Source organism: Haliotis rubra, unplaced genomic scaffold (assembly GCF_003918875.1).
Source record: "Haliotis rubra isolate DU_JTF1 unplaced genomic scaffold, ASM391887v1 Scf102, whole genome shotgun sequence".
NCBI lineage: Eukaryota > Metazoa > Mollusca > Gastropoda > Lepetellida > Haliotidae > Haliotis > Haliotis rubra.
Window position 1 is genome coordinate 73,774 of NW_025764915.1, and position 65,160 is coordinate 138,933.

At 42.5% G+C, this 65,160-nt stretch overlaps 2 protein-coding genes across 2 annotated transcripts; both read left to right on the forward strand.

The window, feature by feature from the left end:
* The first annotated feature begins 9,956 nt into the window (after positions 1 to 9,956).
* Positions 9,957 to 28,763, forward strand: LOC124269959 (chitinase-3-like protein 1). Its single transcript, XM_046704961.1, has 8 exons — positions 9,957 to 10,206; positions 20,057 to 20,127; positions 22,309 to 22,745; positions 24,468 to 24,592; positions 25,869 to 25,992; positions 26,328 to 26,516; positions 27,632 to 27,751; positions 28,380 to 28,763. The coding sequence occupies exons 1-8, from the start codon at positions 10,127 to 10,129 to the stop codon at positions 28,662 to 28,664; spliced, it is 1,431 nt and encodes a 476-aa protein (XP_046560917.1). The 5' UTR covers positions 9,957 to 10,126; the 3' UTR covers positions 28,665 to 28,763.
* Positions 28,764 to 36,319: 7,556 nt separating this feature from the next.
* Positions 36,320 to 50,421, forward strand: LOC124270612 (oviduct-specific glycoprotein-like). The gene is made up of 9 exons (XM_046705635.1): positions 36,320 to 36,453; positions 37,292 to 37,366; positions 40,602 to 41,010; positions 41,862 to 41,980; positions 42,590 to 42,710; positions 44,158 to 44,346; positions 45,150 to 45,269; positions 46,255 to 47,133; positions 50,137 to 50,421. The coding sequence occupies exons 1-9, from the start codon at positions 36,320 to 36,322 to the stop codon at positions 50,419 to 50,421; spliced, it is 2,331 nt and encodes a 776-aa protein (XP_046561591.1).
* The last annotated feature ends 14,739 nt before the right edge of the window (positions 50,422 to 65,160 follow it).

The window sequence follows — 65,160 nt, forward strand, 5'->3', positions numbered from 1 at the left end:
CGTTTGGACATCATTCGTGGAATGGACTTAGATGAAGATACATGGTACTGCTTTCATATGAGAGATTGACATGACTCGCCTGCATGTGAGAATCATCATTTTGTCTCAGTTCAAAACGTTTTCATTGACACTGTTAATTACAACTGACTTTATTTATTCATGTATTTATTTTATCATGTTATTATTTTATAGTTTTGTGCAAAGGAATGAACTTTCAATCTTTGAAGTATTCGGCATTTTTAGTGCCAGGTTCCAACTTTACAACTGGTATATACAGTTTTCTAATCAGTAGTATCAGCAGTATGATATTAATTATTGACCTTTGTAAATTTCGGAATGTTAACACGATTTGGCAGTATGCTAGTACAGAGAGAATGAGATACAAATTATAACATAAGCATTGACTTTATTGTTAAACATATACGTGGCTGCGTATTCAGTTTATCATTCAGTTGTAAACAACATTAACGATAATTAACGGTTGGGCTCAAACAACCTATTTAGGTAATATTTAGCAGTTGTGTGAATTACCTTAATGTATATGGTTAACACCATAGTTGTAGGTTGGTAGATTGATGAGCTTCCCTTTGTAAGACACCAATGACACATCTTTTATGTCACCTTGGTTGTCTTGTTGCGTAGTGTCGGGACTTGCAGTTACGTTAGCCCGTCTGGCTTGTTGTTGTCAGCCCATATTCACGTGTGTCCTCACGGCATTGATCTCTGGCCAGTAATCCTAAAGCCAAGTTTGCAGAGTCACAAAGGGACACCGTGTTTGTTGACAGGACTGACTGTCCTCAGTATTTGCTTCACATTCGGAAAATCGCAACTGATGTTTCCGTGTAACCGTGGTTAGATCCCGTTAAGTTAGACGCTCATAACTGGACATTGCAATAGCCATATTTTATGGAATCTGTCCAGGTAAAAGGATCGCTAAAGAGATTGCATGTTCCAAAGAGCACATTGCAGCTGCCAGAAATTCCTGAGCAATCCAAGCGTATTTCCCAGTAGCGTTCCTTTGTGTAATGTCACAAGATAAGCAGTGTTCACTTAACGTGTTGGCGAGAATGCTTTTGCAGAGGAACCTTCTGGCATTGCTTCTCAGGAATATAACTCGTCTTCAACAAGAGATAAGTACAGGTCCAGTAAAACACACTCTATTCCATGACGTATACAACTTTAATGTGAGAAAATATACTCCTGGAAACGAATAAGGGAACAGTTTTGTACTTACGTTATTTATTGATTGGTTGGTTGGCTAATTTGCTAGTTAGTAACTGATCTTATTGGTTGATGTACACATAGCTTGGCTCCCACACCAAACATCAGCCTTCAGTCAATATAACCAATGCATGGAATCATTAAGGCATCTCTTTCAGCTTTATTAAATGCCAAGTTAATAATGAGCATTATCGCTTCCATTAGGTTACTAATCAACAATGTATTCTGTTATTCTTTACCATTTGCGTTTAATTAGATTTGATATGTCTGGTTGAAGTTATCAAATGTTTAAAATGACCTTACGGGTATACGACGACACGCTACACATACATGATGCTTTGCGGGTTTATGACTGAACGATTGTTTAAACAGGTTTTTACAATATGTAAACAGTTGGCTTTCGACATGGCAATTATCCCTTGTTCCAGACTTCAAGGAAGTTGGAACATCTTTCGAGTCTAAAGTGCAATGTATTTTCTCAGGCCAGTTTGATGACTCGCAAATGAACAATGCCGATAGCAGCCAAAGTATACATATTTTTCATTTGAGTCTCAAACTGTCTACTGATTCCAGACAGTATGCCAATCAACATAACGATACAATTACACAGTTACGACCAATATTGGAGGCTGGAGTCTCGACTTTTTACCGCTCACATTGCTGGTATTCCTCCATGCCTCCATGGCAAACCCAGTGTGTGTTTATTTGATTTGAAAATCAAGGCTAGAATTGGACGCTTGTCTCGTGTCAACATCGTCGTATCGATCCCACCATCAAGCGTCCACTTTGGCTAAAACACCCAAACAAAGACTACCTTGTCTCTCTCTTTCGACTCACAAGTTCCCGAAAACCACACCTTCAAGTTGTCCCGTATTTCTTATTCGGAGACAACGCTTTCAATGATTATCGAGCGTGAAGTGTTTGCTAGCATCACACGGTAGGTGCGCTAGATTTTTTAAACTCTTTGAACGATGGTGTTTCAACATAGTGGTCATTTTGGCCGTGTGTGCATACTAATGCAGGTGTTCTCTCAAACACTTTACCTCACTCTTTAATGGATTGTCCACAGACAATGTGTGTAGCTTCAGGATATTTTGCATACAGTTACTAACTTATCTATATTGATAGATATATAACATATATTGTGCTTTGTAACATATTTTGAAGATATAATAATTATACATTTACAGTAACTGTTTAAATAGTTCATTCAGGTATTTCTGTGTATGATGCGTATGGGCGAATGTGTAGTTCATAGATCAACAGATGATAATCAACTATCTTCTGCAAGTGAGAAAAACACAAATAATCATTTAAATATCAATAATAATAATATCAATCATTTACACCATGTCCCATACTTCCTATTTAGCCAGTTATCTGTTTTGGATATAATGACGTATATACGAGGTGTGCTAAGTCCCTTCAATAAGCTGTCTGAGGGGAAATTTTAACAGTTGACTTGTATCCTATATCTGTGAAATCCTATGTTTCCGAAACAATTATGATGCTTAACGTAATTTTTATCAATATGTTTTGAATGATTTACTAGTTTATCAGTTGAATTAACGATTATATCTTTCAACCCCACACAACTTTGTTCCATTAAGTAGGTGTTTCCACCAAGATGTACCTTAAATACTTCTAATGCATTTACTGTTTTTCTAGAGATCCAAACTCCCCAACCGCTGATTCTTCTAAGTAAGTGCTGATCCAATCACAACTCTGTGAAGCGTATGTTCAAATGAACCTGATCCAAACTCCAATATGGCATCTTAGGCATATTAAGATGCTTGTAAATCGATCACCAGATTTGAAAACACCCTACACAAGAAAAAGACTGCTTTGAAGGATTAACCATGTCTAACTAGTTAGATAACATTTCTGCGCATAAGCAATTCTTAAAACAAGAGTTCTGTTTCCAGTTCTTTTTTGTTGTAATTTTTCATATGCCATTTCCGCCAGATTCGTCATGCCTGCTTCTCAAACAACGCATCAAATAATTCAAACGAATACTATAGACGACTTACAGTCTTTGAATTTTTTTCTTCAAATCCAATATCTCGCCACCTGTTATAGGGCTTTGAAGTTACTGGCAACCACATGCTTTTGTAGCTTTAGCAAAACCCGCAGCGAAACAAAGAAGCACTGTGCCGTAGTATGTCATTGTCTCTCAGGGGTGAACTCTCACTGGGTGACATCCCGCTTTCAGTACTTATAACACTGTGATGTTAAATAGGATCCATAGCGAAAGAACAAATACCTTACATTGAAACCTCAAATTCAGGAATAGATCAGCAAAACTTACCCTCAGTACTGAGAACTAGTGTGTTAGTTATTTCTGTGAATTTGTAGAATATAAGAGGATATTTTTGGGATTTATAATAAAAATTATTAATCTTATGTACATATTTGTAGCATACGGCAACAACAAGAAATCCACACCAATACAAATTAGGAGCTTATTGTATTCTGGATCTTTAATCTCTTATATGATATTACTATTTTATGCATGTAACATGGTTTGTTTTTAAGGCCCATTTGTTTGTGTTCGATGCTGAAATAATGAACCAAAATGTTATGGGTCATAAATATTTCTTGATATTTCTAAGATCCTCAGTTCATGGTCTGTCGATATATTTATGAAAATATTCATGTTCTGGAGTTCAGCATAATTAAATGTTATTAATCATAAGACAACTCTAGTTTTGATATTAACAGTAACAACGCAAATCGAGAATGTTATGTTTTTGTCGCGGATTCCATATGTAGTTCTCTTTTGGTCTCTATTATTGATGCGGCATTAATCCCTCTTCACTCACTCATTCATGAAATAATATATGTTCAGATGATTTACGAGGAGTGTCTGTCACCTTGGCGACATAACGTGTGTTATCAATCTTCATTTCCCCCAAAAACAGATGAACAACTTAGTACACATAACAAACCGTGAAGAAATACACCGACGACTCGGAGACGATTCAAGGGAGATTAAATAAAAGTTGGCATTGTGGTAGTTGTTTCCATTCCTTCCAAATCGGGGCAAATAAGAGAATCCCTCCACAAAGAAAGGTGTCAAACTTCACACAAGTCGAAACTCGCGAACAACCCACCTAACATTTTTATCTTTCATAAGCTGTGATTTTATTTGTTGTTCCCATGCGAGTAGGACAAATAATTGTATCTTTTTAATGAAAGATGTTTCAGGCAAAGACGATCAAATTGAAAATGTATAATATCAGATAAGAATGTCTTATAGCCGAAGGTTTTAGATTAAGTTGTATCTGTGTAAAGGATGGTGCATGTTGGTAATTCACAGTATGTGATTTGTCAGCCGAAATATTGAAACACACTCGGCTAAGAATGAAACACTCCTTAGATCACACCTTTTTGTCATCCACATGATGTAACAATGTCTTCACTCGTATGTTTACCTTTACTGGGTACAGGTAGGGTCGTAGACAAGACGCAAACACTGGGTGTACTTTACATTATATCATAGTTTATGTATCAAATATCAAATGCACCAGTGGCATTCCGTCTTTAAACTATTGCTATTTGTTTGTAATCCTATGTAGAAGTAATTGTAATCATCAAACGAGGTATGATTATTTTCATTAGGGCGGAATGGGGAAGTGATGTCAGTTGACGTAGTTACAGAAAAGTCAGCTTATTACCTAGAAACACTTTGCCGTAAGGTTCTTATTTGTCCTTATACAACTGATTCCGTTGAAGAGTAAGGAAATCCACAATAGTGTTACCCTCAGCCAGAGTTTGTGCAATATATATTGGTCATTTTACCCAAGGCATAAGTATCCAAGCTTTATCTCGTCAGTCTGAAAATACACGATACAGTGTTCCATATCGTCGGGCCAAGTCGATTCGTTTCACGCAAGTCTCCGAGCCTGACAACTAGATGTATTTCACCCACCTCTTCCTACGCGCATTGGTTGCTGGGGATAGGAAAATGTTCAGGAATCCTGTGTGGCGTGTAATGCATGATACATGTGTCCAATGAAGTCTCAGTAACTGGAACGTACCTGGATACTTAGTTTTAGACGTTGAAGCTGGTTCCAGTAGAAGTCTGTTGGCGCTATGGTATTAATCAAAGGGCGAACGAGTTAGCACTATAGATACTGATAATCACGATTCCGTGCATGTGTTCATTCCTTTTAGGTGAACAAAGGTAACGTATATGGAAGCCACAAAACCCTTTCCACATTCATAAGAAATCTCTGCCAAAAGCAGAGACGATTGTACATTTGTGACTATATCATGAGCAGATATTTGTTTCAGCGGTATTATAGCTGTATGATGTTGTTTGTAAACAAATCTGGTCTGAACCAGACAACCCAGTGATTGTCACAATGCGATACGATGACAGAGCATGTGTTCATGAATCACAATGAAATAGTGATGATACAAGATGTTCGCGAAAATGTTTAAGACATACATGCTTTTCATCCTACTGTGCGAATAGACTACTGGTGATCCAGCTTCAATTTACTCTAGTTTCTTGTAGAGCGTTCTCCGTTCTATTCTCCATATATACTGTTTAATAGAAGTGAAGGACAAACCGATTCTTTCATATTTGTGCAGTAATTTGTCATGACATGGCAGATTAACTATAGTAGTATAAAACAACCGGTTGGTCCCTAACTACACCTTTGTGTAGTATAGGTACAGTGTGTGAAGCTAATCTCTGGTATCCACGTAGGGATATTGCTGAGATTTTTCTAAAAGTGTCGTAAAACCCAGCTCACACACTATTAAAGTCACAGTTACCAGCAGTTGAACTAGGTACTATTTCATTCGCCCCAGAGACGACTTTACTAATGAAGGAGTATTGGATTTTCGTTAGGAAATTTCAAAGCTTATATTACGAAAGGCAAAGTCATTGCTAATTGTATTCATGAAAATGTGGAACCTGCGTCAGCCACGTTACGAGCGAGTGGGCTACTGGACCGCTCCTACTCGACTTCTTAGACTATTTACGGACGTTCCCCAATATTGCTGGAATATTGTCACAACTTAATTAATCATGGCCATACATCTATTTTTGTTGTACCAAGTAAACTCAACAATTTCCACTATGAGCCTAAGTGGTTTACACTTCTTGTGGTTACTCAAAACCTGTTTAAACTGTCCGTAACAATGACAGACACATACCTTTCTTGTAAGGGTTACCTGTCAAGTGTGTAATAATATATTTCGGTATTTAACCACGATAAGGGCTGAGAAATACGGTTAACCCGCCCCGAACAAGGACTTAGACTTGCAGTATGTGTTTTAAGATAAATGAAGACAGAGCCTGACACACCTAATTCGCACGAAGAGGGCTCTGTACTTTCAATCTGCAGCCCCGAATGACCGTAAAGTTCACCTCGTGTTGGTTGCGCTGTACATGTAGGTGTCTGTCAAATTGGCAATGAGATCAAGAGAGCTTTCCACACACTTATTCAGAATGTACCTCTACCGGTCTGACTGCTGGACCAGACATCAGGGTCAATAGATTGGGTGGGCCCTTTAGACACAAGGAGTTGACATTGAGGTGAAGAGGCATTGTTCTATAGGAAATTCTACAGCAACTATGAGCCCAGTTACGAGAAAACATAATGCTACCCGGTCAGGACTGGTGACGACTACTTGTAAGATGTTACCAAACCCATATCCCAACATGTTAATTAATGAGGATCGGTTACATATATCTGTAAATTGTTAGCTAATGAGGACCGGTTACCACACATGTAAAGTATTACCTTTTGAGGACCGGTGACTCCTACTTGTAAGAAAGAAAATGTTACCTAATGAGGACCGGATCGGTTACCCATGCAAAATATGGACTGGTTACCTATACCTGTAAAATGGTACCTGATGAGGATCGGTTACCCATACCTGTAGGATGTTACCCAATGAGGACCGGTTACCTATATCTGTACAGTGTTACCTATGAGGACCGGTTACCACAACTTGTAGCGTGCTACTCCATGAAGACCAGTTATCCGTATCTGTAAGATTACCCAATGAGGACCAGTTATCAATACCTGCAAGATGTTACCCATTGAGGACCGGTGACCCTTGCGTGTAAGAATTTAGCCAATGAGGACCGGCTACCCCCACCTGTAAAGGTTAATTAATGAGGACTGGTTGCCACACATGTAAAGTATTACCTATTGAAGACCGGTGACTCCTACTTGTAAGAAAGAAAATGTTACCTAAAGAGGACCGGATCGGTTACCCATGCAAAATATGGACTGGTTACCTATACCTGTAAAATGGTACCTGATGAGGATCGGTTACCCATACCTGTAGGATGTTACCCAATGAGGACCGGTTACCTATACCTGTAAAATGGTACCTGATGAGGATTGGTTACCCAAAATATGGACTGGTTACCTATACCTGTAAAATGGTACCTGATGAGGATTGGTTACCCATACCTGTAAGATGCTATCCAGTGAGGAACGGATACTCTTTATGTGTAAGATGCTACCAATGAAGACATATGGGCACGATGGCGGAGCGCAAAGGGTACGTAACAGTTTTAAGATGAAGTCAAGTTGATGCGTCGCAGTTGATGCTGTTGGTGCAACACAGCTGATGCTGAGATACAGCAGTGTTGTCGTGTTGCAGTTGTTGCCGTGATCGGCTGTTTTACCGGGTTACAGCTGTTGTAATCGGCTGTGTTGCTGTGATACAGCCGTTTCCGTCGTACTACTGTGTTGTCGCGATACAGCTGTACTTTTACAGTCAAAGGCATAAGCTGCATTCGATGACTTGAGGTGCTCATCTTAAAATATCCACGTATAATGGTCGCCCCTAGTGTTGAAAGTGAACCGTCCTCAGATTTCATGGACCTAACATTAAACCTATACCAAGCAAATACAGAGACGGGTTTACACAGACTGAATCGAGAGGGATGGAGAACTGGATAATTAGGGAAGAGGCACACGCGTAAGACGTAGACACGTCAACAGGAGTCGTTGTCGTTGTTTCCAATTTGGACATGGGTTTACATATATTGATTTGAAAAGAGTTTGGGGATGGTGGACATTCAAGGGTGAGTGAGTATGAAATGAGCTTGGAGGCTGAATGACAGTAGTGGTTGATGGATACGTATCAGTGAGTGAGTTAGGTTTTACACTGCATTCAGCAATGTTCCAGCTATATGGCGGCGGTCTGAAAATAATCGAGTCTGGACCAGACAATCCAGTGATCAACCGCATGAACATCGATCTACGCAATTGGGTGGATACGTATCAAATAAGCCTGTAGTAAATGCGGCAGTTATGGAGTTTGATTTGTGAGTGGTTTGTTAGAAGGTAGGCGGAATAAGGGTTGGGTGTTTTGAAGATAAGCTCTACCGCCTCATTGTGATGTATCTATTTGCTATATAATTCCTATCCAATTACTAGATCTTATACAACATCATTTCAGTGCGTAAGACAGGACATTAGGAGAGATTAATAATTGCATAAATGCCTCTGAAGAGTTCCCATTTATGCTTATTATATATATCTCATTACGCATGTTTATTCTCTTTAGAGTCGGTGACAAGTGATAATGATCTTTGACACGGTGACTTTCAAGACGCCGCCTAAGTTTTAGCTGCAGGTTATAAAGTTCAACCGGTACACCACACATGAACGTTCTCCGTAGATGGCCGATGTTATCTGCGATGAGAGAGCGGTTGAGCAGATTCAACATCTGAGTGAGTGAGTGAGTGAGTGGCTACAGCCAGTCTCAATTTTCTCAGAAAGCGTTGTATAAATACATTAATTCACCATTCCCAGGTGTAGTGGTTCAGGGGACCCCGAAGACTAATTTAAAGCTCCCATCTGTATAAAGTGAAACCTTGTTAATCCGGACGGTCCCGTTTATAGCATAATTGACCGGAATCCTGACATCAGTTGTTCGGACTGCGTGTATATAAATATGTGTGTGTATGTGTGTGTGTGTGTGCGCGCGCGCGTGCGTGTAATTTAGTGCGTGTCTGTTGTCCAATGTCACCCTCAACAATAGTCCACTTGATGCGATCTACCTGTGCAATCAAGTCTGTACATCGAGATTATCCAGTGTTTGATATTATGAACAACGATCCAGCATATGTTACTAGGGACGAACCGTGCTGTACTCATAAATTTACATTAATCATCTACCCCTGAAAATCCGGGTTAGAATTGGTCTTCAGCAACCCATGCTTGTCGTAAGAGGCGACTAACAGGATCGGTTGGTTGATGCATGTCATCCAGACTTGGTTGATACATGTCATCGTATCCCAATTGCGTAGATCAATGTTCATGTTGTTGATCACAGGCTTGTCCGGTCCAGGCTCGTTTATTTACAGATTGCCGCCATACAGCTGGAATGTTGCTTCATGCGGCGTTAAACAACCAACCAACCAACCTTAATCATACTTGTGATTTCCTGAACCCGTCACTGTCTTATCTGAAGTGATTACAGAACAGGACATAGGATTGTGTCAGGAGTGCTGGTCGAAACAAGAACATAATATTAAATGATTCACTTGTCCTGCCAACATGTCATATGGACTTGTAGAACGTTTCTTTAACGATCTCACGTCAACAACAATTTTTACACACCACTCGGGGCAATTATAACCAATATAACGTTCTTCTGTCGAGATAAATGTACGTTTATAACACCAATAACCACCCAGTGCATTAAACCACAGCTATGACTCAATTCTTTAACAACGCCCGGCTTTAGCCCGAGGACACGTTATCACTAAACACAAGCACTGAGACCGGGGCGGACGTTGAACACCGTTACACTCGGAGCCCACTTGTTGATGAATACTGGCGTATGTGGGATCCGGCTGTCTCTGAATCCATACGACTGAGGGAAGGAAGGTGATATTGTGTCTGGTCGCTATGTACGGGGCATGACGGGCCTGGGTCTACCTTCTAAACATAACGCTAGTGGATACCGTTTGGATTACTCGAGATTGAGAGTTACTTGCAGGTAAATTTTGACTTGTTTTGGCGCATTATTGTTGTTTCAGTAATAGAGTTGCTTTTGATGAAACAAATTTGAAACACAGAATGATCCTTTCGGTATTGAACTGATGATTTCTTTTTGTCATTGTTTGAGTACAGTATTTTATATATGTCTAGCGTGAATATAGTCCCACTAATACATTGAATTTGTATTGCACAGGTTATTTTAAGTGTTATGCGGTTTGTTTGATTATACCCTATTCGTAAATATTTCTTACAGTTGGAGAGTTACGTTGGGTCATGGATTATAGACAGACGCATACTACTATCGTAGATATTTATTTTTATCTGTGCGTAATTGTAATGTAATAATTGTAATATCAATGGGGTATGTGAGATTAATCAGGGAATAGCAAAACAAATATTACTGGTACTATCTATATCCTAATGCTGAATCAAATTATGTGCCCAGCACACATATAGGCAGACTACGGCTTAGCTTTTGAAAATATATAATTTTTACAGAAACAAGCAGGTGTTTTCAAATTGGAAAGGACACCAGTGATACCCTTGGGTAAAAAACAGGTGTCACTCGTTTACTTCTTTGGCGAAGGAGCGGTGGGCCAATGCCCTGGTTCGATTCCCCACATGGGTACAATGTGTGAAGCCCATTTCTGGTGCCCCTGCCGTGATATTGCAGGAATATTGCTAAAAGCTGCGTAAAACTAAACTCACTCTCTCACTTTTTGTCAAAACCCATACACACAGGTAACAAACCAAGGAACTTAATCGGAATAAACCGGTATTCGAACTCCCAATCACACTTTTCTTGCTTGACCAAGGGACGCAAATCTGCAGAGCGAATTGCTGTGTCCTAGGCCCACTCGTAGTGTAAATACAGAATTAGCCTACAAGAGTGACCGCTTTAAAAATATTTGATACGTATTAGGATAATTCTTTGATCCTACACCATAGTCCCCGGGAGTATGCGGGAGGTTTGATAAGATTTTCTTCTCTTTTTCTCTTTTAAATTACAAAAATATGGATAGAAAGTTTTGGATGACAATCAATCTAGTCCCAGAAAATGAACCGATCGGAAGGATTTATGCATATTATTGGATGTGGTTATGTCCGAATCCCATCTATAAGAAAGTTACAGTGCCCGTCTCATAAGCTACCACTTTCGTAAGTCGGACTTCAGCGACTGTTAGCACAAAGATGGCTTGGTAGCATAAGGCCAAACCCACACTTAAAGAACGCACACTCTTTAATATTGACATACGAAGATGTATCGCTGTGACTGCACTGTAAAAAGGTACAAAGAGATAGAGGATCTAAAAATGAAACGAACATACAAGATACAAGGACCATTCTTAAGAAATGAAGACCCTTTATTTATATCTGAGTTCTAGCTCGTGTAAACAATCGAACCACAGTGCACAACTGAATTTGATAGACAGAGACATAAATCCACGAGCACATACATGTCTTTAAATATGTGAACACGCTGTCTGGGCGGGATTAAAACATGTAAAGTAGGTTCTTCTTAAACCAATTGTGCGTTTCTGCACGTCGTTCAATTAACAGAAAGACAGACGTCTACTGATGTCAAGATGTCTGTCTGACGGTGAATGTTTATAGAATTCTGTTTGGTTCAACAATGCGACGATACGAATCTGCATGTTTAAGGTTTATACTGGAATGTATATTAAATGAATCAAACTAAGGTCCTATTATGTACATGACGCACTGTAAAAGAAGATTATCTGGCTTTCCGCCAGGACTTACCACATCAATAGCTGTTCCTTTTTCTGAAATTGTGATAATTTGAGAAATGTTTCGAGCTTCGAATTTTGAAAAAAATTTCCTCGTAGACTTTGTAGATGATGCTGTATATAGTACTGGGTCTGGATTTGCGAAGCTGTCTTAGCGCTAAGATAGACCAAGGGGCAATATTCTGTCCAACGTACAGCTCTAAATTGACAAAGTACATTACGGTCACACAGTAAAGCGATGAACTACGTCAAGGTATTGCTTTAATAATAGGGGCGGAGGGTAGCCTAGTGGGTAAAGAGTTGACGCGCTTCGTCAAAGGACTCCGAGTGCGCTTCTGCAAATGGTTACGACGACCAAGAACTGAAACAGTTAAAAATGCGCACACCCCCAAACACACACACACACACACGCACACACAAGCACGCACACACACACACAAAATTCCCAAGAAAATACTCTCTCGGTGTGGTATAATTTGTGAAACTAGAAGTTTTAGGTGTGCAAACTATTATACATTTAGCCCCAAATGTGGGCGCCTTCTTTGTTCATGTCATTCTCATGATCACGTGCTTAATTAATTTGTCATCAAACGATCACCTGTCGAGCAGGTACGGTGTGTACCTGCTCCTTTATTGTAAAACTTGGACGTGAAAAACAGTTTCTTCCTCATTGTAGCTGATATTTGTCAAGCTTAAACATATTGCAGTTGTCAGAGTCTGCGTCTTCTCCTCGTGATCAACAAAGTTATAGCTCTTTGTTGGTTGCTTAGTCAGTGTGAGTTGCGGGTCTGTGTCATTCTGCCCCTGAAATATGAAACTTCATTCAACATGGGCGAAACACATGAAGGCTTGAATTAAGCGATTACTTTGGATTAATTTGAATCATGATCTGATGCATTTGTAACATGTGTTGTTTGACGCCGCACTCGGCAATATTCCAGCCATATTCAAATCTTCACCAGGGAATTTCGTGACTGAATTCATGAGCTTTAATCTAGCAGTAAGGATACGGTGGCATGCATCAACCAAGTCAGCGAGCCAGACCACCCGATCCCATTAGTCATCTCTTACAACAAACATATATTTCTGTAGACAAATTCTAACCTGGATCTTAACGGGTCTTCGAAGTTCGTCCTTACCTTTGACCTTGAAAGTCGAAAACACCTTATATTTTAGCAAACTTACTGTAAATCGTAAATATGGCTTAATAGTATCATAACGATGGTTTTAGTAGCTGAAAGAATATAGTCTATGATGAAGATCTTCACAATGATAGTGGTTAACTTCTTTGAGAAGCATTTTAGAAGTTGTTTTGATGAAGGAAAACCGAGTTCTGTGGAAGTCAACTTCTTTATTGCAATGAGTTCGATACTCTTTGTATCACTTGCTTGATAACGGTGTTAGTACCTACACCGAAACGTCGCACTCATTGCAATAAAGAAGTTGACTTCCACAGAACTTGGTTTTCCTTCATTGTTATGGTTGTTGAGATGGTGATGTCGACTATGTTCATTATGATAACAACGGCAGTAACAATTCGTGTGACAGAATGATCATGAATGTAAGCCAATGACCCATTACTCAAGCTGGTTACGAGGTCAGTAGTTCTCAGACATCGTGTGTTGAACTTCACATAACCAAGAAATCAGACCCTTTGGCTCCCTTTACCAGCAAGCTGACCTCTGAAACATTACAGAAAGTCAGACAAGCCGCGTACACACGGAACATCATTTGTATGATCGTTCGTCTGTATACCTGCATCCTGCTGTCAACCTGTCACATTGCTATCCCAGACGTTCTTCCTGTCTGTCCAGGAATTTTTGTGACTCACATTCTGATTGCTATTCTGGATATGCTTTTCCTATATATGTTTTTGTCTAAAACGCTACCAAGGCATTTCAAACGACATGTTTATATATGCCAGTGGATATTATTATCTCAGTTATTGTATTTTTCAAAAGGGATCTATGGTCATGTTTCCTACAAGCAGCATGTCTGCATTTGGCACTAAATTAAGATATAAACGAATTCTATAATTTCCTTAGTTTTGGAAATTACGTATTTAATATTTTAAGAATGGTATTATATGATTAAACCTTTATTATGTCTTGCGCAACCGTGTCCTAAATTTATTAATTAATTAAAATGATATCGAGAGAGACTTGTGAATATAATACGTGCATACACGGAGGCGGTGGGGTAGCCTAGTGGTTAAAGCGTTCGCTCGTCACGCCAAAGACCCGGGTTCGATTCCCCACATGGGTACAATGTGTGAAGTCCATTTCTGGTGTCCCCCGCCGTGATTATTGCTTGAATATTGCTAAAAGCGGCGTAAAACCCAATTCACTAACTCACTCACACTCACGTACTCTGAGTACACGGTTGTACTACTACTACTACTACTACTACAGTCACTACTACTACTACTTCTACTACTACTACTACAGCCACTGCTACTACCCTGATTGCGACCTCATATACATATATAACGGAAAAGTAAAGATATGCATGTGAACGAGTGCAGCACATGCCCCGAGGTCAACTGAAAGGCGATTGTGATCTGATGTTTTATAGCTGCCTAGGAGTTTGAACTTCGGTGTCATTGTTTTAGGCGCAAGTGGTACTATAAATGTCTTAAACTGCCAGATCAGCGCCTTGGGGGCATTAATTAACATGCCACGGGCATGCGAGTTGGGATTCGTTAGGCAGATTACAGGCGAAACATGGCACCATACATGTGAATTACTGCTTTCGGGTTGTTTTTTTTTTTCACAGTATAACCACGCCTATCTAGCATTTAAAAATATATATTTAACGACCTATTTTGAGTTTATTATCAATGTCTCCTCTAAAACCTGGTTTACAAATACGAACCAATGGTCCATTTAAAACAGCTCACATGATTCTTATCTACATTATAAGTGTTCTTATTTATGTGTGTTTTACGCATGTGGTATATGGAACCACCTATGTGTATACAACTTGTATTGAATCCGTATCTGACCTTATCACATTCATAGTTTTGTCTTGTCAAATCTTCTATTGCTCTATGGACATTCGTGTAAACCAATCTTTTGTGTGTGTGAGTTAGTAAGTGGGTGAGTGAGTGAGTTTAGTTCTACACCGCTATTACCAATACTCCTGCAAAACCACGCCAAACGGCACCAGAAATGGGCTTCACACACTGTGCCTCTGTAGAGAATCGAACCCGGATATTCGTCATGACTAGCGATCGCTTGGACCACTGGACTACTCCATTGCCGCCCCACCCCACCATCTCACCCAGATACCCTGTCATTTGAGACCTATTTAATCTAATGATGCGAATATTTCAGAATAGAGCAGGTGAACTACAGAGCCTTGCCTCTCTTTGTAACACTATATATTGTATTGGTGAAATTTTCTGTTTTAAAAACCGCCACGGATTAGAGCGAACTTGACCTCACGCACACGTCTTGGTTGTCACGATAGCAGAGAGTTGATTAAAGAATTAGGACAATTTATTACCCCGCTTTTGAGGACTGATCCGAACATTTACGCTTGTTACATAGGCTCACCACGGATTGGGCAAGAAGGAAACCGTCACTATTTGCCAAAACTGCAGTCAAATTGAATATTACATATCAACTGTTTTGAAGAAACCGTTTGAAGTTGAATAATGAATTGGAATTTGATAGATACCACTTCAACATGTTTTGTGACGTTGCTGGATATATTCAAGAAGTACTGAAGTGAAATCTCAGATGGTCAAATGTTGTTAATTTCATGGTAAGTGATTTGCAGTTGACAATCGCATGTGTCAGATGCGATGTGATATAGAGCTTCATTCGGGTATTTATGCTGCAATCTCGAAGACTGAATGTGTTGTACCCATGGCCCTGGAGGCGTTAGGATTTGTATTTGTATTTAGGATTTAAAATTGTAATTGGCCCGTTAGGGTTAAGGCGTTAGGATTTGTATTCCGCCAAATTTACAACTTTAAAACTTGCCGCTTAATGGCGGATACAACTTTTGAGAAGTGGGTTAAGGTGTGTGTGTGTGTGTGTGTGGTTCATTTTCATCCGCCTATGGCTTTGTACTACTACAGTACTACTACTACTACTGCTACGTTTCCTCTGTCACTGCGACACGACCACATTGCTACACAACATTGGCACAACAACCGATACTATTTAAACAACACAGCCACTTGCATACACGTACATATGTTGTACAATCCTAGCAAGTTTGGTTCAAGTCATTGACAAACATCTGTATCAGTTACACAAAACAATGTTGAGACGAGCATACAGACAATTTCACAGTCACACTAAATCAGTTTCACACTGGTCATGAGTTACAACGTATAGGCAAAGTGGACGGAGTGAGTTGATGTGTGTTTGGACCGCCTCCGTGGTGTAGTGGTTAGAGCGTCCGCCCGGAGAGCGGAAGGTCGCGGGTTCGATCCCCGACCGCGTCATACCAAAAGACGTTAAAATATAATACTTGTTGGTCCCTGCCTGGCGCTCGGCATTAATGGGTACAACAAGGACTGGTCGGCTCGGAGTCCGTATAATGTGTCTGAGTGGGGTATTCATGCTTCACTGCGGCATGGTATCTCAGTGGGCTAGCACTATAAAACCAGCTTCAGTCTGGGCTAGTACAAGCAGCCGCACATACACATACACACGCATGCACGTCGTCATATGAGCGAAATATTCTCAAGCACGACGTTAAACCCAATTCCACCACCACCACTTGATGTGTGTTTGGGTGAGTGGGTGTGTTTATAGAGTGGGAAGGGCCCGTAAGAAGCGTCCGTTTTCAGGCGTGTTTAGCCATACATAGGTTTACTGCGTATATAATATATGTCATTGCTCAGAATCTGTGCAAACAGCAATCCTTTCCATAGATAATACAGGTGGGTATTTAGCTCATATTGCGATATATTGCGATGCGAAAGCATGTATTATTATGTCATTGCAGGACGTTAATCTGATTTATAAAGCAAAAACAACAAAATCCTTATCCATAGATGAACACGTACTTCGATGGAGTTATTTAACGCGTTTTTATATCTACTCATCCCTGAAGACTGCCCCGCGAGCAACGACACGGCCGAAGATTTTCGAGTGTTGTCGCCAACACTCAGACATATATCAAGTATATCATTATATAAACTTGCCCTATAGAGCGACTATTTTTTCATCTTTTCGTCAGATCACATAATAAGTGATCAAGTATATCATTCATAGCGTCAATTTAACTGTAAAGAGTGACAGTTTAGCCGCTGTGTTCGTTTAGCCGCTGTGTTCGAATTAGAGAAAATGCATTTTGACAGTTAATGCATTGGCACACTTTGGGCTCAGTTAGGGCTAACTGATCTGTAAAGTTAAAATTTAGTCACTGTATTCAAATCAGATCACATCATGTTGTATCATAGCGGTTTTATCAATGTGTTCGAGATGGATAACAGTGAAATGTGATTGAACCAACGAGGTTGATTAAGGTTACAAAATAAAGTGACAGTTTAACCAATGCATACTAAACGTATCGTATTAGTTTAACCAACGTGTTCGAGTTGGAGCATGCAAACCATGTGTTATACCTGAAACAGGCAGGGATCCTGGCGAATAGTCCTCTATCAGATGTAACCGCTCCCCATCCAAACAACATGTCGCCGTATCCCAATTGCGTAGATCGATGCTCATGATGTTGATCACTGTATTGTCTTGTCCAGACTCGATTATTTACAGACCGCCGCCATATATTGCTGAATGCGGCGATAAACATCAAACCAACCAACCAAACAATTATATTACCCCTTACAACAGTAAAGTTTTGAACACGAGCGCTTCACATTTGATAATGACAAAAAAGAAAGAGCCGCCAAATTCCACCCCACCCCATTAATATTTATACACACATAAACACACATCAACAGGGTTATCAGAGATATCGTGTGTACGTGTTGGACATTCAGAACACAACATTATCATCGTTATTACCATAAACACGCTTTTTAGGTTAAGTACGACAGATGTCGGGGGGGTGGGGAAGTCCGGTTAATGTCTCATTTAATATCTCTATCTCATGAGGCTTGACAGAGATCTCGTGACGATATGTCAAGTATGTACACGAGAAAATGAATGACCCTCTCCTTGATTGCCATTTTATTTTCGGGCGAGTGCTTGGATGAGGCCTGAAAAACATTCAGTCCCTGCGTACCTTATTTTTGACATTTATCTGTCCAGCTTTGGAAAAATGAGAAAACAGCTAATTCACAAATAGTTTTACACTGAACCAAACTTTTTAAGAATGAATTTACGTTTTAATAATCGGAAACTAATAACCCTACGAAAATTATCGAAAATGTGTAAAAACAACGTGTTTCATAATTGATGTACTCTGATATCCGTTCTCACTGACCCGTGAAGTTGTTGCTGCATATTGTATACCTGTATATTAAGATGTATATTATGTAAATGTATCTCTAATGAGTGTAAAAGGTGTAAGAATCCTGTGTGTAAATAAAGTTCAGTTCAGTTCCTTGCATTGCAGGAGGAGCCGTAAAATGTCCTTTTCTTGATAAGTACCAAAGTGAAAGATTTCGTTATTTATGTTAATTTGAACCAAAACAGCAATTCAGTACCTGTTTGTGTTGAAAATAATATTAACCTCCTTAATATCAAATGTATAAATTCTGATCGCAAATCAAAACTCAAGCGGCAGTTTTTTGAGATTTTACGAACGTTATATACAACATGGTCGCCCGTAACGTCCAGGAGTGAGTGAGTATGGTTTCACGCCGCTTTTTAGCAATATTCCAGCAATATCACGGCGGGGGACACCAGAAATGGGCTTCACACATTGTACCCATGTGGGGAATAGAACCCGGGTCTTCGACGTGACGAGCGACCGCTTTAACCACTAGGCTACCCCACCGTCTCTGACGTTCGACCCGTGGCATGCCAAGTGACGTTGAACTGTGTATTTATATGTAACTGCCTCCATCTTATATTACGAAATATCCCGTAATGAAATAACATATTGGTCCAACGCCAAGTTCTCAATATATATATCTTACATTTTCTCCCTATACCGGTAGTTCCAACTGCGCTCGCTTCAATCCCATATGTGACCTCGGGTTTACTAATTTCTTTAAATGCTAAAAACATTCAAAATCGTTCTGGGGCTCGGTCTGTATGTCGTTTACTGTGTGATCATACAACGTCTCAACTTCATTCTAGCCCGTGATATTAAGAAGGTTACTCAAGCAAAGACCGTTTCTACGTACAAACGAACGGATTATATGAAAAAAAATAATAATGAAACTATTGCATATTATGAAAGTGTATTCGTCTGACATGAATGATATAGTCAGTTAAGTCCAAACCAGAAACCCCCCTCCCCCCCAAAAAAAGAGAGAAAAATAAAAAAGAGAGAAAAAAAACAAACCCAAAACACCCCCACCCCCCAAGACAAAAAAACAACAACATAAACATAAACAAAAAAACAAACAAAAACAAAACACTACATAACAAAAACACCCAAAAAACAAACAAACAGAATAAAATACAAATACTTTAAAAACACCCCAAAACAACAAAAACAACGTAAACCTTTCGTAACATCCGGAATTTCGTAATCGTTATGAGCGTGTTCGTTACGGAAGTAGCCTGCTGTATGTAATAATTTCGGATTCAACTGAAACAGAGTAACACAGACTTCAGCTAATCTTAACATCAAACCTGTGGAAACTATTCAAGCGTGTTCGTGACTCAGATCGTGGCCATGGGGAAGCGAGGTCACAACAAACACATACATAACTATACTGACGCAACCTGTATCAAGTTGCTTCATCAACACAGCTAGGTATGTAATCGTACAGCGATCAGGATGGGGTACAGATTGACTTTAAACATGAAAAGGCTCATGTTTAGAAATGCAGATTTTAAGAAAAAATCTGATATGTGCCGTGAGAACCTGCGAGGAGCCGCTCAGGGGTTACTGGTATCCCTTTCTTTCGTTGTGATATTGTGTTTTGGTTGATGTCTGCTGTGGTGAGTCTGTAGCTCGCTCTTCTATACATGCCTACATGCTCATCTGTGTTTGTTTCAGAACGAAGCTAATGAGTCCGTGGATACACGGAGTGACGGTGCTGCTGATGGCAGCGTTGACGGGTGTGCAAGGTAGGGATCTATTGTCTCAATTTGGAATTAAACTGCCAAGTTTCTTCCCTATGGTCCCATAATGAAGTCAATGTACTGTGTGGATTGCTGCCTATTTATTATAAATGATGCGCCGTCTTGGGGTATGTTTTTATATCGTTTTCATGCAAGGTGCCATCCATAAAGCTTCTTGCCTTTGTTATTACTGATCAACTTAGATATTTATTACTACAACTACAACAACTACTTCTACACCTCCCACCACTATCACTACAACAACTACTGCTACCCGTGGAGGTCCGGGTTAGAATAAACAAAAACAAAATCATCAGAATTCAAAATTTGTTTTATATTTTTCCATAGATTGCGCAGATCGATGCTCATGCTTTTGATCGCTGGATTGTCTGGTCCAGACTCGATTATTTACAGACAGACGCCATATAGCTGGAATATTGCTGAGTGTGGCGTAAAACTAAACTCACTCATTCACTCACTCCAATAAATAGAAGCGATAAATGCATTTTCATAATCTTATGAAAGTTCTACCACTTGTGACCCGTGAAGATCCGGGGTAGAATTGATCTTCAGCAACCTATGCTTGTCGTAAGAGGCGACTAACGGGATCGAGTGATCAGGCTCGCTGACTTGGTTGACACATGTCATCGGTTCCCAATTGTGCAGATCGATGCTCATGCTGTTGATCCCTGGATTGTCTGGTCCAGACTCAATTATTTACAGACCGCCGCCATATAGCTGGAATATTGCTGGGTGCGGCGTAAAACTAAATTCACTCACTCACTACTACAACTACTATCACTACCACAACAGCCCACTACCACTGCTAATTCTTCCGTTCCTCCTCCTCCCATACCTCCCCTAAAACTACTACTACTACTACTGCTGCTACTACTGCTACTACCACTACTGCAACTGCTGTTACTACTACTATAAGAACACCTACTACAACTACTGCTTCTACTATTCCATCTTCTACCACTGCTAATCCTTCCTCTCCTCTCCCCCTCCTCCACCAAAACTACTACTACTACTTCTCCTTCTCCCCTACTCTACTACTACAACAACAACTACTACTACTATTACTACTACTAACCACTACATACTGTATGTCTACAACAAACAATCCTATTTTCTGTTAAACAATAGAGGATTTCTTCCATACTTAAATCGCAGAAACAGATTGCAGATTTACTTGACTGCAAGCCTCAAGGCAGTTACGTACAACGCAACTGAGCACAACATGTACAATGCCACATATCTATTGAAACTGACAATCAAAATGAATATTGTTTATTTACGTGCCAATGTGTTTATATAGTTCATGCATAGCTTCAGGGTTGTACCCGTCGTCCAATCTCAACTACAGATATGATATTCGCAAGAACGCAAAATTCGAAACAGTAAAGAATTACATGCATGTAATATTTTTCGATATATGTCAACGTCAGTTGCAAGGCTTTAATTTCTGTAATTTAATTTAATTTCTTTTAAAAAACCAAACAAAACAAAACAAACTGTCAGTTGCAAGGCTTTAATTTCTGTATTAAATTTTAATTTCCTTTTTTAACCCCCAAAACTGTATAAGGTATCTACGTACATTGAATAGTTTAGACACAGATTTTTGGTAAGAATTGAACAATCTAGACGTTTTTTTCGATATCTGTCAACGTCGTTTGAAAAAAAAGGAAAAAGACTGTATAAAGTATCTACGTACATTGAATAGTTTAGACACATGATTTTTTGGAAGTGTCTAGACGTTTTTTCTGTCAAGTAAAGAGACAAGGGATTTTCGTTCTCCGTAGTTGCTAAGATCAGAAGAATGATATAGGCATGCGAGAATAAGTAGACAATACACAAAAGACCACACAATATTTTCCAATGATCTTAGGTAATCTGTCATATATAATTTACTGTAGTTAATCTGTCGTGGCATGACATATATTGTTTCTTTCGAGTATATCATAGCCTAAAGAATCATTCCTCAATGTTGTCGGGGCGGTGGGGTAGCCTAGTGGTTAAAGCGTTTGATCGTAACGCCGAGTACCCGGGTTCGATTCCCCACATGGGTAGAATGTGTGAAGCCCATTTCTTGTGTCCCCCACCGTGATACTGCTGGAATATTGCTAAAAGCGGAGTAAAACCAAACTTACTCACTCAATGTTGTTCATTATATTTGTTCTACAGGTAACCAGTACGTCAGTGCCTGTTACTACACGGGTTGGTCAGCTGGTGCCAACAACAACATCCGCCTCCCGATTGAGAACATCGACCCAGGGATATGTACCCATCTTGTTTATGCATTTGCAAATCTGGACAAGTACTCTATGAAGCTCGTTGCGTCTGATCCGAGAGTTGAAGACCCTGTGGGTGGAAATGGACGATACACACATTTTAACAAACTTAAAGAAAAAAACTCGAACTTAAAAACGCTGTTGTCCGTGGGAGGAGAAAACAGCGTTGCTTCAAATAACTTTGCACATATGGCAAGCAAAACGGCGTGGATTACCAAGTTTGCAAAATCTTCTGCGGAGTTTTTGCGGAAACGAGGCTTTGATGGCCTTGACATTGACTGGGAGTACCCTAACGCCACAACCAAGAATTTCTATGTGAAACTTTTACAGGTATTTGTTTTTGCCATTGAAATGTTTCGTCCACATGCCCTGATGGAATTTTATATATACTCTTAAAAAGTAGGGGAACCCGAACTTTCAATTTGGATAGCAAGTATAAGCGTTAACAAACTTTTCAAAGACAGACATCACATGATCGCACCACCATTTTTCTTTATCGCCACCCCTAAACACAACGCATGGGATGCACGTGCACAACACAGTAGCCCCATACACATGCATGGGGTGTCATTCTTGACTGTGACGGTTGTTAAGAAGGTCGATAAATCACTGTAGACCATTACTTTTGACAGTCATCTTGCATTACACAGTTGTTAGTGTTTGTTTCTAGCCGTTTTCTTTAAAAAAATGAAAATCGTACACCTACACCAGTCCTCTTTCAAGAGCGATTACTGTACAAACAACTATGGTCATAGGGAAGCACAAGTGGTGATGCACTCTCAAAACATTGATTGATATCATATCAACGTTGATTGACTCCGATATATCTCACATTTTTTTCAATAGTATAATAAAAATGAAGTTCCCCTACTTTTTTGAAGGGTATAGATAAACTGATTCGACACATACGATTTAAAAGCCTTTCTTAGAGTTCGCGCGAAAAACGTTTTGTTGGTTGCGATTACCGGAAATTAGGACTCATAGAGGTGCAAATGGATGAACTTTGGTTTTGGAAGAGGATGCGTTCATCAAGGTGTTCATAAGATACATTTCGACTAACAGTCATGGGTCAAACGGTGTATTTCTTGCTCGTGTGTAGCTTATTGATTCTATAATGTCTTCTACCTATATACATTCACACACACCAAAGTGTGGCATGGTGGGCGAGCTGGCTAAAGCGCCAGGCTAGTGATCCAGCGAGCATGAGGTGCCGGGATCGAGCCCATCTCTGACCGGGTGTAAAATCTTGAAGTCAACTTTGTGTTCAGACTCTTTCAGTGTTGTCACAACCCCTAGCTAGTGTACAGTACACAACCCTGTGCACTTAAAAGAACCCACGAATCCGTTGGTATATGACCAGATGGTGGCCACATGAATACGTGCAAACACCTAGTTGCGGGTATAGCAACGTGCAGTAATCTTGGACAAAATACTGTGACTATGTGTCCCAGTCCACCCAGCTGTGAATGGGTACCTCGTACGGATGGGCAAGCCGCAATAACTCGGTGCGCCTAGTGGCTGCAAGAGTTGTATTATCCCCAGGGAGTTGAGATTGATAATAAGATGTGCCGTTGAGATTGACATCCAATGATCGAGGGAAAAACTACCAGCGCCTTGAGCATGCACCAGTGCGTGGATATGAGCGCTATATATATCCAATAATAAATAATAAATAAATAACTCTTCAAACAAAGGCGTTTAAAGTGTATCGCTGGTCTGATTCGAACATGATACACAGCCCGAGCAGTATAAGGGACCTATAAACCTTCTACAACCTCTTACCATTTCTGGTGGTCCACCGCCGTGATATTGCTGGAATATTGCTAAAAGCGGCGTCAAACTAAACTCACTCACTCACTCACTACAACCTCTTATACTTGAATCCTTTAGAAGGAATGGAGACAGTCCTGGGAGACAACAGGAATTCTAACATGTCCAGCGAACAATTACATGTTGTATTTTATGATTATGACTTGGATTAAAATTCTTTCATATTAAAAATTTCGCTTCTTCACTGATATTCTTTACTCACACCTACACTCATCTTCAAAGGGGGTCAGAGAGGAGTTCGACCGTGAGGCAGAGGAGACGGGTAGACGCCGGCTGTTGCTGACGGTGGCGGTGGCAGGAGGGGAGGAGAAGATTCTGGCCGGCTATGACATAAAAAAGATTACAACGTAAGATATTTAGAGTAAAAAGTATTTAGTGTTTTTTAGGAGTAAAACAGGCGAAAGTGATTACAAATGGCTACACACTGACAAGTGAAAACAAAATCGGTTTCAGTCTATGGTCCTGGCAGCTCAGTGAAACATATTTGAAGAACGTATTTGATTGAATGACCTTTCTATACAAATTCAAAGAGCACCTCTTGCTGTTTAATCATTCTTACGGCGTTCATGACCTTAGTGAAGCATGATAAAAGTGTTATGGCAGACATGTAGATGACGCTTTCAGTGAGAGACCAACGCGATGTCCAGTGCAATTTGCTTGTTTATTTTGTGCCATCCATATGTTCCCGTATTTTCCAGGGAAACAATTCACTTGCCCTTGCGTGTGTTTGTGACAGGTACCACCGGTGGATGAGATTAAGCTCACCTTTTCACTTACACCTGGTATCACCACTGTTTGATGGTGAACCCTGCACACATGACCATGGTCTAGTTGGATTCGTACAACTGACAACTTTCAGAAGAGAAGCTATTGCTTACATGTGATGGTTCTGTTATCTGAGGTGTTGTCAGCATCTACTTATGTATCATGTAGGGAACCCGGATTTTGAATGGCAGCTGGTTCGGAAGATTTGATTTATTCCATTTAATCTGGTTTGGCTTGTGCATCAATGATAACATGTCGCACTCACGCTGTTTATGATACTTGTGGGTACATCTGATTTATGATTGACGACATGTTTCACTGGTAGCAGTATGAGTCGTGGTGGTCAGAAGTGGTAGAGTGAGTGAGTGAGTGAGTGAGTTTAGGTTGTACGCCGCACTCAGCAATATTCCAGCTATATGGCGGCGGTCTGTAAATAATCCAGTCTGGACCAGACAATCCAGGGATCAACAGCATGAACATCGACCTACGCAATTGGGATACGATGACATGTGTCAACCCAGTCAGCGAGCCTGACCACCCGTTAGTTCCCTCTTACGACAAGCATGGGTTACTGAAGATCAATTCTAACCCAGACCTTCACGGGTCACAAGTGGTAGAACTTTCATAAGATTATGAAAATGAATTTATCGCTTCTATTTATTGGAGTGAGTGAATGAGTGATTTTAGTTTTACGCCGCAGTCAGCAATATTCCAGCTATATGGCGTCGGTCTGTAAATAATCGAGTCTGACCAGTCAATCCAGTGATCAACATCATGAGCATCGATCTGCGCAATCTATTTATTGGAAATATATAAAACAAATTTTGAATTCTGATGATTTTGTTTTTGTTTATGTAGGTACGTGGACTACATGTTTCTAATGGCGTATGATTTCTTTGGATCGTGGAGTGAGGTGACTGGATTCAACAGCCCACTTAAAGAGAGACAAAGCAACCCAAGATTTTCCAAACTCTACAACGTTGTAAGTAGATTGTTCATATTTGTTTGTTGTTTAACGCCGTAATCAGCAATATTCCAGTTATATGACGGCGGTCTGTAAAAGATCGTGTCTAGACCAGACAATCCAGTGACTGACATCATGAGCATCGATCTACACAGTTGGGTTACCATGACATGAAGCAAGTCAGCAAGCCTGACCTCCTGACCTTAATCGCCTCTTACAAACATGGGTTGCTGAAGACCAAGTTTATCCCGATGTGACACATCAAGCCAACTTCGCGCTACGAACATTTCGAGAATCGGGCCCCTCAAGCTTTGCCAGCATGAATTTCATGTAACTCTCGATCGTCGTTGCAGGACCATGCCGTCCACGTGTTGCTGAACGGTGGGGCTGACAGGCGGAAGGTGGTGGTGGGGATGACAGGGGCTGGTGCAAGCTTCATCCTCAACGACACCAATGACCACTCCGTAGGCGCTGCCGTCATCAAAGGGTCCAAGCCACTCGGTACCCTGTTTGCCCAACCAGCGAGGCTCATCTACCCCGAGGTAGGTATATAGAGAATACTACACGAGGTCTCATTACATGCGAATTATACGAAACGGGTGTCCTAACTATGGTATCTGACCGAGCGAAATCAATCTCCGCAAGTGGGAACCGATGATATGTGTCAACCAGTCAGCGAGCCTGACCACCCGATCCCGTTAGTCGCCTCTTACGGCAAGCATGGGTTACTGGAGATCAATTCTTATCCGGATCTTTACGGGTACGGACATTTAAAGGTATACCTGATTACTGGTTACCCTGGCTGTTTTGGTGTGAGTGTTGCTATGCATATGGGTGTGGGTGGTGAGTTAATTTTGTATAGAAGTGGTTGGTCGTTGAAGTTTACATGCTTAACTGTACCTACGTGTTAGTGTTCATATTGACGTTTTTCTCATTGTTTCTAATATCTATACATGTTGATATATTTTCATGACTTTGAAAAAAAGAGTTTGGGTATCGTTCATTTAAAATATTTTGTTTTCTCATGGCTTTGGATATATCTGGATTAACCAATCTCTTGGTGATGAATTAAATTTTTCTTTCGTACAAGTGTACTTTGAATAATAGCTCTAGATATGTGATATATAGAGAATATAAATTCATATTTGAACCAGACAGATATCTATATATCATATTAGGAAATAAGGTGCGCTCTACTTACACCAAATTTAGATACGTGTTGCCTGCACGTTATAATAAAGGTGGGTGGCAATCAATCGGATCTGGTTTACGTTTCTGTCCCATTTGCAACACCTCTATAGAGGATGAGTATCATTTCGCTCTTGTATGTCACATGTACAATGATTTGGGAACTACTTTTCTTCCGGAAAACTTTTGGAAATTCCCTTCCATCCATAAAATTAATTTATGGATGGAAGGGAAAATCCATGAAGTCTATTATGTGCATCTCAGGAGAATCTAATCGAACATGTAAGTATTACATTTACCATGCCTATATAAAAAGAAATAATATACTTGAAACATATTTTGCACCTCTCAAATAAATATATGCTACTACAAGAATATAGGTCAAACTCCAGACAAAATGACAACATGTTTTAATCCATTGCCTTGACAATTTAGTGCTATTGTCTAAATGTTCTTCATTGCATTCAAGATATGCTTGAACTTGAACGTGAAGTGGCAACGGGAATGGGATGAGGAACAACAAGTACCCTTCGCGTACTTCGAGGAACATTGGGTCGGGTATGATGACAGACAGAGTATACGATTAAAGGTAAGGTATAATCGGTTCGATAGCAATATTTTCAGTTTGAATTTACGTGTGAATCAACTGTTCTAGACCCAAAATGCAGGGGTGGAAATAACCCATTGCCCGACGCCCGAGTCCAGTGTTTTTTTCTGTCGGGCAAGCAAATTTGTATATCACAATGTACCGGTGTCCAGTTGACTTTCCAATATTAATTATGTTGTTTATTTAAAAAATCAACAAGAAAACGGCCAGTATAGTGGAAAAATTATCAGGGCAAGTGATTTTACATGTGCCACTGTACCGGAGTACACTAGCAATTTTAAAGTTATTTCCACCCCTGAAAATGTGATGTCTGTTTACCTGTCCAGATGTAAGTCCATGCTCAGTTAATATACTTATAAAATTATTGAATATAATACCATACTCATGCTCGATATGGTACCGCTTCAATACTAACCCGAAACCTCTTTACGGACGAAGGGGCGGTGGGGTGGTCTAGTGGTTAAAGCGTCCGCTCCTCACGCCGAAAACCCGGGTTCGATTCCCCACATGGGTACAATGTTTGAAGCCCATTTCTGGTATCCCCTGCCGTGATATTGCTGGTATATATTGCTAAAACCGGCGTAAAACTAAACTCACTCACTTTTTACAGACAAAGTACATCATTAGTCAACAACTAGGAGGTGCGATGTTCTGGGAACTAAGTTTTGACGACCCCAGTGGCAAATACTGTGACCAAGGCAAGTTCCCGCTTCTCACCGTAATCAAGGAAACGCTTGGACTTGAATCTGCAGAAACGCCTCTCACCAAGAACGTTGACCCCGGTATTAAACTTATGACCAAGGGCGGCGCAGGGGCGACAACTCTGTATGGAAATGAACATTGTATCATTAGTGCTGTACTTGTGTGTGTCTGTCGGTTGTTTATGAACATGTGATTATTCTATCTGTTTTTGTTAAGTTTTGTTTGAGTGATTTGCGATTTCATACTGCAAGAAATTACATGGTATGTAAATGTGTTCAAAATGTTGATAAAATGGAAATATGTGATGGAAAATAGGGATGAAGACTAGAAGTGAAAAATGCTTGTCACCAGAGATATATGTAGTTAGATCATTAAGTTATATAAGGACAAAAGGGGCGGTGGGGTAGCCTAATGGTTAAAGCGTTGGCTGGTCACGCCGAAGACCCGGGTTCGAATCCCCACATGGGCACAATGTGTGAAGCCCATTTCTGGTGTCCCCCGCCGTGATGTTGCTGGAATATTGCTAAAAGCGGCGTAAAACCAAAACTCAGTCAGTATAAGGACAAAACTTTATGGATGCTTTATCCGAATAAAGAAGTTGTTCATCCATAAACTTTTGTCCTTATCTGATTCTCCAACTTCTAAACATGCCACTTAAGTTACCCTAACAATATACCTGAAATAAAGCAGAATATGTGCGTTTCTATGCTAACTCCAATGGCAACAATCGGAAATAAAAGTGTAGCTAAAACTAGTATGAACTACTTGAGAGAAGTTGCACCAGTTTCTTTCATTTTACTGTAATCTGTTATGAAAGAATTGACATGTGTTTTCTGTAACAATCTGTCCCTGGCAGATTAACAATAACACTAATAAAGAATCGTTTGTTCATTATGTCTTCTAAATTTACATATCATGTGTATATGAACCGAAACCAGAATTGGAGAATCTAATATACACCCAAAGGGGAATATCCCATACCTGGGATACGTTGGTAACGATTTCTGTACGGATGTGCGAGGTTACGTTGTAGATATTTAGAATGCATCGCCTGGTCATCCTCCAACCTTGCTGAACTAGGCTGGAACTAAGGAGTTATATCTTGACTTGAGTAGCGAGTCTTTGCAGAACTAAATCGACATTCGGTCCCATAACAACATGGCGACTGTGCAGGCTTCTGGCGACATATAAGGGACATAACTCGTAATAACCTCTGGTGTCCCTGCGATCGAACCTAGTTTAGTGACGGAAACTGGACAGCCAGTTAACTCCCCTGCCTCTGCATCCTCAAAATAATTGAATTTCCGTTATATAGGCGGCTGGATATCAGTATGGTTCAGGAAAACATACTGTTTGCTTCTTTTTTCGAATTCGTTACAAGCGGAGTCTACACTGCGTTATAATATCATATTTTATTGTAATATTGTATCATGTTAATAAAGAGGCGAAAAACGGGATCGGGTGGTCAGATTGGTTGACACGTCATCGTAACCCAATTGCGTAGATCGACATGCATGCTGTTGATCACTGGATTGTCTGGTCCAGACTCGATTGTTGACAGACCGCCGCCATATAGCTGGGACATTGCTGAGCGCAGCCTTAAACAATTAACAAAAATAAAAAAATGACTTACCACTTCAGACTGAAATAAAGCGAAAAACCCTTCCGACACACATCTCCGCCAATAGCAGAGCCCATTAGTCCGTCTTAAGTAACGACCGTTAGGGTTTCCGGGTTTGGTAGTACCTGTCATTTCCAATATATCATAAATATACACAGACATTGAGCGTTACGAGGTATCTGAATTGGTGTATTTGAAATCCCCATTAAAGGTTGAAAGTTATATTGTATTGTTAATATACTACAATAAACATGATAAAAAGGAGCGTCAATAGCGTTTGGACAGATCGCGTTTACATGATCTAGGCGTTTACATAATCTAGGCGTTTACATAATCTAGGCGTTTACATGATCTAGGCGTTTACGTGATCTAGGCGTTTACATGACTACCGTATGTTCTAGGATTCTTAAAAACTATTGTGTAATCAATTTTACAAGAAATACTGGATGTCGTGTCGCAAAAAATGGATATTTGTTTTTAGGCAGTGACCGTAACATTGTCTCTTACACTGCCCCACAGAATAGTCAATGTCAGGTCTGCAAATAAAGATGACAATTACATTAGTAAGATTAAACAGAATTACTATTGAAATTATTCATCTATTATCACACTCTCACAGTATTTAAAATAGTTTTGAGTATGTATGAAACTGATTATTATATTGTTTCTTCGAATTGTTCCTGTCCTTGCTCAGTATCATATACTGTATATATATGTGTTGGATTGTGCTCCCTATGAACTCATCGCTCATCTTCCCGTATGTGATCTCTCAACTTGGTGGGGCGGTAGGGTAGCCTAGTGGTTAAAGCGTCAGCTCGTCACGTCGAAGACCCGGGTTCGATTCCCCAGATGGGTACATTGTGTGAAGCCCATTTCTGGTGTCCCCCGCCATGATATTGTTGTAATATTGCTAAAAGCGGCGTAAAACCATATTCACTCACTCAGCTTGGTGAGATTGCATTGGTCTATCAACAACCGTCAAATCCACGACTTAGTTCTATCAGCCTCTGTAAAAGTAAACAATAGTTATTCAGCTTTATGTCTGCTAATAGAGCCGGCTGTACGTGCTGTGTTTGCAGGTTGCTGGAATACTGTTTTATCATGTATTATATTAGCAAAAGGTTATCAGCCCCACAGTACGACCAGATTTCTAATCGTGAAAATGCTTACCTTATAAATATGGTTTCATTTGAATGGCTTTGGGTTTGAACAAGATACGGTTGTGAAAGTAGACCAGAAACAGCTTATCATTTCATGTAATAACTCCCTAGACTATACCTTTGGTGTCCATTGCTACTTTAAAATTGTTTCCATTTGTGTAAATTTAGAATTGACCAACCTTGCCTTTTGTGTCCTAGGAACTGATATCAATATTTTCATTTGATGATGCCATGCTTATGTTGTACGTTCATCGATGTCAGTCAGTCAATGGCAATATCTAATCTATTCAATGAAGGGATCGAGGGCGATTTGCGCACACCATATAACCGCCTTTCGCATCCCTACACTAGCTCAAATTGGGAGTAACGCCATAAGTGATGTAGGTCTAAGACGTGTACCAGTTTGTTGAAACCCAGTGGTAGTAGTATTGTGCTGACGAACATAGAAACGTAATCGGGTCGAACCTGGAGTCGAATCCAGTCACATGTATCTGGCTGGACCAAGGGACGCAACTCTGCACAGTGGATGCAGTGCCCCGGACGAATGGGCCACAGGTGAATCAGACTGTTTTAATAGCTCAACAGTTCTGTCAATGTCATTAATGACCGGAGGTAATATAACCATACCGTAGAATGTATTCTTTGTTATACACTTAGTCCCCTGGGCCCTGTTTTTCGACAGCGTAACGACAGTCGTAAGTCTATGTTACAGTATAGGAGGTACGGCAGTCGTAGCGTTACGATAGCTTTGTGAAACAGGGCCTAGGATTGCAGCTGGTTATTTCTTGAACCTACTACTGGATTCTTGACGGAAGGGGTCGGCACGATGATTGATGATGTTGATGATGATGGTCATGCTGAAGGGTATATAAACACTAACCTAAGGTTGACGTTCATGTTAGCTTCACGTCTAATTCATTGAATTCCTGGTGTTCATATTTGTGAACAATCTCTCCATGGACAGAGCCTGATTAAGTATACATCTTTCTGTTGGTCACGAGGTCTTCTTGCCCGGTTGTACCTTAACTTGTATGAAATCGGCGTAAAACCCAACTCACTCACTCACTTATCCTGTAGCATATCTCCCTGCAAACTGCATTCATTCCATTCCGTAACACATGTTGCGATTTAAGAAGAAATATATTTCATATGTTTTGTTACTACTTCAAAAATCTAGCGAACTTGGCCCTGTGACTGAAAAAGGTATCTTTATTTACAAATGAATGATTTCTTGACATGACATAAATCTTTGAAGGGCATTTAGAAGGGCATGGCTTTGTATGTACATTCGCGCTTATGTATAAAGGCATGTGTTTTTTATTCCAATTTCATATTCAGTTACAAAAGGTTTATATATTAAAGTACTTGAAAGTAGTATTGATGCTTGCTGACATTCCCACAATGCTTTGCAGCCCTGGCTCCATGGATATAATAATTTCATGTATATTGCCTAGAATCTGTTGATATCAAATACCTTACCATGTAGTATATGTGTTCGATTTTCTGTAATTTATTGAATTTGTTTTCTGTTATTTTTGTTTGCATACTTGGAAACTACCATTGTTTTGATCTTTCATGTCATTTTATATCAATAAATCTTCTTCATATTGCTGAGGCTTTACTTGGTGTTATCCAAACTCATTATTAAATCTTGGTTGATGAAGTGTTTGCCTGGAGAGCGAAAGGCCGGCGGTTCGATCCCCGGTAGCGTCCATCGCAGGATCCTATACCAAAACTGTGACGTAATAGTGAACGGAACTCATTAATTATTAATAAATACATATGTCATATGCAACATGCTAAAACTTCCCAAAGTAACTTACAGGTTTTAAACAAATGGCCAATCCCACGCCTGTTTTATAAAACCAACATAACAAAAGAGGTTTGTGTGCGTGCGTGCGTGACTGTGTGTATGTACTTGTATGGCATTGCGTATATGTATGTGCGAGAGAGTGTGTGAACGAGTGTGTGTTTGAGAGTGTGTTTGAATGTGCATGTGTGTATGCGCGTGTGTACGCGGCACAAAAAAGTATTAGGCACAATCAATATTAGCCCGGTAATTGTTACCTTATAGAGATACTTTAATCTAAAGCTTTCTCTTACCGCAAATACGTGGTGTCCACACTGATGTTCAGCCATCTGTTTATATAATTTCCACCACTATTTCGGGCGATATTCAAGTCAGGTTATTTTCTAAGTTCACAGTTTACTTATGTCTATTTATTCATCATTCCCTCCTTCGGGTATATGTTATTTTAAAACATTCGTAAATCAAGCAACTTAATTCATTTGGCCTTACATAATTGTACAAGTTATCACCACAGTTTTATCGATAGCTGGTTGTTGGAGTTTGAGTAAATCCACGTTTAGCCATGCATGTGTGTCGTCCATTGCAATCACCAGCACGTTGTATGCAGTAAACATCCTGGGCCCAATTAACGATCACGAGAGGTACAGACCCCCCCTCTGGTCATGACTCTTATAATCTCTGAATTGATTATACAAACTCTTCTTTGCCGTCGAAAAACTGACATCACAAAAAGCCACATGTCGCATTAGTGTTTTTTTCCTGGTGCACGTTGAGTCGCCGAGAGTGTTCAATCTGAGAAACATGTCTACCTGCTTCACCGAGAAAGTCCACGTACGACTGCCCATCAGAAACTATAACAAGACCTGCCAGAGCAAACTCCTGGTCACAACACTTACACAATAAACAACCTGTCCTGCATTATGCCTCACAAAACACCAACAGTTTAAACAAGTACGATCAACACGATGGCGTGGTTTGTTTTCACAAGCTACAAAATGTCGATAGAACGATCTCTGGCTTCCCCGGCTCCGATAGGGGCATTCAGATGCTGGATGTGAAGACGCCATGTTTTATATGGCCGTGGAGAAGTAAGGACCACACTGCAGCACCCTGCACAGAGGTAGGTTCAAAAGGGAGATAGTAACGGTCATTGAAATATTATTCATAACATGAGCTTCGGCAAGTATTGATGGTACATTCCAGAGGGATACTTGCCATTAATTCATTGTTACAGGGCCCGTTCTTACTATAATATCTCATTTATAGGTACAAAGCTTTGTCAGCAAAAAATATTTCATGAATTCGTTTGATAATTTTGTCTAACGAAAGTCGTAAATTATCAGTCCTTTGTTTAGATCACTGATTCCATTCCGACACTGCTATCATATTTTTCTTTTATTCATTCAATTTCGACTATGCTTTCAGTTTTATATTGTTCATTTCATTCCGAAACTACAATCACATTTTCAAAATTTCGCTGCATTTCGACGCTTATCACATTTTCATGTCATTCATTCAATTCCGACATGACTATCACCTTTTCACATATTTCATTCCATTTCGACGCTTATCACTTTTTCGTACTATTAATTTAATTCCGAAACTACTTTCACATACATGTATTTCATTTCACTTCGACGCTTATCACATTTTAATATTGTGTATTTAATTCCAAAACTACTTTCACATTTTCACAATTTTCGTTCCATTTCAACACTTATAAATCTATATCACTCATGCTATTTCGACGGTAATCACATTGGTATACTATTCTTTCAATTTCGACAATACTTTGTGAGATACATATAAGCAATCACCGAAATCGGCCTTGCAGTCCCTCTTCCTGGCGGCTGTCCAGTCATCGGACCAACAGAAGTACAAATTTCGTGGACAATATTCTTACTTCTACATCTTACAAAGAATGAAGTTTTGGTGATAGAGCTTGTGTGCACACTGTGGATAACCTGCTAATTTCAATATATAATTGTTCAGACAAACCATTAAGGTTTCATTCAAATCAATCAAATCAACAATCAAATTGTGTCCATCAAGTTATTCATGCAAGTAGGTATACAATTACCTTTAAACATATCTTCATATTACTGCCAAATAAGGTTAACGAACCCATTTCTACATCATAAGAAATCACTACTGTAATTATTCTCAAATTATTTTCTAACATAACCACTACAAACCTGGGCCTAGATTTTCGAAGCTCTCTTAGTGCTAAGATAGTCGTAAATTAATGTTAATGTATAGCACTTACGACTATCTTAGCGCTAAGAGAGCTTCGAAAATCTAGGCCCAGTAAGATATCATAAATTCCCATTTGATACGTCTAAAATATTAAACGTATCAAATTGTTACCTCCAGTGTTCTGTCAGTGTTATTTAACCTCCTTTGCTTACTGGACACGGGTGGCCCAGTTGTCTGAGGTCCCTTGTGCACGTCAGAAGCCTACAATTGAAGTTCGAATGTTGTTTCGACCCGATTATGGTTGAGGTTTGTCACCGCCATACCCATGCTCGCGTCCTTCACCATATACATATATGTATGGGTCTATTGATTAGACCTGTATCATTTTCCTCCCACATCACCCTGACACGTTCTGAATAGAGATGTGACGATACAGAAATTTCACGATACGATACATATCGCGATATCTTGGAACGATACGATTTGATTCGATGCATATCATGATATGCTACCTTTAGTTATTTTCTTTAAAAAACGTATTTTTTGATAGCAAGTAACAGTGTAAAATTTGACATAACCCGTCAATTACTAGTGAAATTACCAATTTTTAGGTCAGCGATACATATCACGATACGAAAAAAAGTATCGATATATTTATCGTCAGATGAAGTATCACGATTATCGATACTACGATATATATATCGTCACAGCTCTAGTTCTGAACTATCTGGAATACAGTTCAATGCAGCGTTAATCGAAACTCAATCGTTCACTGTACAAAATGGAATAGGGCAGAATTGGCAAGTAAGTAATAAGGACCTCACATTCAATATGATATAAAACGTCCACAACAGGAAATAACCAGTCTCCATTATTTTATTGGAGTAAAATGCAAAATTGTGGTGAAAACTAAACTGAGGTACAGAAGAAAGTACCCACCTGGAGCTCTCAAGATTATATTACTAAAAAACCCCAACGTAAATAGTTTGAAAAGGATTTGATTGTGACTTAAAAGTCATAAACATTGTGAACATGTTTCCCAAACAACACAGACGTACACAATGCGAGAGGCTGCCAGCGTCTCAGCTTCCTCGCTTCACGTAGACGATTCGGTCGATGTTGATGGATTAATGATATGTCCCGAAATGGTCGGTAGACCCGATACCGACAGCATCACTGTGTTCCTGTTGATGCGGTGACCCAATGCTGTTGATGCTTACAACGTCACTGCGAGCATCAGATTGAGCTGATGAGGAATGCGCATTCGATGGTCATCTTGCGGGATGGTCAATCTCGGTCTTCCTGTTCTGATTGAGTGAGTGAGTGAGTTCAGTTTTGCGCCGCTCTGAGCAATATTCCTGCTATATGGCGGCGGTCTGTAAATTAGCAACACATACACAATATTTGTGACTTATTTACGATTTAAAAAAATACATAAAAAAAAACCGTACGTAAGTTTACATCAATGGATCACTGAAGACCACTGAAGGCTCAGAATATTCTCCCTTACCGCAATAGGATATCTATACACCTGGTATACTTTTAGTGATTATTTTTTCAAGCCTGTGTCCATTTTGCTCATGAGGTCGAGGTTACCGGATATAATTCACACGTAAAATTAGCATCATTCTTACTTTTGATAAAATATTAGTTCAGTAACACCTGTTGATTATTCGTTTCTTCTGTAAATAATAAAGGAAGTATTAACTTTAAAAGATCATTTAGATTATCGGAGTTTGTCATACAGCCCCTGAAACTAGTATACCAATACAGCCCACGTAGGTCTAGAACATAGAACCTTGGAACAAATATACTCAATACAGACCATGGAAGTCTAGAACATGTGGCAAGTATAGATTATCGGACCCTGAAAAAAGGTTTCTCACCCCCCTTTCAATATTTTTCATAAATATAATTTAGGAACTGTTTTTGAGTGGAATATGTTCATTTCAGAGACTAGATGTTAGTCTTCTTGTAATCGAAGTGATTTCTTATTCTTGTCATTTGAACCTTTCGTGACATTTTGTTTTCAGCCTCAAAAGCGACAATGACCACGATCGTCCTGTTAGTGGCCTTGATACTGGTATCAGTCCCAGAGAGCTGCAAAGGTGAGGTATTCACAGACAAAGCCAACCAATAACTTAACGCAATAAATGCTCATCTTAGGCTTTGATTTTCTGTATGTTAGGTGAGGTCAAAAAAGAGGGAAGTATAGTCCCAAACATATTTTCTACCTTGCTTACAATTCCGTGATATATATATTTCGGCTACGTAATAGTTTTTGGCAGTAGATACCCAATTACAGTTCCCAAAATGTGTTATTAAGATACCATGCCGCAGTTTGACATGGGCACGGCAATCAGACACTTTATACTTACCTCGCGCCAGTTACATTTGCTATTTTTGAAAATCTCGTTCATGACGCGTACTATCTTTAAACGTCTTCCGCTTCAATGCGGCCTGCGGATATCCTTCTGAGAATAAACAAACTCCCTTTCATCAATATAGAACACACTTGTTGTTTCCTATGTTAAGATGATACATTTCTCGGCATGAGTTCACCAAAATGTTCATCTCAAATTCCGTTGACAAAGTTGGGTTTGAATCCCGGATAGGTCTTAACTCAACAAAAGTACTAGAATCTGCACTTTAAAGAGGAACCTGTGAAGATCCGGGTTAGAATTGGTCTTCAGCAACCCATGCTTGTTGTTAGAGGCGAGTAACTGGATCGGGTGGTCAGGCTCGCTGACTTGGTTGATACATGTCATCGTATCCCAATTGCGTATATCGATGCTCATGCTGTTGGATTGTCTGGTCCAGACTCAATTATTTACAGACCGCCGCCATATAGCTGGAATATTGCTGAGTGCGGCGTAAAATAAACTCACTCACTCACCGTGTCAGTAAATAATCGAGTCTAGATCAGACTATCAAGTGATGGCACTTCAAGCTTTGCATTGTACATTCAGTTACAGTCCGTTTGAGTCAGAAACGGAACGATGAATTGCAAATTTTAGCATTGTACAAAATTGCCACATAAATAGAAATAGTACACATGTTTATCATTTACTAATACCCAACGGCTTTCTTATATTTGAAAATTTTCCGGACTCCACCAAAAAAGTTGTTAAAGAAACTATCATCATTGAAAACGCAAAAGTTGTTATCTGTCACGGCGGGGTGAAACCGCAGAATCGGAACAGCCAGTCATGGCGGGGGACATCTCAAAATCTATTCCGGGAGACCTGTCGGTTCCTCGTCTGTCGTAGTGTCATAGTCACGACTTAAAGGGATGACAAGTGGTGCCACAGTTGCCTGTTGTAAGCCATCCCGAGACCAGTAACCTTGTTCAATGACGTTAGCTACCTTGTTGACACAGTTTTGCCAAGTTTCAGTCGTGATTTTGTTAAGGGATTCCTTAACCAAAACCTCTACGTCACGTAATCTAAAAGTTGTGTTTGATCTGGCAACATCTCCTTTGATAATACCCCATATATCATTTCAATGGGGTTAAGGTCACAGTGATAGGGTGGAAGTCGCAGAATATCGTGACCCTTACTTTTTATGTAACTGTCAACTTTGTAGAAAGGTTCACCTTTGTGGGTTTTTATGATCTCATATAGCTGAGGCTTCGTTGCCTTTGAAGGCCGTGCGATCTGAAATTTGTCGAGCCATGATATCATATCACCTTTTCGACTGTTCGATGTCGGGGCTTTACTGTCGGGGTCCTGCACGCTGTGGTATGGGGCATTGTCCATTACGATAAAAGACTTCTCTGGCAGAGCTGGTACCAACTTGTTTTTAACCCAATCGAGGAAAACCGCACCATTCATCTCGGAATGGTAGTCTCTGTTATCTGTGGACTTTGCCCTGAATACCAAGTCGCAGCCTGGGAGAAAGCCTTTGCTGGAGCAACCAGCATGGAGAATGATTAGTCTCGCTCCTTTCCCTAGAGGCAGCTGTCTACGTGACCCCTTATCACCCCTATCGGGTACCCACTGACTGCTGGCAGTGTGTGAGGCATTGACCCAGGTCTCGTCCAAGTACACTGGCTCGAACCCTTCCTCGCGCTTCTTCTTTATCACCCTGAGAAAATTATTTCTCAAGCGAACGATATCAGGGCGTTCACAGAGTACTGACCTATTTTCCCTCGACATTTTCTTATAACGATACCCGAAAGAGTGTAAGAGTCGCCAGAGTGTGTACTTTGATACTCTGAGGTTGTGTTCTTGCTTCAAATGCTTTTTAAAAATTTTCAGCGACATGTTTTTGTTTTCAGAAGAGAGCTTGTTGATAGACTGCCTTACAAGGTTCTTTTGAAAGTTGTCCAAATGTTTTAATTTGTGTGATTTTGACACGACCCCTACCTGCTTCGCACCACCCTCACAATGTTTGTGTTCCAGAACATTTGTCAGTACCCTTGCTGATACTCCTAAAGCTTTTGCTGCCCGCTTACGGAATTTATTAATGGCATAAAATGGTTTGCCCCTTTCGGCTTCAGCTCGGAAAAAATCGTACACTTTAATCATCAACTGTTTCACGTCAGCATTCAACTTCATGTTTCATCAGGCATGTGTATCCTGTGCACGACGAGATAGTGGCTGTTCCGTTTCTGCGGTTTCACCCCGCCGCGACAGATAACAACTTTTGCGTTTTCAATGATGATAGTTTCTTAAACAACTTTTTTGGTGGAGTCCGGAAAATTTTCAAATATAAGAAAGCTGTTGGGTATTAGTAAATGATAAACATGTGTACTATTTCTATTTATATGGCAATTTTGTACAATGCTAAAATTTGCAATTCATCGTTCCGTTTCTGACTCAAACGGACTGTAACAAACTGTGATATGCAATGACAAATGTTGAGTCTGATGTTAAGCCCGACTGACTCACTCATGGTATGTCGTTTACTTTAACACGCCCACAATGAACGTAATTCTAATAGCGATATTACTGTTGTATGTGTCATCGAGGGCGTTGGTCGCGCCATAGTTTGTTATCTTGGCTCGATATGAACACACCAGCGTTTGAAATCCAGCTTGATTAGAGAAGTGGGCGGCAAGGAAATGTGTATATTCACGTTAATTTACCACCGCCATACAACTGGAATGCGGCGTAAAACTAAACACACTCATTTTCACAGAGAAAGTGTAATCCCAAATATAACATGTGTTACGTAAATATTATAAATACATAGGCATGAATTCACTAAAATAGTCATCTGAAAATAATATTAACTGTTAATCCTCACAATTTCTAACACTGAAATGAAATGTAAGCACGTCGATGTCACGTCTTTTGTGTTTTCAGTCGCTGGATACATCACCGCCTGTTATTTCACCAGCTGGTCTGCTCAAACCAGTCTCACCAAAGTTCGTCTTCCTGTGAAGGAAATCGATCCTTACCTGTGCACTCACCTGATATACGCCTTCGCAAAACTCGACGTAGCGTCCAAGTCTGTAGTTGCCATAGACCCAGTAAACGAACACAGCAGGAACGGTGTCTGGGGCAACTATAAGAAGTTTAACCACCTCAAGTCGAAGAATCCGAACCTGAAGACTCTGTTGTCAGTTGGCGGTGAAACCCCTGGCATTGCCGAGGATTTTTCCACGTTGTCAGCTACGCCAGAATCCTTGCAACAGTTTGCCAACAACACCATCAGATTCTTGAGGGAACATGGCTTTGATGGTTTAGATGTTGACTGGGAATATCCTTATACTTCAACAAAATCTCGGTTTACAAATTTTCTCAAGGTTAGTTCTGCTTAGATTTCAAGAGAGTAAGGTCCTCAAGGACAAAAAAGTGTTTTTAAATCTGTCTGCCAGAAGAAACAATTTTAAAGAGAATTTTCATGTCTCATAAAAAATATATCAAATGCCCCGAACGTGTGACAATATGCATGTAAACGTGTTATTTGGGATGTGACGTCAACGGATTAATCCCCCCTCCACTCTGTATATCGACCTGATTTGATGTTCTTTCAATTCCTGGTGTGAGTAAACTACAGAGGAAGAATATATATAAGTGATATTTGTGAAATGATGGACAGCGGAAATTACGAAAATATTTACAGAGGGAACTATCCCAACAGATAAGTTGATATATATTTGGGGATTTCTTATATATATACACACACATATATTACACACACATACAAGCACACACAGAGACACAGACACAGACACAGACACAGACAGAGAAATCCACTAAATAATGACATAATATAACATGGGAAAGACGAGGAGGTATTTCTATACATATGTTCTTCTGTGCACTGCTGATCCACACCTCTTCATATATATTCCAGGTAACAAAGGCACTGTAAGTCCCCATGGTCACTGGTATGGTGATCTACCTTCAGTTGTTGACAATATATATCCTGCTTTTATATTGTGTTGTCCTCTATAGTTAAAATGTTTCAGATTTGATTACTGGTTTTACGTTTCTATCTGTGATTATCTAGTTATTTTACTGTCCTTCGTCGACAGGTTTTTTAATTTAATTCCATTTATTATCAATTTATAACTTTTTAAGTCACGATATGGCGGAAATATTGCCGATGTGCCGATTGTTATAAAATATGTTCGATATTCTTCTATTACAGACTTTAAGGAACGAATTCGACAACGAGGCGAAAGATCGGGAGCCATTGTTGTTGACCATAGCTGCTGCTGCCGGTGTAGATAAAATAAGTGCCGGCTATGACGTAGCGGCCATCAACAAGTAAGTACTGTACTATATTGCAGTGAAATTGCGTGCTTAACTGCACGAAAAACCAATACACAAATACGCAATACAAAAATAAGTTCTCTCATGCATGATCAGCTTGTCGTGTTGCGCAGGATGGGTTGGCAAAGTGGGGTAAGGTGCCTTGTCTTTGTGCAGAGTTCCGTTCTGTGACCACATGAGGATTCATATCCGCTTCGATTGTGATCCATAATTTGTTTGTATCATTCCTGCTTTACCAATTGTTGTTTTACACAAACTTAATATGACAGGCCTATATTATGCCACTAATTGATATTTACAAGTGTAGTTAAGCTCAAGTCACTCACTCACTCTTCTGTTGCCGCTGATTATAAAATTAGTATGTATTGAACAGTATTTGTGGTTAAAACACAATTTCAAGAAACCGCATCATTGAAACTCACTAGGAAAGGATATACACTATTTAGTTCAGAAGAAAATACGATTCATAAGGCGTGCAACTGCTGTCTACATTCTACACTCATTTGTGTGTATGATTATTTAAATTTAAAAAATCAATCGTTTTGTTATAATACACTTGTATAAAATAATTATATAACACAAATAATGCCTGTGGCTTTCCAGGTATGTGGACTACATCTTCGTGATGACGTTTGACTTCTACGGGACGTGGAGCCGGGTGGCCGGTTTCAACAGCCCCCTCCGAGCCAAGAAGCACATCCACTTCTCCCCCGCCTACAACGTGGTCAGTGCCCAGCTTCTGTACCCAGTCTGATAAGTAGTAAATCTACATGATATAATCCATTGGCCATGGACGGGATCGGGTGGTCAGGCTCACTGGCTTGGTTGACACATGCCAGCACATCCCAATTGCGTAGATCGATGTTGATCACTGGATTGTCTGGTCCAGATTCGATGATTTACTGACCATATAGCTGGAATATTGCTGAGTATAGCGTTAAACAACACACAAACAAAAAGAAAATTTGGTCTTGGACATTGTTTTGTATTTCTGTGGTGTTGGTGTGGTGTCGCCACTTTAAGTGAGTGAGTAAATTAGGTTTTACCCCGCTTTTAGCAATATTCCAGCAATATCACGGCGGGGACACCAGAAATGGGCTTTACTCAATGTGCCCATGTGGGGAATCGAACCAGGGCCCCACTTTAAAAACAGTTTAAAACATTCAAGTTTCGAAATCCTTTGTAATTTAGCGCTTAGGACTTGGTAAAAGTCGATAATGCATGGTGAAATACATTCAGACTTACAAATAATATAATTCCATGGAAAAAGTGTCAATATACGGAAATGATCAATTTGTAATGTGCTTATGTACAGTATGATACACGATATAAATATTTCGGTATTTATAAAAGTAAAGGGATTTTAGTGCATTTTCATATAAGGGTCAAACTTTTAAAATTGCAATTGCATATTATAGTAGTATAAGTAGTACACGTATCAAGAAGGGCAGCGAGGTAGCCAAGTGGTTAAAGTATCCGCTCGTCACGCCGAAGACCCGGGTTCGATTCGTACAATGTCCCATTTCTGGTGTCCCTCCCCGTGATATTGCTGGAATATTGCTAAAAGCGGCGTAAAACTAAATTCACTCACTCACACGTATCAATAGTTAAGCATGTACTCTATGAATCAATACATCACAATACAACATCAATACATATTAAACATAACATTTAATATTAGAGCAGAGGGTAAAAAGAGAATAAAATATGAATATTATTTTAAGATACATAATCTGAACCCCTGGATCAATTCATCCATGACATCTGGGCCTAAAATTGCAAACAGGACAAAATATACTCTGTTTTAACAACATAGCATATCTTAGATTTTGTATACACGTAGTCATCATCTGGTCGTCTAGAATCCTAAATTTTTTCTACCTGACTCCTTTTGGGCTGCATCAGAATGGCAATCGGTTAGACCTTAGTTCTTTTGAGACTTCTTCCAAATTTTACGGATGGGATGTGAATGGAACACTGCTCAAAGGCCCACATGAGTACAATGTGTGAAGCCCATTCCTGGTGTCCCCCGCATTGATATTGCTGGAATATTGTTAAAAGGGGCTTTAAACCAAACTCACTTTCCCCATTAAGCTGACTATCTCTGGTGTATGTAAATTACTGTTCAGAGATGATTTAAACCCAACTCTCATTGTGCCACCCTGATGCAGGAGTACGCAGTGAATGTCTGGATCAGCCGCGGAGCAGACAGGAGCAAGGTGATCATGGGGATGACGGCTGCAGGAGCCAGCTTCACCCTCAGCGACAAGAACAACCACACCGTCGGGGCCCCCGTCAAGGTCGGAGGGGGTCGCCCTGGAATACTTTACAAACGAAGAGGGAGACTACTCCTGCCAGAGGTAACTACTTCGACACAACAATATAATTCTCCTGTTTACTGGAGAATGTCCTACTTGAGATGAGTACTGCTGTGGTTAATTAAAACTGTGTGATTCTCAGTTGATTCCAATAGTGCAGCGTAATACACTGCTTACCTTTCTCGCGAAACTCGACGTTATTACTATCAATTTCAGCGATCTATTTTCACAACCCTTGCCTTTAACGCCAAATGCATTGTGAGCGACCGAAACCCATTGTTCTCTGACGTTATATGTTTTCTGCAGTAATTGTTCTTTGTACAGCTACTATTGCTACTGCAATATAGGTAAAAAATATTAAAAAGATGTTGCTCATATTTCTTAAGTCACATACAATGAAACTGTAGATAAACGAAATGTTCTCTCTTATGTATCTCATGTTACCGTTGAGATTGACGGCTGTAATTTACCTGCAAATCGACACACATGTTCTGTGATACTGGAATCGTTGTGGGAGGCGATGTATCTATGGATAAGTCTTTGAACTCACTCAGAAGATAAACATGGATGCCCCAGTCAAACATATTGTGCTGTCTTCGAGGGGGCCGGTCATTGTTTCACTACCTTGATTCTGAGGCAGGGTACAGAAAATATATTTCTGTATGAAGCAGCAAAGAAATTCGAACCTCCAGCATTCTTCTTTTTAGGCAGAAGCTGTGTCCAATAGACCGCTGACTGATTATCAATAGTACCGCTGAATGGTTTTTATTGCATAAATGAAATAAATAAATTGCGTCATAACTTGATGCAAGTGATCTGAAGGGTATGTTTCTACTTGCTTTAAGATCTGCCTGTCCTTCAGGACGGGTTGGACTCGAGTTTGGGACGAGGAACAGCAGGTGCCCTACGCCTACAAAGGCGACCAGTGGGTAGGCTACGATGACCAGTACAGCTTCGGCCTCAAGGTAAGGCGGATAATATATTGATTTAGGGAGGAAAATGATTGAACTGATTTATTTTGTTTAACTCGGCTGTGTTCGGGAACGTGGCGGAAACACCCGAGTGCCCCTGCACGTGCAGCAGTCAAGTGAGACCCGATATGACCCAGCAGCGTTAGTCTCTCACCGGCCGGCGAGACGTTGCAAAGTAGATATGTTGAGTGAGCGAGTTCGTGAGTGCGTGAGTGCGTGAGTGCGTGAGTGCGTTAGTGCGTGCAAGAGTTAAAATTTACGTCAGGCTGTAAACCACCAGCCACACTGACGACACACCAGCAAGTGTGGAATAGGAGATTGAGGTGACGTGTGGTGAAATGGGGATGGTGTCACGATGATATGCGTGAGTGTGTTTGTTTGTGTGGCTGCTTTGTCCGGACTAATAATATTTTAGTTCTTGTCGACTGAGATCCTTTATATCTCTAGGTTTTCGGCACTTCGGTAAAACATGAATGAACCTTGGATCCTTTCCCGTGGTTCCTGCGAGCTCAAAGTAAATGCCCTTCCTTTTCATAACATTTACATACTAATCATACCTTGAGATAAGGGAAAGGAAATAAGCATATCCCATGGAGTGGTTGATATGAAAGAAACCTACCATCACCATGATATCCTTTCGATCGAAAAGCCATTCATTTGTGTGTCAGTTTTTAAATGGTAAGTAAGGGGACTGATTGTCACGTTATTTATACTGCCAGCTCTACATAGACTCTGTAGAGTAGCAAATCAAACAGACTGGCTAATGAAAATCAAGCCTTAGGGCAGTTAATTTGAGATCGTGAGAACCACATGAATGGATTGTGTAAGACTGACGGTAAAGTGAGTTTTTAGAAGAAATGGTACAGAGAATGAACAAAATAAGTTACAATAGAACATTAGTAATGGAATTATGGTAATAGGTGAGTACAGATTCTGTTCTAGGAAGTACATATAAAGTATTAATCTGCGATGATTTCAGCTTCAGTACGCTAAGGAGGAACAACTTGGAGGAGTCATGTTTTGGGAGCTCAGTTTTGACGATCCAAACAACTACTGCAAAAATGGATCCTATCCTTTGCTGAATGTTGTCAAGAACAAACTTTCCGATGGCCCTACAGACGCATCGACTCGAAAACCACTGCACAAAGACGCAGTAGAGGCTTACCAGCTGGGACCACGAAAGTCAAGCCACACAGAGTCATTTCCTCCAAGAACATGGAATAGAAGCCCTATAAAAGCATCTCCCCCAAGAACACAAGTGAGAAACCCAGTGAAAGCGTCTCCGTCTAAGACAAGAGTTGAAGCTCCACCAAGGGCACCACCGTCAAGAACAACAGTGAGGGGTCCAGTAAAGACATCTCCCCCAAGAACACAGGTGAGAAGCCCAGTAAAGGCGTCTCTGCCTAAAACAAGGGTGGAAGGCCCACCAATGGCACCTCCGTCAAGAAGAAGAGTGAGGGGTCCAACAGAAGCACCTCCATCAAGAACACGCGTCAGAGAACCATCTCGAAAGATGTCACTGGCTAGAGGGGTGATTGATCAATACATGGCAACAATAAAGAAAGCTTCTTCAAGAACAAAGTCTGCAACTTCTCCACGCCCGAGCTGGATAACGCCCCCAAGAAAAAGTGAGGCAATGGGAAAAAGAGAGACTCACTATACTAGAAAGTTGGAGACAACGCCATTGAGAAACTGGGACATATTTTTCACAACCAAGATGCCACAGACCACAGATGCAGCTGATGAAACACTTACTTCCCATGCAACTTTCAGAAGCACGGATGAACCTCAATACGCAGATGAAGGGGAGACAACTCCTGCAAGTAAAGGGGAGATAACCTTTTCGAAAATAGGCGAGGTAACGTCTGCTAGCTTCGTGCCACAGTCTACCAGTACAAATACAGCGAGCGTTAGGACAAAACGTATTGGTCAACTTTACGGTGAAAGAGCAGCTTGGAGTCTGACCAGTCATGCTGATAGATGTATCGGAAACCTACTCATTGTTGCAATGTGTGTTTGTGGAATCATTATGAATATGTACCAATATACATAGACGTAATGGGGCGTGCATTACAGCGACATACGTTATAATCGTGTTTCTCGTGCTTCACCTACCGCATTTCGAAACAAGATGAAGACTAACATAATTAAAAATAGTACAAAAAGTAATGGGGAGTTCCCTTCTGTTGAAATGTTGATGTTTGTGTCCCCCTTAACAGAAATGTGAACAGGCTTTTAAGAAATGTAAACAAAATTATGTATAATACGTACAACGTCTTTCACCATGGAGAAACTCCGAAACACGAAACTACAGAAAAAAGGTATTGCCATTTGGTGAGAATCATTAATGTTTATATATTTCATTTGGAATTTCATCGGTTAAATCTATCAATGACACATTCCTCAATTCTCTCAAATTCTACTTTTCAGGATGATTTTGTAAATTAGGACCCATTACTATTGAAAAACACATCTATATGATCGGTATGGCTGGGGAAGTGGGGAATGGTATGGGGATGGGGATCAGAGGATGGGGATCGGGATATGGGGATGGGGGGTCGGGAGATGGGATTGGGGAATGGGGATCGGAGGATGGGGATTGGGATGAGGATGGGTGTGGAAGTTGGTATGGGAATGGGGATCAGAGGATGGGGATCGGGATATGGGGATGGGGATCGGAGGATGGGGATTGGGGAATGGGGATCGGTGGATTAGGATAAGGGTGGGGATGTATGGGGAAATTAGGATGGGGTAGGGGATGGGGATGGAGGATGGGGATAGGGAGGATGGGATTGGGGGAGGGATTGGGGGATGGGTTTTGACAAAAATAGATTTTATAGTAAATACTTGAAATATATTATGGCCTCGGCTTTGGGAAAAAGAAAAAGAAATCATTCTCTTGACAAGATGAAAATAATGAAAAAATGTGTTTTGAAAAAAAGGTGGTTGAAGAATTAGTTGATAGATATTGCCAGGATTTCTTGCACTCTCCTGACACTGGTTTGTGTCATTTCATTTTATCAAAGAATGGTACACGTACGCAAATATTGATACTACAGTACTTGATAAGAAATGTCGGGATCGTTATATGAAAACACCCTTGTACCACATGATGTGTTATAACGAAATTACATTGTTTGAAAAGTCATATATCGTGTGATCAATCCTCAACACCTCTGTGTATTTGGTTGTTTTAACAATGTTAGCTTTGTTTGTAAAATGTCAAGGGATGTTGACACTCATTGTGAAACAAAGCGCTTTACCTTAAGAGATGCAAATATGTATTCAAGTTGAGATTAACTTTGGCTGCAATGTATCCGCCATGCATTTGTTTCGCAACCTCCCACTTTAAATCGTTATAGAGACAAATATAAGGGTATAAAACATGTTTACACTTGCTTGCTTTCATTTGCCTCGTGAATCATAAGCATACAAAGAAAATTAAAAATAGAAATGGGAAAAATATTGCCTCTTAGGGTTGAAGTTTCGCCAAAGCTTATCATATGTAAACTGCTTGTTTAAAGAATAAACTTGTGCGAAATGAAAACATTTGTTTGCATTTCCTCCAGTGTTGAGAAGATTCGTGGTGGTTCCACAAAAGTCAATGTTTTAACATAACCAGGAAACAAGGCGACCAATGTTCTGGATTTCTGATACCACACACCAGAGCCAAAGTGAGTGAGTGAGTGAGTGAGTGAGTGAGTGAGTGAGTGAGTGAGTGAGTGAGTGAGTGAGTGAGTGAGTGAGTGAGTGAGTGAGTGAGTGAGTGAGTGAGTGAGTGAGTGAGTGAGTGAGTGAGTGAGTGAGTGAGTGAGTGAGTGAGTGAGGAGTGAGTGAGTGAGTGAGTGAGTGAGTGAGTGAGTGAGTGAGTGAGTGAGTGAGTGAGTGAGTGAGTGAGTGAGTGAGTGAGTGAGTGAGTGAGTGAGTGAGTGAGTGAGTGAGTGAGTGAGTGAGTGAGTGAGTGAGTGAGTGAGTGAGTGAGTGAGTGAGTGAGTGAGTGAGTGAGTGAGTGAGTGGTACACTAGAAATGGGCTTAACACATTGTACCCATGTGGGGAATTGAACCCGGGGCTTCAGTGTGACGAGTGAATACCTTAACCACTAGGCTACCCCACCGCGCCCAATCAAAACATGACACAAGCATTTACGAATGTAATACATTTGCCATACTTTGAATGTTTGATGGATCAGGAACAATGAACAATACAGTAATTTAAAACTACAAAACCTTTGAAATAATTATTGACAAATTGTCTCTGGTCATTACAGTCCCATATAAGAGAACAAATTCTCCTCCGATAAAACTGCAAACTAAACACCCTGAACGTCAGGTTAAACAATATCAGCACGAATTTCCCCATTAAGCAGACCTATAAGATATAGGTCTTATTAGATCTAATGACGATGAGAGGAGTGCCACAGTCCGTTGTGCAGAGTTATCGGAGCCAGAATCCTATGGTCATGGGTTGGAGTCCAAGAATCTGTCTTTAATACTTCGGTATAACTTCGGTTTGTCAGGCTTATACCCGCGTTGGGTTGGACCACCTTTGGCTCTTCCCCTCAGAATGACACGCCTTGATGTAACTGAAACATTGTTTAAACCAAACTAACCCGCTCGCATGCATTGTACAAAGCTGTACAAAACAATATTGTGTTTTAGGTAAAACAGAGATTCGTTTACATTGGAAAGCCACACTGTCATTCGGAAGATTGTCTTACACAGAGTCTTATCTTTATTTGATAAGACAATTCTCAGCTGCTTCTCACCTCAAGCAACCGTTACTTAACCCCTTGTGGTAGATCAGGCAGCCCATACCAGTCCCTCGTTTGAACTTGCAGCCGGTACTCAACCCATTGTCAGATCCAACAGCCCGTACTCAGCTCCTTGTCAGATCCTGCAGCCCGTACTCAACCCCTTGTCAGATCCAGCAGCACGTACTCAGCTCCTTGTCAGATCCAGCAGCACGTACTCAGCTCCCTGTCAGATCATACAGCCCGTATTCAACCCCTTCTCAGATACTGCAGCCCGTACACAGCTCCTTGTCAGACCCAGAAGCCCGTACTCAGCTCCTTGTCAGATCATACAGCCCGTATTCAACCCCTTGTCAGATCCAGCAGCTCGTACTCAGCCCCTTGTCAGATCTAGCAGTTCATACTCAGCCCCTTGTCAGATCTAGCAGCCCATACACAGTCCCTTGTCAGATCTAGCAGCCCATACTCAGCCCCTTGTCAGATCCAGCAGCCCATACTCAGCCCCTTGTCAGATCCAGCAGCCCATACTCAGCCCCTTGTCAGATCTAGCAGTTCATACCCAGTCCCTTGTCAGATGTAGCATGCAGTTCATACTCAGTCCCTTGTCAGATCTAGCAGCCCATACTCAGCCCCTTGTCAGATCCAGCAGCCCATACTCAGCTCCTTGTCAGATCAGCAGCCCATACTCAGCTCCCCTTGTCAGATCCAGCAGCCCATACTCAGCCCCTTGTCAGATCCAGCAGCCCGTACTCAGCCCCTTGTCAGATCTAGCAGTTCATACCCAGTCCTTGTCAGATGTAGCATGCAGTTCATACTCAGCCCCTTGTCAGATCTAGCAGCCCATACTCAGCCCCTTGTCAGATCTAGCAGCCCATACTCAGCCCCTTGTCAGATCTAGCAGCCCATACTCAGCCCCTTGTCAGATCTAGCAGTTCATACTCAGTCCCTTGTCAGATGATCTAGCAGTTCATACTCAGTCCCTTGTCAGATCTAGCAGCTCATACTCAGCCCTTGTGATCAGATCTCAGCAGCCCATACTCAGCCCCCCTTGTCAGATGTAGCAGCCCATACTCAGCTTCTTGTCAGATCTAGCAGCCCATACTCAGTCCCTTGTCAGATCTAGCAGCCCATACTCAGTCCCTTGTCAGATCCAGCAGCCCATACTCAGTCCCTTGTCAGATCTAGCAGCCCATACTCAGTCCCTTGTCAGATCTAGCAGCCCATACTCAGTCCCTTGTCAGATGTAGCAGCCCATACTCAGTCCCTTGTCAGATCCAGCAGCCCATACTCAGCTCCTTGTCAGATCTAGCAGCCCATACTCAGCTTCTTGTCAGATCCAGCAGCCCATACTCAGCTCCTTGTCAGATCTAGCAGCCCATACTCAGTCCCTTGTCAGATCTAGCAGCCCATACTCAGTCCCTTGTCAGATCTAGCAGCCCATACTCAGTCCCTTGTCAGATGTATCAGCCCATACTCAGTCCCTTGTCAGATCTAGCAGCCCATACTCAGTCCCTTGTCAGATGTATCAGCCCATACTCAGTCCCTTGTCAGATGTATCAGCCCATACTCTGTCCCTTGTCAGATCTAGCAGCCCATACTCAGTCCCTTGTCAGATCTAGCAGCCCATACTCAGTCCCATGTCAGATGTATCAGCCCATACTCAGTCCCTTGTCAGATCTAGCAGCCCATACTCAGTCCCTTGTCAGATGTAGCAGCCCATACTCAGTCCCTTGTCAGATCTAGCAGCCCATACTCGGTCCCTTGTCAGATCTAGCAGCCCATACTCAGTCCCTTGTCAGATGTAGCAGCCCATACTCAGTCCCTTGTCAGATGTAGCAGCCCATACTCAGTCCCTTGTCAGATCTAGCAGCCCATACTCAGTCCCTTGTCAGATCTAGCAGCCCATACTCAGTCCCTTGTCAGATGTATCAGCCCATACTCAGTCCCTTGTCAGATCTAGCAGCCCGTACTCAGTCCTTTGTAAGATCTAGCAGCCCATACTCAGTCCCTTGTCAGATGTATCAGCCCATACTAGGTCCCATGTCAGATCTAGCAGCCCGTACTCAGTCCTTTGTAAGATCTAGCAGCCCATACTCAGTCCCATGTCAGATGTATCAGCCCATACTCAGTCCCTTGTCAGATCTAGCGGCCCGTACTCAACCCGTTGTCACATGTATCAGCCCATACTCAGTCCCTTGTCAGATCTAGCAGCCCGTACTCAGTCCTTTGTAAGATCTAGCAGCCCATACTCAGTCCCTTGTCAGATGTAGCAGCCCATACTCAGTCCCATGTCAGATCTAGCAGCTCGTACTCAACCCTTTGTCAGATCTAGCGGCCCGTACTCAACCCGTTGTCAGATGTATCAGCCCATACTCAATCCCTTGTCAGATCTAGCGGCCCATACTCAGTCCCTTGTCAGATCTAGCAGCCCATACTCAGTCCCTTGTCAGATCTAGCAGCCCATACTCAACCCGTTGTCATATGTATCAGCCCATACTCAGTCCCTTGTCAGATCTAGCAGCCCATACTCAGTCCCTTGTCAGATCTAGCGGCCCGTACTCAATCCGTTGTCAGATGTATCAGCCCATACTCAGTCCTTTGTCTGATGTATCAGCCGATACTCAGTCCCTTGTCAGATGTATCAGCCCATACTCAATCTATTGTCAGATGTATCAGCCCATACTCAGTCCCTTGTCAAATCTAGCAGCCCATATTCAGTCCCTTGTCAGATGTTTTAGCCCATACTCAGTCCCTTGTCCGATCTGGCAGCCCATACTCAGTCCCATATCAGATGTATCAGCCCATACTCAGTCCCTTGTCAGATCTAGCAGCCCATACTCAGTCCCTTGTCAGATGTAGCATGCAGTTCATACTCAGTCCCTTGTCAGATCTAGCAGCCCATATTCAGCTCCTTGTCAGATCCAGCAGCAGGTACTCAGCTCCCTGTCAGATCATACAGCCCGTATTCAACCCCTTGTCAGATCCAGCACCCCATACCCAGCTCCTCCTTTGTCAGGATCCAGCAGCCCGTACTCAGCCCCTTGTCAGATCTAGCAGTTCATACCCAGTCCCTTGTCAGATGTAGAATGCAGTTCATACTCAGTCCCTTGTCAGATCCAGCAGCCCATACACAGTCCCTTGTCAGATCTAGCAGCCCATACTTAGCCCCTTGTCAGATCCAGGAGCCCATACTCAGCCCCCTGTCAGATCTAGCACTTCATACCCAGTCCCTTGCCAGATGTAGCATGCAGTTCATACTCAGTCCCTTGTCAGATCTAGCAGCTCGTACTCAACCCCTTGTCAGATCTAGCGGCCCGTACTCAACCCGTTGTCAGATGTATCAGCCCATACTCAATCCCCTTGTCAGATCTAACAGCCCATACTCTGTCCCTTTGTCAGATGTATCAGCCCATACTCAGTCCCTTTGTCACATGTATCAGCCCATACTCAGTCCCTTTGTCAGATGTATCAGCCCATACTCAGTCCCTTGTCAGATCTAGCAGCCCATACTCAGTCCCTTGTCAGATGTATCAGCCCATACTCAGTCCCTTGTCACATGTATCAGCCCATACTCTGTCCCTTGTCAGATGTATCAGCCCATACTCAGTCCCTTGTCAGATCTAGCAGCCCATACTCAGTCCCATGTCAGATGTATCAGCCCATACTCAGTCCCTTGTCAGATCTAGCAGCCCATACTCAGTCCCTTTGTCAGGATGTATCAGCCCATACTCAGTCCTTGTCAGATGTATCAGCCCATACTCAGTCCCTTGTCAGATCTAGCAGCCCATACTCAGTCCCTTGTCAGATGTATCAGCCCATACTCAGTCCCCCTTGTCAGATGTATCAGCCCATACTCTGTCCCTTTGTCAGATGTATCAGCCCATACTCAGTCCCTTTGTCAGATGTATCAGCCCATACTCAGTCCCATGTCAGATGTATCAGCCCATACTCAGTCCCTTTTGTCAGATCTAGCAGCCCATACTCAGTCCCATGTCAGATGTATCAGCCCATACTCAGTCCCTTGTCAGATCTAGCAGCCCATGCTCGGTCCCTTGTCAGATCTAGCAGCCCATACTCAGTCCCTTGTCAGATGTATCAGCCCATACTCAGTCCCTTGTCAGATGTATCAGCCCATACTCAGTCCCTTGTCAGATCTAGCAGCCCATACTCAGTCCCTTGTCAGATCTAGCAGCCCATACTCAGTCCCTTGTCAGATGTATCAGCCCATACTCAGTCCCTTGTCAGATCTAGCAGCCCGTACTCAGTCCTTTGTAAGATCTAGCAGCCCATACTCAGTCCCTTGTCAGGATGTATCAGCCCATACTAGGGTCCCATGTCAGATCTAGCAGCCCGTACTCAGTCCTTTGTAAGATCTAGCAGCCCATACTCAGTCCCATGTCAGATGTATCAGCCCATACTCAGTCCCTTGTCAGATCTAGCGGCCCTGTACTCAACCCGTTGTCACATGTATCAGCCCATACTCAGTCCCTTTTGTCAGATCTAGCAGCCCGTACTCAGTCCTTTGTAAGATCTAGCAGCCCATACTCAGTCCCTTGTCAGATGTAGCAGCCCATACTCAGTCCCATGTCAGATGTATCAGCCCATACTCAGTCCCTTGTCAGATCTAGCGGCCCGTACTCAACCCGTTGTCACATGTATCAGCCCATACTCAGTCTCCTTGTCAGATCTAGCAGCCCGTACTCAGTCCTTTGTAAGATCTAGCAGCCCATACTCAGTCCCTTGTCAGATGTAGCAGCCCATACTCAGTCCCATGTCAGATCTAGCAGCTCGTACTCAACCCTTTGTCAGATCTAGCGGCCCGTACTCAACCCGTTGTCAGATGTATCAGCCCATACTCAATCCCTTTGTCAGATCTAAGTGGCCCATACTCAGTCCTTGTCAGATCTAGCAGCCCATACTCAGTCCCTTGTCAGATCTTAGCAGCCCATACTCAACCTGTTGTCATATGTATCAGCCCATACTCAGTCCCTTGTCAGATCTAGCAGCCCATACTCAGTCCCTTGTCAGATCTAGCGGCCTGTACTCAATCCGTTGTCAGATGTATCAGCCCATACTCAGTCCTTTGTCTGATGTATCAGCCGATACTCAGTCCCTTGTCAGATGTATCAGCCCATACTCAATCTATTGTCAGATGTATCAGCCCATACTCAGTCCCTTGTCAAATCTAGCAGCCCATATTCAGTCCCTTGTCAGATGTTTTAGCCCATACTCAGTCCCTTGTCCGATCTGGCAGCCCATACTCAGTCCCATATCAGATGTATCAGCCCATACTCAGTCCCTTGTCAGATCTAGCAGCCCATACTCAGTCCCTTGTCAGATGTAGCATGCAGTTCATACTCAGTCCCTTGTCAGATCTAGCAGCCCATATTCAGCTCCTTGTCAGATCCAGCAGCAGGTACTCAGCTCCCTGTCAGATCATACAGCCCGTATTCAACCCCTTGTCAGATCCAGCACCCCATACCCAGCCCTTGTCAGATCCAGCAGCCCGTACTCAGCCCCTTGTCAGATCTAGCAGTTCATACCCAGTCCCTTGTCAGATGTAGAATGCAGTTCATACTCAGCCCCTTGTCAGATCCAGCAGCCCATACACAGTCCCTTGTCAGATCTAGCAGCCCATACTTAGCCCCTTGTCAGATCCAGGAGCCCATACTCAGCCCCCTGTCAGATCTAGCACTTCATACCCAGTCCCTTGCCAGATGTAGCATGCAGTTCATACTCAGTCCCTTGTCAGATCTAGCAGCTCGTACTCAACCCCTTGTCAGATCTAGCGGCCCGTACTCAACCCGTTGTCAGATGTATCAGCCCATACTCAATCCCTTGTCAGATCTAACAGCCCATACTCTGTCCCTTGTCAGATGTATCAGCCCATACTCAGTCCCTTGTCACATGTATCAGCCCATACTCAGTCCCTTGTCAGATGTATCAGCCCATACTCAGTCCCTTGTCAGATCTAGCAGCCCATACTCAGTCCCTTGTCAGATGTATCAGCCCATACTCAGTCCCTTGTCACATGTATCAGCCCATACTCTGTCCCTTGTCAGATGTATCAGCCCATACTCAGTCCCTTGTCAGATCTAGCAGCCCATACTCAGTCCCATGTCAGATGTATCAGCCCATACTCAGTCCCTTGTCAGATCTAGCAGCCCATACTCAGTCCCTTGTCAGATGTATCAGCCCATACTCAGTCCCTTGTCAGATGTATCAGCCCATACTCAGTCCCTTGTCAGATCTAGCAGCCCATACTCAGTCCCTTGTCAGATGTATCAGCCCATACTCAGTCCCTTGTCAGATGTATCAGCCCATACTCTGTCCCTTGTCAGATGTATCAGCCCATACTCAGTCCCTTGTCAGATGTATCAGCCCATACTCAGTCCCATGTCAGATGTATCAGCCCATACTCAGTCCCTTGTCAGATCTAGCAGCCCATACTCAGTCCCTTGTCAGATGTATCAGCCCATACTCAGTCCCTTGTCAGATCTAGCAGCCCATGCTCGGTCCCTTGTCAGATCTAGCAGCCCATACTCAGTCCCTTGTCAGATGTATCAGCCCATACTCAGTCCCTTGTCAGATGTATCAGCCCATACTCAGTCCCTTGTCAGATGTATCAGCCCATACTCAGTCCCTTGTCAGATCTAGCAGCCCATACTCAGTCCCTTGTCAGATGTATCAGCCCATACTCAGTCCCTTGTCAGATCTAGCAGCCCGTACTCAGTCCTTTGTAAGATCTAGCAGCCCATACTCAGTCCCTTGTCAGATGTATCAGCCCATACTAGGTCCCATGTCAGATCTAGCAGCCCGTACTCAGTCCTTTGTAAGATCTAGCAGCCCATACTCAGTCCCATGTCAGATGTATCAGCCCATACTCAGTCCCTTGTCAGATCTAGCGGCCCGTACTCAACCCGTTGTCACATGTATCAGCCCATACCAGTCCCTTGTCAGATCTAGCAGCCTGTACTCAGTCCCCTTGTAAGATCTAGCAGCCCATACTCAGTCCCTTGTCAGATGTAGCAGCCCATACTCAGTCCCATGTCAGATCTAGCAGCTCGTACTCAACCCTTTGTCAGATCTAGCGGCCCGTACTCAACCCGTTGTCAGATGTATCAGCCCATACTCAATCCCTTGTCAGATCTAGCGGCCCATACTCAGTCCCTTGTCAGATCTAGCAGCCCATACTCAGTCCCTTGTCAGATCTAGCAGCCCATACTCAACCCGTTGTCACATGTATCAGCCCATACTCAGTCCCTTGTCAGATCTAGCAGCCCATACTCAGTCCCTTGTCAGATCTAGCGGCCCGTACTCAATCCGTTGTCAGATGTATCAGCCCATACTCAGTCCTTTGTCTGATGTATCAGCCGATACTCAGTCCCTTGTCAGATGTATCAGCCCATACTCAATCTATTGTCAGATGTATCAGCCCATACTCAGTCCCTTGTCAAATCTAGCAGCCCATATTCAGTCCCTTGTCAGATGTTTTAGCCCATACTCAGTCCCTTGTCCGATCTGGCAGCCCATACTCAGTCCCATATCAGATGTATCAGCCCATACTCAGTCCCTTGTCAGATCTAGCAGCCCATACTCTGTCCCTTGTCAGATGTATCAGCCCATACTCAGTCCCTTGTCAGATCTAGCAGCCCATACTCAGTCCCATATCAGATGTATCAGCCCACACTCAGTCCCTTGTCAGATCTAGCAGCTCGTACTCAGTCCTTTGTAAGATCTAGCAGCCCATACTCAGTCCCTTGTCAGATGTATCAGCCCATACTCAATCCCTTGTCAGATGTATCAGCCCATACTCAGTCTCTTGTCAGATCTAGCAGCGTATACTCAGCCCCTTGTCAGATGTATCAGCCCATACTCAGTCCCTTGTCAGATGTATCAGCCCATACTCAGTCCCTTGTCAGATCTAGCAGCCCATACTATGTCCCTTGTCAGATCTAGCAGCTTGTACTCAACCCCTTGCCAGATCTAGCGGCCCGTACTCAACCCGTTGTCAGATGTATCAGCCCATACTCAGTCCCTTGTCAGATGTATCAGCCCATACTCAGTCCCTTGTCAGATGTATCAGCCCATACTCAGTCCCTTGTCAGATGTATCAGCCCATACTCAGTCCCTTGTCAGATCTAGCAGCCCATACTCAGTCCCATGTCAGATGTATCAGCCCATACTCAGTCCCTTTGTCAGATCTAGCAGCCCATACTCAGTCCCTTGTCAGATGTAGCAGCCCATACTGTCCCTTTGTCAGATCTATCAGCCCATACTCAGTCCCCTTTGTCAGATGTATCAGCCCATACTATGTCCCTTTGTCAGATCTAGCAGCCTGTCAGACTCAACCCCCTTGTCAGATCTAGCTGCCCATACTCAACCCGTTGTCAGATGTATCAGCCCATACTCTCAGTCCCTTGTCAGATCTAGCATCCTGTACTCAACCCGTTGTCAGATCTAGCAGCCCATACTCAGTCCCTTGTCAGATGTATCAGCCCATACTCAATCCCTTGTCAGATCTAGCAGCCCATACTCAGTCTCTTGTCAGATCTATCAGCCCATGCTCAGTCCCTTGTCAGATGTATCAGCCCATACTATGTCCGTTGTCAGATCTAGCAGTTCTTACTCAACCCCTTGTCAGATCTAGCGGCCCGTACTCAACCCGTTGTCAGATGTATCAGCCCATACTCAGTCCCTTGTCAGATCTAGCAGCCCATGCTCGGTCCCTTGTCAGATCTAGCAGCCTATACTCAGTCCCTTGTCAGATGTATCAGCCCATACTCAGTCCCTTGTCAGATGTAGCAGCCCATACTCAACCCCTTCTCAGATCTAGCAGCCCATACTCAGTCCCTTGTCAGATCTAGCAGCCCGTACTCAATCCGTTGTCAGATGTATCAGCCCATACTCAATCCCTTGTCAGATGTATCAGCCCAAACTCAATCCCTTGTCAGATCTAGCAGCCCATACTCAATCTCTTGTCAGATGTATCAGCCCATACTCAGTCCCTTGTCAGATGTATCAGCCCATGCTATGTCCCTTGTCAGATCTAGCAGTTCGTACTCAACCCCTTGTCAGATCTAGCGGCCCGTACTCAACCCCTTGTCAGATGTATCAGCCCATACTCAGTCCCTTGTCAGATCTAGCATCCCGTACTCAACCCGTTGTCAGATCTAGCAGCCCATACTCAGTCCCTTGTCAGATGTATCAGCCCATACGTAATCCCTTGTCAGATCTAGCAGCCAATACTCAGTCCCTTGTCAGATCTAGCAGCCCATGCTCGGTCCCTTGTCAGATCTAGCAGCCCATACGTAATCCCTTGTCAGATGTATCAGCCCATACTCAGTCCCTTGTCAGATCTAGCAGCCCATACTCAACCCCTTCTCAGATCTAGCAGCCCATACTCAGTCCCTTGTCAGATCTAGCAGCCCGTACTCAATCCGTTGTCAGATGTATCAGCCCATACTCAGTCCCTTGTCAGATGTATCAGCCCATACTCAGTCCCTTGTCAGATCTAGCAGCCCATACTCAGTCCCTTGTCAGATGTATCAGCCCATACTCAGTCGCTTGTCAGATCTAGCAGCCCATACTCAGTCCCTTGTCAGATCTAGCAGCCCATACTCAGTCCCTTGTCAGATCTAGCAGCCCATACTCAGTCCCTTGTCAGATCTAGCAGCCCATACTCAGTCCCTTGTCAGATGTATCAGCCTATACTCAGTCCCATGTCAGATGTATCAGCCCATACTCAGTCCCATGTCAGATGTATCAGCCCATACTCTGTCGCTTGTCAGATGTATCAGCCCATACTCAGTTCCATGTCAGATGTATCAGCCCATACTCAGTCCCTTGTTAGATCCAGCAGCACGTACTCAGTCCCATGTCAGATGTATCAGCCCATACTCAGTCCCTTGTCAGATCTATCAGCCCATACTCAGTCCCTTGTCAGATCTAGCAGCCCATACTCAGTCCCTTGTCAGATGCATCAGCCCATACTCAGTCCCTTGTCAGATGTATCAGCCCATACTCAGTCCCTTGTCAGATCTAGCAGCCCATACTCAGTCCCTTGTCAGATCTAGCAGCCCATACTCAGTCCCTTGTCAGATGCATCAGCCCATACTCAGTCCCTTGTCAGATGTATCAGCCCATACTCAGTCCCTTGTCAGATCTAGCAGCCCATACTCAGTCTCTTGTCAGATGTATCAGCCCATACTCAACCCCTTGTCAGATCTAGCAGCCCGTACTCAGTCCCTTGTCAGATCTAGCAGCCCATACTCAGTCCCTTGTCACATGTATCAGCCCATACTCAGTCCCTTGTCAGATCTAGCAGCCCGTACTCAACCCCTTGTCAGATCTAGCAGCCCATACTCAATCCCTTGTCAGATGTATCAGCCCATACTCAATCCCTCGTCAGATCTAGCAGCATATACCCAGCCCTTGTCACATGTATCAGCCCATACTCAATCCCTTGTCAGATCTAGCAGCCCATACTCAGTCTCTTGTCAGATGTATCAGCCCATACTCAACCCCTTGTCAGATCTAGCAGCCTGTACTCAGTCCCTTGTCAGATCTAGCAGCCCATACTCAGTCCCTTGTCAGATCAATCAGCCCATACTCAACTCCCTTGTCAGATCTAGCAGCCCATACCCAGTCCCTTTGTCAGATCTAGCAGCCTGTACTCAACCCCTTTGTCAGATGTAGCAGCCCATACTCAATCCCTTTGTCAGATGTATCAGCCCATACTGAACCCCTTGTCAGATCTAGCAGCATATACTCAGCCCCTTGTCACATGTATCAGCCCATACTCAGTCCCTTGTCAGATCTAGCAGCCTGTACTCAACCCCTTGTCAGATCTTAGCAGCCCATACTCAATCCCTTTGTCAGATGTATCAGCCCATACTCCTCCTTGTCAGATCTAGCAGCCCATACTCAGTCTCTTTTGTCAGGATGTATCAGCCCATACTCAACCCCTTGTCAGATCTAGCAGCCCATACTCAGTCCCTTGTCAGATCTAGCAGCCCATACTCAGTCCCTTGTCACATGTATCAGCCCATACTCAGTCCCTTGTCAGATCTAGCAGCCCGTACTCAACCCCTTGTCAGATCTAGCAGCCCATACTCAATCCCTTGTCAGATGTATCAGCTGATACTCAATCCCTTGTCAGATCTAGCAGCCCATACCCAGTCCCTTGTCAGATCTAGCAGCTCGTACTCAACCCCTTGTCAGATCTAGCAGCCCGTACTCAACCCGTTGTCAGATGTATCAGCCCATACTCAGTCCCTTGTCAGATCTAGCAGCCCGTACTCAACCCGTTGTCAGATGTATAAGCCCATACTCAGTCCATTGTCAGATCTGGCAGCCCATATTCAGCCCCTTGTCAGATGTATCAGCCCATACTCAGTCCCTTGTCAGATCTAGCGGCCCGTACTCAACCCCTTGTCAGATCTAGCAGCCCATACTCAGTCCCATGTCAGATGTATCAGCCCATACTCAGTCCCTTGTCAGATCTAGCAGCCCGTACTCAACCCCTTGTCAGATCTAGCAGCCCATACTCAGTCCCTTGTCAGATGTATCAGCCCATACTCAGTCCCTTGTCAGATCTAGCAGCCCGTACTCAACCCCTTGTCAGATCTAGCAGCCCATACTCAATCCCTTGTCAGATGTATCAGCCCATACTCAATCCCTTGTCAGATCTAGCAGCCCATACTCGGTCTCTTGTCAGATGTATCAGCCCATACTCAACCCCTTGTCAGATCTAGCAGCCCATACTCAGTCCCTTGTCAGATCTAGCAGCCCATACTCAGTCCCTTGTCAGATGTATCAGCCAAGACACCTTCCCTTGTCAGATGTATCAGCCCATACTCAGCCCCTTGTCAGATCTAGCAGCCCATACTCAGCTTCTAATCAGATCTAGCAGCCCATATTCAATCCCTTGTAAGATCTAGCAGCCCATACCCCAGTCCCTTGTCAGATCTAGCAGCCCATACCCAGTCCCTTGTCAGATGTAGCAGCTCATACTCAACCCCTTGTCAGATCTAGCAGCCCATACCCAGTCCCTTGTCAGATCTAGCAGCCCATACTCAGTCCCTTGTCAGATCTAGCAGCCCATACCCAGTCCCTTGTCAGATCTAGCAGCCCATACTCAGTCCCTTGTCAGATCTAGCAGCCCATACCCAGTCCCTTGTCAGATCTAGCAGCCCGTACTCAGCCCTGTTGTCAGATCTAGCAGCCCATACTCAGTCCCTTGTCAGATCCTAGCAGCCCATACTCAGTCCCTTTGTCAGATCTGGCAGCCCATATTCAGCCCCTTGTCAGATGTATCAGCCCATACTCAGTCCCTTGTCAGATCTAGCGGCCCGTACTCAACCCCTTGTCAGATCTAGCAGCCCATACTCAGTCCCATGTCAGATGTATCAGCCCATACTCAGTCCCTTGTCAGATCTAGCAGCCCATACTCAGTCCCTTGTCAGATCTAGCAGCCCATACTCAGCCCTTGTCAGATGTATCAGCCCGTACACCTTCCTTTGTCAGATCTAGCAGCCCATAATCAGTCCCTTGTCAGATGTATCAGCCCATACTCAGTCCCTTGTCAGATGTATCAGCCCATACTCAGTCCCTTGTCAGATCTAGCAGCCCATACTCAGTCCCTTGTCAGATCTAGCAGCCCATACTCAGTCCCTTGTCAGATGTATCAGCCCATACTCAATCCCTTGTCAGATCTAGCAGCCCATACTCAGTCCCTTGTCAGATCTAGCAGCCCATACTCAGTCCCTTGTCAGATCTATCAGCCCATACTCAGTCCCTTGTCAGATGTATCAGCCCATACCTCAGTCCCTTGTCAGATCTAGCAGCCCATACTCAGTCCCTTGTCAGATCTAGCAGCCCACTCAGTCCCCATCAGCCCATACTCAGTCCCTTGTGATGTATCAGCCCATACTCAGTCCCTTGTCAGATCTAGCAGCCCATACTCAGTCTCTTGTCAGATGTATCAGCCCATACTCAACCCCTTGTCAGATCTAGCAGCCCATACTCAGTCCCTTGTCAGATCTAGCAGCCCATACTCAGTCCCTTGTCAGATGTATCAGCCCATACTCAGTCCCTTGTCAGATCTAGCAGCCCATACTCAACCCCCTTGTCAGATCTAGCAGCCCATACTCAATCCCTTGTCAGATGTATCAGCCCATACTCAGTCCCTTGTCAGATCTAGCAGCCCATACTCAGTCCCTTGTCAGATGTATCAGCCCATACTCAATCCCTTGTCAGATCTAGCAGCCCATACTCAGTCTCTTGTCAGATGTATCAGCCCATACTCAACCCCTTGTCAGATCTAGCAGCCCGTACTCAGTCCCTTGTCAGATCTAGCAGCCCATACTCAGTCCCTTGTCAGATCAATCAGCCCATACTCAATCCCTTGTCAGATCTAGCAGCCCATACCCAGTCCCTTGTCAGATCTAGCAGCCCGTACTCAACCCCTTGTCAGATCTAGCAGCCCATACTCAATCCCTTGTCAGATCTAGCAGCCCATACTCAATCCCTTGTCAGATCTAGCAGCATATACTCAGCCCTTGTCACATGTATCAGCCCATACTCAATCCCTTGTCAGATCTAGCAGCCCATACTCAGTCTCTTGTCAGATGTATCAGCCCATACTCAACCCCTTGTCAGATCTAGCAGCCCATACTCAGTCCCTTGTCAGATCTAGCAGCCCATACTCAGTCCCTTGTCAGATGTATCAGCCCATACTCAATCCCTTGTCAGATCTAGCAGCCCATACCCAGTCCCTTGTCAGATCTAGCAGCCCGTACTCAACCCCTTGTCAGATGTATCAGCCCATACTCAATCCCTTGTCAGATGTATCAGCCCATACTCAACCCCTTGTCAGATCTAGCAGCATATACTCAGCCCTTGTCACATGTATCAGCCCATACTCAGTCCCTTGTCAGATCTAGCAGCCCGTACTCAATCCCTTGTCAGATCTAGCAGCCCATACTCAATCCCTTGTCAGATGTATCAGCCCATACTCAATCCCTTGTCAGATCTAGCAGCCCATACTCAGTCTCTTGTCAGATGTATCAGCCCATACTCAACCCCTTGTCAGATCTAGCAGCCCATACTCAGTCCCTTGTCAGATCTAGCAGCCCATACTCAGTCCCTTGTCACATGTATCAGCCCATACTCAGTCCCTTGTCAGATCTAGCAGCCCGTACTCAACCCCTTGTCAGATCTAGCAGCCCATACTCAATCCCTTGTCAGATGTATCAGCTGATACTCAATCCCTTGTCAGATCTAGCAGCCCATACCCAGTCCCTTGTCAGATCTAGCAGCTCGTACTCAACCCCTTGTCAGATCTAGCAGCCCGTACTCAACCCGTTGTCAGATGTATCAGCCCATACTCAGTCCCTTGTCAGATCTAGCAGCCCGTACTCAACCCGTTGTCAGATGTATAAGCCCATACTCAGTCCATTGTCAGATCTGGCAGCCCATATTCAGCCCCTTGTCAGATGTATCAGCCCATACTCAGTCCCTTGTCAGATCTAGCAGCCCGTACTCAACCCCTTGTCAGATCTAGCGGCCCATACTCAGTCCCTTGTCAGATGTATCAGCCCATACTCAGTCCCTTGTCAGATCTAGCAGCCCGTACTCAACCCCTTGTCAGATCTAGCAGCCCATTCTCAGTCTCATTGTCAGATGTATCAGCCCATACTCAGTCCCTTGTCAGATCTAGCAGCCCGTACTCAACCCCTTGTCAGATCTAGCAGCCCATACTCAATCCCTTGTCAGATGTATCAGCCCATACTCAATCCCTTGTCAGATCTAGCAGCCCATACTCGGTCTCTTGTCAGATGTATCAGCCCATACTCAACCCTTGTCAGATCTAGCAGCCCATACTCAGTCCCTTGTCAGATCTAGCAGCCTATACTCAGTCCCTTGTCAGATGCCTATCAGCCAAGACACTCTTCCCTTTGTCAGATGTATCAGCCCATACTCAGTCCCTTGTCAGATCTAGCAGCCCGTACTCAACCCCTTGTCAGATCTAGCAGCCCATACTCAGTCCCTTGTCAGATGTATCAGCCCATACTCAGTCCCTTGTCAGATCTAGCAGCCCGTACTCACCCCTTGTCAGATCTAGCAGCCC

Excerpts from the sequence above, each read along its gene's own strand:
- LOC124269959 (XM_046704961.1), top strand. The coding sequence starts at position 10,127 with ATGACGGGCCTGGGTCTACCTTCTAAACATAACGCTAGTGGATACCGT. Across the intron at positions 10,207-20,056 it reads AGATTGAGAGTTACTTGCAG|AACGAAGCTAATGAGTCCGT; the intron begins GTAAATTTTGAC and ends TGTTTGTTTCAG. Across the intron at positions 20,128-22,308 it reads AGCGTTGACGGGTGTGCAAG|GTAACCAGTACGTCAGTGCC; the intron begins GTAGGGATCTAT and ends TTTGTTCTACAG.
- LOC124270612 (XM_046705635.1), top strand. The coding sequence starts at position 36,320 with ATGCGAGAGGCTGCCAGCGTCTCAGCTTCCTCGCTTCACGTAGACGAT. Across the intron at positions 42,711-44,157 it reads TCTCCCCCGCCTACAACGTG|GAGTACGCAGTGAATGTCTG; the intron begins GTCAGTGCCCAG and ends ACCCTGATGCAG. Across the intron at positions 44,347-45,149 it reads GGAGACTACTCCTGCCAGAG|ATCTGCCTGTCCTTCAGGAC; the intron begins GTAACTACTTCG and ends ACTTGCTTTAAG.